General features: G+C 43.0%; 1 protein-coding gene across 1 annotated transcript; it reads right to left on the bottom strand.

Annotated features, from left to right (window-relative positions):
- Positions 1–13171: 13171 nt before the first annotated feature.
- On the bottom strand, positions 13172–58652 carry eva1a.S (eva-1 homolog A S homeolog). The gene is made up of 4 exons (XM_018265987.2): positions 58351–58652; positions 31255–31416; positions 28366–28530; positions 13172–14604 (listed from the first exon to the last, which is right to left on the bottom strand). Exons 3-4 carry the CDS (start codon positions 28475–28477, stop codon positions 14234–14236), a joined length of 483 nt encoding a protein of 160 aa, XP_018121476.1. The 5' UTR covers positions 28478–28530; positions 31255–31416; positions 58351–58652; the 3' UTR covers positions 13172–14233.
- Between the last annotated feature and the right edge of the window lie 13437 nt (positions 58653–72089).

Raw genomic sequence — 72089 nt, 5'->3', positions numbered from 1 at the left:
GATCCTGATAACATTGACTCTGATGTGGGCTTAGTTTGGACTGGAGCCAATTTAGGTTCTTGAGACGGGACACGTGCATCAACACCGGTACACGGCACATAGCAGAAGCCTTGGCTGAAGGTCAAGTTTAGATCAGGCTCCCAGCATGACCAGCATGGGTTACTTTATACCAACCAAGAACTCTATTTTGTGTATCAAACAGCACAGATTGTGTAGTGTAGAACTGTAGATATGGCTGCCTAGCTCAGTTCTTACAAAGGGTTAATCCATTTTTGTTATTGTTGTTCATTTCTGCTTTCTGAAGAGATAATGGTGATTCTCTTATTCAAGGGAGCCTAGGAAGAGATGCTAGTCAATAGAAAAACCGGGGTTGTATATTATACTAAGCAATGGAATAACAATGCCTTAGCTTCTGAGTCATATAATAAGTACAATGAAATGTTCTACTATTTGACACAGTGGTAATTATATTCTCATGTGATGCATGTACAGTAGGCTGCAACTGTGGAAACGGGGCTTTGTAATGAATACATTAAAAGGTAAATCAAAGAGAATAATGGTCAGTGCTCAGTAGAACATTTGGCTTTAAACTGGAAGCGATGGATTAGTCTTCCAGGACAATAGTGTACACTGTGAATATGGAAAGTCTCCTCATTGATATGCTGGGTAAATCGAAGGATACTTCTATATCACAGTATCACATGCCATCTTTACCTTTCTTTAAAATCAAGGGAAGTTAAATGTTATGCCCTTTAATACTTCCTTATCGGCTGCTAATTATTATTGACTGCTACATATTTATCTTTTTTAGTTTGTAAACCTTGTTTGGCTCATAATGAGTCTGACAGTTATTTAGAAGAAATTGTAATGTTTTGGCTGCTGTTGCCCTCTGAGTATAGAGGCAGGAAAAATACCCCTCTCTGCATAAAACAATGCCTGAGTTCTTTAAGGAAACCTTGGGCTGTGAAAGATTGATACAATACTTCTGATGTTCTCCTCCAAAATGTGGCAAAAGTCAAAAAACCCTGGCTCACAGTAGCCTAAGTCAGGACAAAGCTCATTTCCATTACAGTGTCATCTCCCAATGACCATTGGCTGGGTATTCAGGTACCAATATGTAGACTCTATGTAGCACAGAGGCAGCCTCTTCCAAAATTCCCTGTCTCTAGCAATTAGTCAGCAGTCAGCACCCACCCCATGACATCACAAGGCATGCACAAAGTTGCTGATCAGGGCTCAATCCTGCCTTGGGAGCCCAATGAGCATGTGCAGTGCCAGTGACACCTACAAAAGGGCCAACCTATACCAGAAAGAAAGGGAGCTATTGGTCAGAGGCAGGGAATTCCATCAGTCATAAGGCTTCATCCTTATACTCAGTCTATAGTAGCCCCTAGATGCAAATAAACTTTGGTTTAGGACAGAAACGGCCTCATTTGCTTATATCTTGGCAAGCAATTGACTAGTCTAAAATATCCACAAGTTGGCACAAACAAAAATGCCATCCACAAACAAATGTACCTAAAGTGCCAATGCACCTATTGTGCCTAAAGGAGTATGAATGAGGTGCTGGACTGAAGAATATGCATAGAAGCTTTATACCCTTCATCACACCTGTAGGCCCGCTGACTCAGCAGTTGCCCAGGTCAATGATTAAAAAGGGGGACAAAATTGTGTAGAGATCTGCTTGTTTGGAAACATCGCCGATGTCTCACTATGTATGGCCAACTTGAGCTGCAGTGATAGCAAACCTGTGCAGTCCAACTACATTTTTTTTAAATGCTCTTATCTAGTGGAGGTTTCTGGGAGTTATAGTTTAGCAAAGTCTGGGGTGGAATAACTCATCACTTCTGTTGGTAGGGATAGGGATCTACATGGGATGAGGCCGGACTGTAGGGGAACATGGAATGACATAGGGGCTTCTTTAGTGCTACCTGTGCAATGTAATTCAGACTTTTCCAGGATAAGTTCATTTATATTCCAGTTGAAGTGCTGCTCTGGATCCCGGCCAGGACATACATTTGCTCTGTGTAACCACCTCTTTAGGCCACATAGATCCCACATCAATCCCTAGACAAACATTAGAGTAAGCTTCTGTCAAACACAGCACTATTATCCCTGGGAAAAGTATAATTCAGCCCCTGAGGCAGTCTCGTCCTCTTTCTAAAATGAACAGCCCCCAGACTTGTTATCCTAACTGAGACACCCACAGCAACAACAGAGCTCACAGCAAGAGACTGTATCTTCCTTTACTTCCCCCCTTGTATCTGCCAGACAGAAATATTGTGGGAGGTCTGTAATTATTTCCATGTTAGCTCTTTTTCCTCTAAATCTCTAACATGTAGGCTGGAGAGCAACATGGGCAACACCACCTTTGGCTTTTCCCTGGTATCTGATTGGTTTAAGCTGTATTCATGAGCAGTGCTATACACTCATAAAAATTATTATATTGCACTCGCACCTAACCCAGGTTTGCATAGGGGTACATGGGAGAAGCCGGAAGATGGTGGGTTACCATTCTGTCACAAGACTGGGCCCACATTACAAATTTCGACATTGTATTTTCCTCCAGCCTGCCCCAATACCCAATTTCTAACTTGGCCTCTTCTTCCCTGATCACAAAATCGTTACCTAATCAGCCCCTTTACTTCATCATTTTACCCTTTCTATGTCATTTCATGTTCCCTTACAGTCCTGCCTCATCCCATGTAGATGACAACCCTACCATTTACTGTTGTCAGGGCCATATATCTATATACTACACAAAAGCCATGAATATCCTGTAAGTTATATCCTTATAAAAGACTCTTAGTACTGTCATCAGTTATAAACGGAGCTTGCTGATGTCATTTTTGTCACACGACTCACTAAAGCTTGTGTATTATAATAAATAAAGTACCCCTTGTTGGAAAATATGAGGATATTAGCAGTAACCTTGGAGTTCCATGACCTGTATTAAAGCAGATTGTCAGCCTCATGCTTTTATATGGTCATGGAACTCCTCTGTGACTTATAAAATCCTTATTTTTACAAAAAGGGGTACTTTATTCACTATATGCCCAGGGCAGTAGCTTTAGGGGTGTGTCCCTTGGGTGCCAATATAGGAAAAAAATGCTAAGAAATTGCGGCTCACCGACAATATGTTCCATTGTTGGAAAAATGTACCGGAACTTAGAGGGGATTGTGGAGACCAAATCTAAAGGCCATGCAGATTGGATATATTATGGGTTTGACATAGGTTGGCTTCTGAGATCTCTCAGGCCGGTGATACTCACACACTTCTACAGTATATACAGAATTACAAAGCAGGCTGAATGGTTATAGGGCCTCGCTGGATATTATATAAGGAATGACTCTTCTTTATTTCATGTAAGAGTATAACCATACATGGCCCAGCAATAAAGAAGAAACATGATACTCTATTTCAACAAGGCATGTTCTGTTGATTTATCTCTCGGAAGACATCTGGAGATTGACCCCTTGAGAAGAAAAGAAGAACTCCAGCAGATCTGACTTGAGATAAATGGCCCTCACCCCTACTATGTATGCTCAGGTGGGAGAACACCTTCTGCTTGTTTATATTTAGAATGGTTAATGGCAGAGGACACAGGAATGAGAATGGTGGTTCCACCAGTATAAACACAATAAGATCACAATATAACCACTGCATTTGTCTAGTCTACAGGTTGCTGGGTCTGTGTAACTCTGTATGGTACCACCCAAAAGACCTTCATAGTATAACAAACCAGGGCAATTTTTCTCTTCATGGCAGAAAGAACAATGACAGAAGGGCCTCAGGTCCCTTTCAGTTTGTATTTCTCCACACCAAAGGCAGCCTTTTATTCTTTGTTGCCCTAGAACCAATTTTCTGGGCTTGTTCCCACCTATAATATTGATACTGACTCAAATCAGGGGTTGATGGTAGCAGTTGTAGTTTTTGTGACAGTTGTAGCACCATAGCTTATTCCTGTTGCGTGGACTCCAGTTTAACTGGGCAGGATATATCTATACAATATTACTGTACTGGCCTTCAGCATAACTGTATATTGTATAGGCACTCAGCATAAAATGTCTCTGGCGGTCAGTTGGGACGCTGTATTACACACACATTATGTTCTCCTGCCTGGTTATAGATCCCTGGGGCAGCAGTTGACTTGCTGAGGTGACACAAGGTTAGTCAGATGCATGTGAGTGAAACCAAAGTGGAAAACACTTGTTCCCTCCAGTCCCTGCAAAACAAAAAATAAGTTTTACAAGGCCTGAGTACCAGAATTTCATGGTCAGTAAAACTGAAAGTAACACAAAATGAGATCAACTGCATTGTAAATGAGTTTGGGTAACTGCTTTACAACTGCTGGTGCCAAAGATCTCTTTACAATGGTGCCCATACAGGGGTCTGCCTTGGGCCCCACACATTGGGACACTCGCACAGCAGTAATTGCAGGTACAAATGGTGGGGGATATTAGAATATATACAGTATAACAAGTTCATGGCAGTAGAGCAAGGTGGCAGCTGGAGGGAATGAGGTAGACATTAGTGCTAGATAGAAAGAGGTATAATTAATTTATACCAATACCGCGCCACTGCACTATTGACAAAAAAAGGGGGGGGGCTGCTTCCTTGAATATCACCGTTCACACCAGGTTAAAACGACACAGGAAATCTGAAATAGAATGCAAAAGGAAGCGCACAAGTCCTATGGACTTGTGTGATCATCACACCTTCCCTGAGGAAGCGGTCAAGAGAGACTGCGAAACACGTTGGATATTGGAGCAGTTTGATTTATTCATTGATCACGGATATTGGAGCAGTTTGATTTATTCATCGATCACAGATGCAACAGGAGAAACCTTCCTGGACCCAGAGAACTCTGGACTTTTATTTTGCTTTGGGTACTACGTGCTTTATGATCTGGTGATCCTTGTGAGTAGAAAATCGTTTGTTTTATGGTGATTTTTAATATTTATTAAAGCAATATTATACTGTATTTTGCTTATATCTTCATTATATTACTTGGTGGATGACTGGAGAAAACTTATAAGGTGAAGAACGAACATTACTACATGCATCAAAAATCCAAGAAATCTTGTGAGTATATACCCGAAAGGGGGAACCTTGAAGAATATCACACTGGTGGATCTTCTGCAATATAGCTCTCCGGGCACCATTTTTAAACACTCTGTGGCTCTAGGGGCTTAATTGCTTATCTTAATTGAGACAATACTACTCTATATGTGCGCTTCCTTTTGCATTCTATTTCAGATTTCCTGAGACATTAGTGCTAGATGGCGAAGAACATGATGGAGAAAGCAGGAGATCAAGATGGACAGCCAGTAGGTCAAGATGGAGACAGAAGTGCTAGATGGAGGCAGTAGGCAAAAAGAAGACGGTAAGGTAAGATGGCAATAGCATTCAAAGGGACAGTATGAAAATATTACAAAAGTAAGTCAAGAAGAAGGTATCAGGTAAAGGTTGCAATAGTAGGGAAAGATGACAGTTGTAGGGTGGCAGTTAGTCAAGATCACGAAAGTATGAAAATAAAGAAGATGTAGGGCAGGATGGCAGTAAAGAAGAACAAAAGGGAAGCCGGTGACTAAAGGACAAGGAGCAAAATGGTGACAGTAGGACATGAACTTCCATACAGAGCTGCTGAACAATGCCATTTGCAAATGTTTGAAGTGTTTGAGGTTCAGCATTTGTGTGCAACACAGATCATATAAAGAGATGTTAAGTGTGGGGCCCTGTGAATTCTAGTGATACCAGTCTAAAAAGTAAAATAGCAGGCCGTGTACTCACGAGATGTGCCCATTCCTTCTGTACTGTTACATGGAGTAACATGGTGCTTACCTTGTAGTGCTTAGCCTTTCTCCTTTTCTGAAGTGAAGAAATCCATATTGGGATGGACAGCTGCTAGGAATCTAAGACAAGGCAACTAAATGCTGGCAGGTCATTTATAATGGTGTGAATGGTTGCAGACACTTTTATACATGAGAAACTGTATCTGTAAAAACAAATACAATAATAAACTATTTGAGAACCATTTACAGCCTGTTAGGTGCAGATCAATTTTTTTTCCCCTGGGCTGGTGAATTTTTTTCCAAAAATGAGCCCGGGAAAACAACAGCGAACGAATTCAGCAATTGTGTGTGTTTGTTGATTGTATGTATAACCATGAATATTTGGATCATATTTGGCTTATTTCATTATGGTAATGTTGATGATACCAATAGTTAGCATTGTAAATTAGGTTGAAAAAAGACACCTGTCCATCAAGTTCAACCTTTCAACTCTATTTTAACCTGCCTAACTGCCAGTTGATCCAGAGGAAGGCAAAAAACCCATTTGAAGCCTCTCCAATTTGCCTCAGAGTGGATCAACTTGTACTATGAGCTATCTTCAATAACCCTGTATTCCCTCCAGTGTTGGACTGGGCCGACAAAAAACCCGGAAAAAACCCGGTGGGCCCAGGGCTCTTGTGGGTCCCGCCGGCCCAGATCTGCTTCTTAATGCCGACATTAGATATTCAGTGGTTTGCTTGTATTGCCATCTAAAAAAAATGTAGTGCATGTGCACAAACGAGGCGACACGAGTGCGCACCAACTCGGCGCAGCGTGCGTGCACACAGAACCGGCGCCACCGTGTGCATACTCACAAATGTGGGAACACACAAAGTCCTCCTCTGCTGAACTACAGCTCCCAGAACTCTCCATAGTGTGAATACACAAAAAGGCATCCAAGCTCTAAACCTGCATGGTTGAGCTTACCAGGCTTTGAAGTACCCTTCTTCAGCCCTCAGGGCTATCAAACTCCTTTTTAAGCAATTACATCTGGCAGCACTTCTTGATCACTCTCATCAGTGAAGTAGAAATCAGCAATGGTTATGTGAGCACATGGTTCTGGGGCCCGGGTCTAAAGGGGGCCAGACTGTGCTGCTCCTTCTGAATTAGACGGGCCCCCCTTGAAAGTGCGCGAGCTGAACCCGAAGCACTGATGTTCCGAAGCTACTAAGACTTGAAGTCCCGTTGTTGTTTTTTGAACTTGTAAGGGGGGGCTGGCCACTAATATTTTGTTTTAGCCTTGTGAGGGACCCTGGCCAATAATGTTTTTTGTAGGGGGGAGGCTTGCCACCAGTGAAGTTTTTTTTAAAACTTTTTTTGGGGGGGGGGCCTGCCCACCAGTTGTTTGCTTTTTAACTTGTAGGTGGGACACTGGCCACCATTGGGTTTTTAGTTCCCATGTTTGTGCGGCTTTTTTGCTTTTTTACTGTGGTATGGGGGTATGTGGGGTAAAGGGCGGGGCCTGTGGCAGTGGGCAGGGCCCAAGCTGTCTAGAAATTTTTGTCGTATGGGCCCCATGATTTCTGATGGTGGCCCTGATTAGACTCTTGGGTAGACCATATTAGGAGTCAGCTGGTTATGGGGGTTCACACATCATGGAAGGACGATTGGACAGAGCTGAGATTACAATTGCTGAAATGGAATTATCCTTGATATTTTTCAGATACTTGTATAAATAGTTTCTTTTCCCCAGAAGAACCCAGCATAATTATTTTGTGTATTTACAATGACTGTTCCTAATTTAAAGCCAAGCTGGACCCTCTCCAAGCAAACAGAGAGCACCTTTAGTAGAATAAGGAAACCTTGGGAAACGCTTCCCCTGCAGATTAATGAAACGCTGCCAAACATTTACCTAATGGAATTTTTTCATTTGCACTGTAAGTAACATTTGGGTTTTAATAATGTATGAACTTCTCTGAGCAGATGCACGACTCTGCCCTAATAAATAAATAGAGATCAAAAACCATGAAAAATGACTTTATTGGTTGATTATGAGTAAGTGTCTCCTAACAGATGAGGCTGCTGCTAGCCCGAGGGCTCACTGAGGCCGTGGTGCTTAGAAAGCCAGATGCATTTTGGATGTCCTTTCAGTCGGGGCTTTGGGTTAGGCACCCGGCTCCTAGGAAGGAAAGGTCATGCCTCATTTACTGAGAGGAATTTCATGTTCTTGATTTATCCCAGCAAGAGCATTCTGACTGTGTGAAATCTCAATCCTGATAATTTATTCTGTATACACAGCACCACAAACAAGCTCACCAGATGCAGAGATGGAAAACAGAATTCACATTAAAGGTGGCCATAGACACCGACATCGCCAAACGAGCCGATCTTTCCCCGATATGCCACTAACGGGCATGGCTATATCGGGGTAATCTGAGCAATCGGATTACGATGAGAGCGCAATGGGCTCTGGCGGGACGGTCTTCTTTCTTCTTCTGTGTAAATCAGAGCAATGTACAAAATATGTCAGCATTCTGATAAGTACTATCTGTAGAATGTATGTACTGAAAGTACTTTTGGGAACTTTTTACTGCTTTTAACAATTTTTCTACTTGATTTTAAGTTACTCAAGAATGCTCATCAGGCGCGTTGGTTTCATTATATTTCTTGCGTCAATGCAACTATATGTCAAGCAGGTTGAAGTCTAAAGGTCCCCATAGATGCAAAGATTTTTCTTGCCGAATGACCGATTTTAGCGAAGTCCGATCAAACCTTCGAAATTATCGTGAAGTTAGTGGGATTCGAACGATCGTACATTTATGACATCTGTCAGAAAATTGATCGGCCAGGTTAAAAATTCTTTATCTGTCCCTGTGCAATCTATCTATGTCTGCAGGGCAAAGCTGGCAGCTCCCCTTCAGTTTTGCTGGCAATATCACCTGAAATGGTCTTTTTAGTTGATGGACGCATCGTACATTTAAACGATTGTTTCGAAATATTCGTGGTCTCACGATAATGATTGGATCTTTTAGAAATCTTTACATCAATGGCCAGCTTAACAGTATGGCTGGCAAACCTATGTACCCTTCAAATTTATAGGGAGACCCCTAAAGTTATAAGGAGTAAGATGGAGCATGGGCAGTGGCTGGGATCTAATGGTGAGGCATAATGGGGTTTAGTCATCGTGTCACAAGAGTGGCTAAAATCTCTGATATTCAGTCTCAAGGAGATTGATGTCTCTGTAATGGGTGTTGCATAGTTACATAGTTAAATCGTGTTGAAAAAAAAAACAAAGTCCATCAAGTTCAACCCCTCCAAATGAAAACCCAGCATCCATACACACACCCCTCCCTACTTTTAATTAAATTCTATATACCCATATCTATACTAACTATAGAGTTTAGTATCACAATAGCCTTTGATATTATGTCTGTCCAAGAAATCATCCAAGTCCCTCTTATAGTCATTAACTGAATCAGCATCACAACATCACCCGGCAGTGCATTCCACAACCTCACTGTCCTGACTGTGAAGAACCCCCTACGTTGCTTCAAATGAAAGTTCTTTTCTTCTAGTCTAAAGGGGTGGCCTCTGGTACGGCGATCCACTTTATGGGTAAAAAGGTCTCCTGCTATTTGTCTATAATGTCCTCTAATGTACTTGTAAAGTCTAATCATGTCCCCTCTCAACCCCAACCTTGACAGTCTACCCTCATAAGTCTTCCCTCCCTCTAACCAGTTTAGTTGCACTTAGTCTCTGCACTCTCTCCAGCTCATTTATATCCCTCTTAAGGCCCAAAACCAATTCCCACCCATTCTCCAAGTGAGACCTCAACAAGAATACTTCTATTGAACCACAATGGATTTGCAACGACGTTCCTTGTTTACAAGGGGAATATACTGACATTTATACTGTATTTATTAAGCAGCATTTTAAAGACTTCCCATTTTTGTTCTGTGTTTAATACTGTGATTCCACTTTCCCACTTATGCCCTTAAACTGTCAACATTTGTATGTCCAAAGTTTTGTGCTTTAGTTACTCCCTTATACAGTTATTTCTGCAGCATAATATCAAAGGAGCCCATGTAATGATTACTATTCCCTAAATGCTCACCCACAAAAATGCTAGAGATAAACTCTGTATTATTAGTTATTACAAGATCCAAAATAGAGTTATTCCTCGAGGGTTTTCGAACGAGCTGGAATACAAAGTTGTCATTCAGCATATTTACAAATCTACTAGTTTTTTTCTGTCTTGGGAACCCCATTACCCCAGTCAATGTCTGGATAATTAAAGTAGCCCATAATGCTCACCCACATGACTGCTCGATACAAGGAGACGCATAGTGAAATAGGTTTTATAACAGTAAAGTTCAGGACTCGCAGTAATGTAAAGGACAATTCCTTATTTCAGACCACGAGTCAAGGCAAGAACTGGGCCTATAACACACACCCTTGATTAGGGACTGCCTGCATCTGTCTTTAACAGTAAAGGAGACAGAAGTAGAAAAGGCAGGACATTCACAGTCTACTGTGGCTTGGCCTGGAGGAGCACTGACCAAGTCCCCTGGTTCTAGGCAGGGAAGGTCCTGACATGGTTTTTACCATAATTTGATAGATAATATTATAAAGCAAGTACACTTGTAATAAATGTAGCTGTTCGGGTTTAGCCATCAGCAAAGGTGGCAACCCTACCCCATACCTGTATGTCTATGAAACTGGCAAGGGTTTCTGGTCATCTTTGCACCCACGTCACAAGTTCATACAAGGTGGTTGAAGGAAACACAACTTTTACTACATAGGACAGGGGTCATAACAGGATCCACTGCTCCCAAACTTTCGGAATGACACAATGCTATCAATGCTGTATTAATGAGGAGGTGGGGGTATGTATGAGACCTGCAGCGTTGTTTTCAGGGTGCCACTGCCCAAAATGCAAGGAACTTGCCGGATTGTGCCTGTTTATTGTACCCAGCCCTACATGTAATCTGTTACGCATAGTGACATGGTAGAGCCAAGTTAGATATTTTTTAAGTGTTCCAACCTCTCCGTCCAATTTGACACAGTGTACCTGGATGTAGGAATGATTAGGTTTATTTCATAGCTGTAGACCAGGAGTGCCCATATTTTACTAATGCGAGGTCTACTTGTTGTCCCATTGTGATCTTCATCCATAAAAGCATTGTTAGCATTTTGTTTCAAGCAAAACAAACAATTATTTCTTATGTGACCTTAACATAATAAATATCTGAATGAAAAGAATCTACGGATCACCAGCTAAAGGTCTCCTGGTAGATCCCGATCTACCTTTTGGGCACCCCTGCTTAAAATGCACGTGACCCTATTAACAGTATGGGAACTTCCAAGTCTGCCAAAGAGAGGGATGTTAAAGCTGTGGCCCCTAGTGGTGTACGAACCTGGAACCTGGCCCCCACACACAAAAAAGCACATCTGCTTGCTGTAGGGGTCCCACAAATTTCCATGGAAGAGAGCCTCTATAAAGGAAGCAGACCAGCAGCCCAGGTCCCCCTTTACTCTGTCCCCCCAGTGTGACCACGGGGTCTGCTTCCTCTATAGTTACACCATTAGTGACCCCCAAGTATTCCTGACTCCCAGCTCCCACTGCAAACTACAGAGGATAAAACTACAAGCTATGCTGGGGCTTAAAGTTCAACTTAAGGTGGCCATACACGGGCCGATAAAAGCTGCCGACAGGCCAAGTCGGCAGCTTATTGGCCCATGTATGGGGGCCCCCAACGGGCTTCCCCGATCGAGATCTGGCCGAAAGTCGGGCAGATCTCGATTGTATGGGACTAAAAATCCCGTCGGATCGCGGCCGCATCTGTTCGTTGATGCGGTCCCGCGATCCGACCGCCCGTTTGCTTTCGCTAGAAAATAACCCAGTTGAACTGTAAAATGATATGCAGTTATGGGCTACAAATTAAGTTATTTTAATCAGTGGAAAGCTATCTATATTCTATTGCTGGTCCTAATATGCCCAACGCATTATCCTCCAGGATATCAATCCATCGTTTCAACTTACTCCCACAATAAAAACAAGATTTCCATGGGAACGATTCAGTACTTGGCTAGAATTCTTTCTGCTCTTTTTGGAATGTAATTAGTCTCATTGCATAGAGTTAGGTCTCCTGCTTAATAACTGCTGTACCGGGAGATTTGTATTTGAACCTGTATGGGATATGTTATCCAGAAACCCATTATCCAGAAAGCTCTGAATTACGGAAAGGCCATCTCCCATAGCTGGCGGGAAGGCAGTTCGGAGAGTTTATTCAGTGGCGGAACTAACGGGGGAGCAGGGGGAGCAAGCGGGCCAGGGCCCGCACCCCCTCAGGGTGTATGTGTAATAATAAAACAGTAGCTTGTACTTGATCCCAACTAAGATATAATTAATCTTTATTGGAAGCAAAACCAGCCTATTGGGTTTATTTAATGTTTAAATGATTTTCTAGTAGACTTAAGGTATGAAGATCCAAATTACGGAAACTTCCGTTATCCCAGGTCCCGAGCATTCTGGATAACAGGTCCATACCTGTATTCTGCATGTTTGCAGTATAATGAAGAATTCCCTACATACAGTATTCTTCATTTTCATATCAGTTGCAGAATACCCTGACTTCTCTTCCATGTCTGGATTTCTATAAGCAATATCATATATTATATATGTATGTGTGTAAAGTTCCAGCTATTGTCCTACAACCTTCATTTATTCCCTCGACCCCCTCCATCATCCTCCCACCTCTATCCTGAACTGAACCAGTGCTCCACCAATACTGCCCCATTGCCCACTGGAACTGGTCACAATATCACAGTTGCACAGTGCGGTTGGGTGTGTCGTCCATGGAGTCCCTATTTCCATATATGGCCCTGTTAGGCTGGTCATGCCCTTGACATCATTTCACCCCAAACATGGAAGAGTCAGATCTTCTATATAATAAAGTGCAGCATGTTCATTTGGGCACATTCAAGGTTGGAAGAGGGTGGGTTGGGGTTGATAAAGGAAGGTGGTGGTGGTAGTCCCAGTGGGTCCCCAGTTACCCAACTCAATGCTGACTGTGCTACAGGGCTTTGCCCTTTCTCCCAGATTCTTATCATTGGATTATAACATATGAGGATGATTATGGGAAATGATATGATTATAGCTACATGACTATGGCAGTACAGATACATCCAAATAAATAACCTTCATAATATCTAGCTGGAGTCATATGAGGATAACAACTGTACATTTACTGCTTAATGTTTCCACCAGATTGATGCAATGGAGAAATAAAAACGACTAAATAGTGGCCCTCGAAGTCAAGGTTTTTCCTTTGGCCATAAAACAAAGTGACACAAGATTCCAAGAACCCAAAATAAATACAAAACCATAATTTGGTTTATTTGTTTCACTGCTCTTCAGACACATTTGGTCTCTTTATTCTTCAGAGTACAAACAATGGATTTTCCCTCTCATAAAATATATTTATATAAAAAAAAAACTGTGCACTGCTATCCATAGAGAAAACATGGCTGGACACACAGATAATTAATAAGGCACAACACTGCGCAGTTATCTCCAAAAATAGATATTTATATATATTTGAAACAAACATGAAAACAAAAATTCAACCTCTCTGAGGCTGTTACTGCCTGACACACAGGGTCGGAGGAACGAGGCTCCTTCTAGGTTTGAAAGAAAAAATGGGGTACATCAAGGATGTCCAACCCGCTACCCTCTAGCTCTTGCTTAACCAAAACACCCAGCATCTCTAGGGATTCTGGTAGGTGTAGTTTGACAAAAGTCAAAGGGTCACATGGTCAACACCCCTAAGATGAATAATAAGCATATATGCCATTTGGATGTTCTCCAATTTTTTGTGAAGGCAGTCACCCATAGCAAATGCCCTCTCTGCTCTACCCTAAATCCAACCTTGCTGACCCAATGCCCAACCAACCTTGGCGACCCAATGCCCTGCATAGAGATCACATATTGTGGCACTCCAAGAATCCCAAACTCCTGGCCCACTCACACAAATATTGTATTTCAGTCCCTGAGGTGTCAGTTTAAATGCTGGGAGAGACTCCAAAAGTCTTACATAGTTTCTAACGTTCCATCAGTAAGCACAGAGGTGGAAAGCTCTTTTCTGCACCTCCATGAAAATGCCCATAAATTGTAGCAGGTTTCCTGCTTTGGGGAGTCCGATTGTCCACGCCAGTAAAACGGCCCCATTATGTCATAGCATATTATGCTGTATATCAGCATCAAGTCCAACAAAGAATAGGCCTTCTTCAAGCAAAACCTGGAGAAATGCCTAGAGAAGCTTTTAATATATCCTTCAGGCGGTTCCCTTAATTCGTTTTCCAGGTGAACACAAGCTCTTCTTTTCATTGGTCCATCTGATTATTTAAGAAAACCAGAAGAATGTGAAAATTAACCCCAGAGAAATGTGGTTGTTCGCTAATAGTATCGATTGAGACTTCTTGTTCCTGGGATGTCCGGTTGCCCGTTCATCCATATTTCCCGGATGATGCGCTCCCGTTCTTCAAGCCTCTGTGCCCTCTCCAACTCCTCGGCAGAGGTAAAAACGTTCATGTTTAAAGTTCTCTCAAAGCGTCGATGCCTCCTAGCTGACAAGTCTGACGCGGTGTCGGAGTCATCGTCGCTATCGCTGGAGTCACTGTCACTGTCCTGCCTCCTGGGAACCTTCTTCACAGTGGTCCTTTTACAGTCCGCCTGGCAGGATATCCTCATTACCAGCGCCACCAGGGTGAGAATGAGCCCGATGCATACTCCTGATACGAAATACAATGCAGCTCTCTCTGGATTTTCTAAGGAAAACATACATTGAGAGTCAGAGATGAGGTAGACACGTGTTTTTGTGGTTAACAGAGACATGTTTGAGTTACATGAATAAAGGATAATGAGCACACTGAAACTGGAATGGTGCAGAAAACTGCTTAGACATTTCTATGCAATTGTCAAAATCAATTTTAAGGACAACTCCCCAGATGTTATCTAAATCACATATGGGTCCTCCACAAGGGTAGAGGCCTAGAGCCTTAAAGAGTAAAGGTTTTTCAAGCTCACCTACAACTCTCAATACTTGTTTCTTCGAAATAAAGGAAAACTAAGACATAAGTGGTTCTTAACCAGGGCAATATAATCAGGGTTGGACTGGGCCAGCAGGACACCAGGAAAAGATCCAGTGGGCCCCTGCCCTCATGGGCCTCCACCGGCCCAAACCTGCTCCCCCGATCACCCCCCCCCCCGTTAAGAAACAGCTGAAGTGCCGCAATGTGCGGCCGGCATTTGCTCATGCGTGTGGGGTTTCTGGCGTCCGCGCATACGCATAGACGTTTGCCAGTTGGGAGGGGGCCCCCAGGGACTGCTAGGAGGGCCCTTGGTATCACAGCCCCGGTGGGCCCCCAGTGTTCCAGTCGACCCTGAATACGATCTCAGACAGAACTGTCTACCACTAACTTTACATTGTTAACAGAGTCCCTGCTCCCCAACTTCACTTAGGTCACTTAGGCTATTGTTTACATTAGGGCTCGATGCTTGGCAGATTTTAGATTCAGAAAGCTTATTTTGACACATTTCAGATTCAAAAAGGTTATTTTTGCCCCGTGTGGATTGATTGGTGACTTGCAACTAGGGATGTAGCGAACTGTTCGCCGGCGAACTTGTTTGCGCGAACTTCGACCGTTCGCGTCCGCCGATTGTTCGCGAACGTTTGGGAACGTTCGCAGTTTGAGTTCGCGTTCGACCATTCGACCGCTAAAATCGAACGATTTCCATTCGTTCGAACGATTTCCATTCGTTCGAACGATTTCCATTCGTTCGAACGATTAAAATCCTTCGAACGTTCGATTCGAATGAAAATCCTTCGAGCGAACGATTAAAATCCTTCGAACGTTCGATTCGAATGAAAAATCCTTCGAACGTTCGAATCGAACGATTTTAGCGGGTGTTCGAAGTTCGCAAACTGTTCGCGAACGTTCGCATTTTTTGCCGGTGTTCGCGAACGGCGTTCGCGAACACCAAATCGGCAGTTCGCTACATCCCTACTTGCAACACACCACATGCCAAATATCCCCCGTTTGGAAGAACTATAATCATGTAAGCCTAGTGTGAGAAGGAGAAGTCTTCTGTCTCTACTGCTACATGGGAGGAGATGGCTTGCCCTGTGGAAACGTTCCATTAAATATTAGTAATAAGAGTCATTGAGATGGGACTCTCGCTAATAAAAGAGGTTTCCCAGGTGTGATTGGCTTCCAACAGGTAAGTACCTTAATTCCACCTTAAAATGCTCCAAAGCAAGGGTTACAAGGGTTTTGGCAAGGTTGAATGCAATTCCTTCAATCTAATGTTTCTTTTATTCCTTAGTACCAAATAAACACATTTCCATAAAGAATTCCTGTGCACCAGAGCTGTCACGCACCAGCCCTAGAGGCGACATCCCAGGGGTGGAATTCTAGCGTAGAGTATATCACTCAAAAGCTATGAAGGAATTCATCTGAGCTAAACCCTTGTCAGGGGGGCTCCCCCATGGAATTCTGAGGGATCATATCACATCAAAACCACTGGAATGTCCAAAATGATAAATAGTTATGACAGTTACCTGTCAAAATATAAAATGGTAAATCGCTCTGGATGGATTGGGATTAAGTAGAATAAATATATACTGTACCCAGGGGTCTTTTTATTGTGGGACCTATGTACTGGGAATGACCATTATTTTGCTTGGATTTATAAATTATTGTCCAAACCCAATTCACTTTTTTACAGTTGAAATATTAATTTAAACACACACCAATGAAATAATCAAGTTTATGTTCACTTTCCCTCTCTCAGCATCTGTTTCTCCTCATTCTGTCTTCATGCAGCAGTTGGGTGTCAGATGAATATTCCAATATATGTTATAGGGGGGCTCCTTTCCTAGCAGATTTATTAGAGCTCACTCAAATAACTGATTCCAGTACAAACAAAACCAAAAAAAAATAACTGCCTTTTGCACAAATTCTGCATGTAGAGAGACATGATGTCTGGTGAGTTTAATAGAGTGAGCTCTAATACATCTTCTAGGCAAAAAGAGCCCCCCTATAAGATATATTGGATCTAACTGTCAATAAATATCTGACACCCAACTGCTGCATGAAGAGAGAATGAAGAGAAACAGATGCTGAGAGAGGGATAGTGAAGATAAACTTGATTATTTCAGAAACGGTACAGAATTTTTAATCGATTGTATTTAGAAAGTTTCATTTTTGTGATAGTTCCCCTTTAAGCAAGCACAACAATTATTTGTATGGGGTATGAGTATGAGTGGGCCAAACAGCACCCCTTTCACATGTGCCTCTACTATACAGGAAATATTCAGTATCTGTTATTGGACACAACTGATTGTATCCCAGTCATTGCCTCTGTGCCAAAAAATGAAACTTTAGCTTTTCATAACATCCATTTTTTATACTGAAAGGAACCAGTTTGGCTTGAAGCCCAGACCACCGAAAAAGAACTCCTGGGTTGATTTATTATTTTCAATCCATTCTCCTCCTCTGCACTAGTGACCGGTCTCTTTCCTGTGGTTTAGTCATTGGGCAAATATCAGCATAATTACGGTCAGATAATTCATCAGCGTATCTCAAAGTAAATGGAAGGTTTGCAGTTTCTCTATCAATTCCCTTTGTGTAAATTATTATGCACAGGGAGCCCTATTTGTCTGTATTAATTGGTATGGGCAGAGACACACGGTCAGATTCGGGAAGATTAGTCGCCCGGCGACAAATCTTCTCTTCTTCGGGGCGACTAATCTCCCCGAACTGCCTTTCCGCCTGCTAGAATGTAAATTGCTGGCGGGATGGCACTTTAAGCGCTTCATTTTCTGAAGTTACCTCACGAGGAAACTTCGGGCGACTTCAAAAAACAAAGTGCTCCGATGGAGATTAGTCGCCCTGAAGAAGAAGACATTTGTCGCCGGGCGACTAATCTCCCCGAATCTGACCATGTGTCTCAGCCGTAATTGCTCTGACCAAGAAATGTCATCCACAGACAGTAGAGAAAGAGTTCTCCAGTGGCCCCATACAACAGTAATTGGAGTATAGTAGAAATAAGCTAATTTAAGTAAGTTTTCTGACTTCTTGGTTTGAAGCCCCAATTGCTGCTCAAACTTCACTCATGACCCCATGAGGTTATGGATATACATTGTTCAAGGAGTTTATATATCAGTGCACCAGAAATATTATCCTCAGTCTGGGATCCCCTTTTCCCTGTTCTGAACCCTTCTATAATTAATAGGGACTCAGCTTGGGACCTATGATCTAAATCATAAATAAACTTGTATGATATGAGTTTTCCCAGAGAGAAGCTGCCCTTGTCTTTCTCACTATTGGGATCTCTCCATTCAACAACTGGAGAGCAGAATAATTCTCATCTGTCATATATTACCCCCCCTCCCCCAGTTTCTTGCAGTTGTTCCATGATCGAGTAGATGAGGAAATAGGTTTCCTCATGAAGCTGCTCGTTGTATATGCCTCAAGACGTGTTTTCTTTCAGCAGAAGCAGAAAATGACATTCAATTTAGTGGAACTTGCTGGGGATGTATAATGTAATATGAAAGTAAGTGCAGATGTGCTTCATTTGTCACAACAATCAGCAGTAAACGTGGCTTGGAGTCCAGCCAGTATGTGCCAAATCCAATACACGCTCATGCTTATTAACTCTGCAGGTGGCTTTATCTACATGATGCCAATTATCTACACAACATTCTAGTATACGACACTCTCCTTTATTATTGTTTCAGGGTGGTGGTTTACATGGGCAGGCACCCATTAGGTAGACTGGAGTAATAGCAGGAGGCCAGTTAGGGTGAGATTTGTGGAATATTGCTCTTCTAAAAGCTGGGCCAGAGGGTCAAGGAGGATGAAATTTGGGTTGAAAACCTATTGGCTGTCCTAGATATTCTTGGAACTTTGGATAAATGCCAGATACATCAATGTTTCCCTATATTTGTGAACTTGTTATGCACTAAGGAGGCTTTGACCAAAGGATGGGTCTTCAAGTGGGATGTGAACTGAAGAAAGTTCATCAACCACTGCTTTGTCGGCTATGGAACACAACTTTAACCACAGGTGACTGGTCACCAGCGTCTTGTATTAAAGTGAATACTGTACCAAAAGTATTGGTGATCAAAATGCTGTAAGCCCTCCCCAGAAGATTGACAAGTGATTGTCACCCCAGAAGATTGGCAAGTGCCTTCGAATAGATTCCTTGAGAGCCAGCAAAGAAAACATTTGGCAGGGTAGTAAAGTTGTGATCACTGCAACAAGTATTGTTCATCAGTGTTGGGACCATGTTATTGTAAATTCCTGCACAAGATCTTCTAGTCATCAGTGCACAAACTTAAAATAAAGCTGTACGAAAGCTGTAAATGTGTATTGATTCGTTTTGATTGGCAGATATATTTGGCCGGAAGTGACAAATGCTATGGCAAATATGGTCAGGTTTCCTGATCAAACTCCTCTTTTATGATATGAATTTTGTACAACAGCTGGCAATCGATGGCACAGTGAGTATTGTTTGTAATATTGATTAATTCTAGCAGCCCAACAAACCACAGAAAAGCAGAGGAATGTAAGGGTATTTATGGGCAAGAGTCAGCTGTGTGTGTCTCCTTACACATATCGCTAAAAAACAAGTAGCAGGTGCTGCACTTAAAAAAGCGGATTTTTAATGTTCAGGGCAGCCCACCAGAGCTTTCATGGGGGGAGGGTGGCCTGGTCCCCACTTACACACAGAACTGCAGAACAGATTGTGGTGAAGCTTAATAATGCACCATAAATTTCCCTTTAGCATGAAATATGGCATTTAGTAATAATATATAGTAACAGTGGGATAATAGTCTCTGGGAAGGGAGTGTGACTGTGGGATAGCAGGTATAGTAGGGAGAGATGGTGTCTATAGTAACAGTGGATAATAGTTTCTGGGAAGGGAGTGTGACTGTGGGATAGCAGGTATAGTAGGGAGAGATGGTGTCTATAGTAACAGTGGGATAATAGTCTCTGGGAAGGGAGTGTGACTGTGGGATAGCAGGTATAGTAGGGAGAGATGGTGTCTATAGTAACAATGGGATAATAGTCTCTGGGAAGGGAGTGTGACTGTGGGATAGCAGGTATAGTAGGGAGAAATGGTGTCTATAGTAACAGTGGATAACAGTCTCTGGGAAGGGAGTGTGACTGTGGGATAGCAGGTATAGTAGGGAGAGATGGTGCCTATAGTAACAGTGGATAATAGTCTCTGGGAAGGGAGTGTGACTGTGGGATAGCAGGTATAGTAGGGAGAGATTGTGTCTATAGTAACAGTGGATAATAGTCTCTGGGAAGGGAGTGTGACTGTGGGATAACAGGTATAGTAGGGAGAGATGGTGCCTATAGTAACAGTGGGATAATAGTCTCTGGGAAGGGAGTGTGACTGTGGGATAGCAGCAGGGCCGCCATTAGAAATCACGGGGCCCCGTACAACAAAATTTTTGGGGCCCCCTGGGCCCCGCCCACACTGACGACCAAGCTCCGCCCCATATCCCGCCCACATCGCAGTTAAAAGACCACACAGACATCAGCGCTAAAAAAGTAACCCCCCCCCCCCACACAAGTTGTAAAAAGCTATTGATGGTCAGGGCCCCCTTATAAAAAAAATTGGGGCCCCAAAAAAAAAAAATTAAAATTTTTTTTTTAAAAAAACATTGGTGGCAGGGGCCCCCTGTTAAAAAAAACTTGGGGCCCCAACAAAAAAAAATGTAAAAAAAACTAAAAAATAAACAAACATTGGTGGCAGGGGCCCCCTTCTAAGTTAAAAACAAATTGGGGCCCCAAAAAAAAATTTGAAAAAAAATTAATTTTTTTTTGAAAAAAAAAAAAAACATTGGCGGCAGGGGCCCCCTTATAAGTTAAAAACAAATTGGGGCCCCAAAAAAAAATTTGAAAAAAAATTCATTTTTTTTGAAAAAAAAAAAAAACATTGGCGGCAGGGGCCCCCTTATAAGTTAAAAACAAATTGGGGCCCCAAAAAAAAAATTTGGAGAAAAAAAAATTTTTTTGAAAAAAAAAAAAATGGTGGCAGGGGCCCCCTTACAAGTTAAAAACAAATTGGGGCCCCAAAAAAAATTTAAAAAAAAAATAATTTTTTTTTGAAAAAAAAAAAAAACTGGTGGCAGGGGCCCCCTTACAAGTTAAAAAAATTTGGGGCCACCAAAAAGAAAATTAATTTTTTTTTAAAAAAAAAACCCAAAAAAAAACAATGGTGGCAAGGGGCCCCTTACGAGTTAAAAAAAAAAATTGGGGCCCCAAAAACAAAAGTTTTAAAAAAAAGATTGGTGGCAGGGGCCTATAGAATATTAAAATAATACATTGGTGGCCAGGGGATTAAAAAAAAAAAAAACACAAACTGGTGTTCAGTAGAATTGAACTCATGGCTTCAGTACTTCAACTTCGCCTCCTTTCGTGACTTCGGGTCTTTTCACCGCTTCAGGACTTCGGCTTCGGCTGTTTTCGTGACTTCGGGTCTTTGCGCTGCTTCAGGACTTCGGCTTCGGCTGTTTTCGTGACTTCGGGTCTTTTCGGCGCTTCGTGACTTCGGGACTTCGGCTTTTTCCGTGACTTCGGGTCTTTTCGTTGCATCGGCTTCGGCTTTTCGGCACTTCCGCATTCGGCACTGAAGAGGCAAGACGTACGGCTCGGGCGCTCGTAAGGGGGGCCCGGATCTTCAAAAAAATGCAGCGCTGCCGGGCCCCCCTTCATGCCCGGGCCCGGTACGCTTGTCCCCCCTGTCCCCCCCTGATGGCGGCCCTGGATAGCAGGTATAGTAGGGAGAGATGGTGCCTATAGTAACAGTGGATAATAGTCTCTGGGAAGGGAGTGTGACTGTGGGATAACAGGTATAGTAGGGAGAGACGGTGCCTATAGTAACAGTGGATAATAGTCTCTGGGAAGGGAGTGTGACTGTGGGATAGCAGGTAAAGTAGGGAGAGATGGTGCCTATAGTAACAGTGGATAATAGTCTCTGGGAAGGGAATGTGACTGTGGGATAGCAGGTATAGTAGGGAGAGATGGTGCCTATAGGAACAGTGGATAATAGTTTCTGGGAAGGGAGTGTGACTGTGGGATAGCAGGTATAGTAGGGAGAGATGGTGTCTATAGTAACAGTGGATAATAGTCTCTGGGAAGGGAGTGTGACTGTGGGATAGCAGGTATAGTAGGGAGAGATGGTGTCTATAGTAACAGTGGATAATAGTCTCTGGGAAGGGAGTGTGACTGTGGGATAGCAGGTATAGTAGGGAGAGATGGTGTCTATAGTAACAGTGGGATAATAGTCTCTGGGAAGGGAGTGTGACTGTGGGATAGCAGGTATAGTAGGGAGAGATGGTGTCTATAGTAACAGTGGGATAATAGTCTCTGGGAAGGGAGTGTGACTGTGGGATAACAGGTATAGTAGGGAGAGACGGTGCCTATAGTAACAGTGGATAATAGTCTCTGGGAAGGGAGTGTGACTGTGGGATAGCAGGTATAGTAGGGAGAGATGGTGCCTATAGTAACAGTGGGATAATAGTCTCTGGGAAGGGAGTGTGACTGTGGGATAGCAGGTATAGTAGGGAGAGATGGTGCCTATAGTAACAGTGGATAATAGTCTCTGGGAAGGGAGTGTGACTGTGGGATAGCAGGTATAGTAGGGAGAGATTGTGTCTATAGTAACAGTGGATAATAGTCTCTGGGAAGGGAGTGTGACTGTGGGATAACAGGTATAGTAGGGAGAGATGGTGCCTATAGTAACAGTGGGATAATAGTCTCTGGGAAGGGAGTGTGACTGTGGGATAGCAGGTATAGTAGGGAGAGATGGTGCCTATAGTAACAGTGGATAATAGTCTCTGGGAAGGGAGTGTGACTGTGGGATAACAGGTATAGTAGGGAGAGACGGTGCCTATAGTAACAGTGGATAATAGTCTCTGGGAAGGGAGTGTGACTGTGGGATAGCAGGTATAGTAGGGAGAGATGGTGCCTATAGTAACAGTGGATAATAGTCTCTGGGAAGGGAGTGTGACTGTGGGATAGCAGGTAAAGTAGGGAGAGATGGTGCCTATAGTAACAGTGGATAATAGTCTCTGGGAAGGGAGTGTGACTGTGGGATAGCAGGTATAGTAGGGAGAGATGGTGCCTATAGTAACAGTGGGATAATAGTCTCTGGGAAGGGAGTGTGACTGTGGGATAGCAGGTATAGTAGGGAGAGATGGTGCCTATAGTAACAGTGGGTAATAGTCTCTGGGAAGGGAGTGTGACTGTGGGATAGCAGGTATAGTAGGGAGAGATGGTGCCTATAGTAACAGTGGATAATAGTCTCTGGGAAGGGAGTGTGACTGTGGGATAGCAGGTATAGTAGGGAGAGATGGTGCCTATAGTAACTAGAGATGTCGCGAACTGTTCGCCGGCGAACTTGTTCGCGCGAACATCGGGTGTTCGCGCTCGCCGGAAGTTCGCGAACGTCGCGCGACGTTCGCCATTTTGGGTTCGCCATTGTTGGCGCTTTTTTTTGCCCTCTCACCCCAGACCAGCAGGTACATGGCAGCCAATCAGGAAGCTCTCCCCTGGACCACTCCCCTTCCCTATAAAAACCGAAGCCCTGCAGCGTTTTTTCACTCTGCCTGTGTGTGCTGAAGAGATAGTGTAGGGAGAGAGCTGCTGCCTGTTAGTGATTTCAGGGACAGTTGAAAGTTTGCTGGCTAGTAATCGTTTTGATACTGCTCTGTTATTGGAGGGACAGAAGTCTGCAGGGGTTTGAGGGACATTTAAGCTTAGGTAGCTTTGCTGGCTAGTAATCTACCTTCTACTGCAGTGCTCTGTATGTAGCTGCAGTGGGCAGCTGTCCTGCTTCTGATCTCATCTGCTGACTGCTGCAATAACAGTAGTCCTTGTAAGGACTGCTTTTATTTATTTTTTTGTTGTTTTACTACTACTACTACTACTACTATAAGAGCCCAGTGCTATTAGTCTAGCAGTGTTGGGGAGTGGGACTGGTGTGCTAATCTGCTGCTCCTAGTAGTTCAGCAGCACCAAATTTAATTTTTTTTTTTTAATATTCATTTTTTTTTTATTTTACTTTTTTTATTTTACTACCGCTGTAGTAGTGTATAAGTTGACCTTTTAGGCATTATTTGCCCTGTAGGCATTATTTGCACACTGTTTTCTTCAACCCGCCATCTAGCTGTGTGACCTTGTTCACATTCTGTCTAAATATCCATAATATTACCGTCTCCAGAAAAAACACCGGAGTGACTTTTTTCAAGCAGCATTCATATATTTTACGTAATCCGTATCCACCGCTGTAGTAGTGTATACGTTGACCTTGTAGGCATTATTTGCACACTGTTTTCTTCAACCCGCCATCTAGCTGTGTGACCTTGTTCACATTCTGTCTAAATATCCATAATATTACCGTCTCCAGAAAAAACACCGGAGTGACTTTTTTCAAGCAGCCATAATATATTTTACGTAATCCGTATCCACCGCTGTAGTAGTGTATACGTTGACCTTGTAGGCATTGTTTGCCCAGTTTTTTTGGCCGCAGCCACTGAAGCACAGAGGCCAGAAAAAATATGCCATATAAATGCTGAAAATAGTCATTTTTTGCCATACGTTGACTCAACGTATATGGCAAAAAATTACTATTTTCAGCATTTATATGGCATATTTTTTCTGGCAACTGTGCTTCAGTGGCTGCGACCAAAAAACTGGACAAACAATGCCTACAAGGTCAACGTATGGCAAAAAATGACTATTTTCAGCATTTATATGGCATATTTTTTCTGGCAACTGTGCTTCAGTGGCTGCAACCAAAAAAACTGGGCAAACAATGTCTACAAGGTCAACGTATGGCGAAAAATTACTATTTTCAGCATTTATATGGCATATTTTTTATGGCAACTGTGCTTCAGTGGCTGCGTCCAAAAAAACTGGGCAAACAATGCCTACAAGGTCAACGTATGGCAGTTGTTTAAAGAGAACAGTAGATTACTAGCCAGCAAAGCTACCTAAGCTAAAATGTCCCTCAAATCCCTGCAGACTTCTGTCCCTCCAATACAGAGCAGTATCAAGCAGATTACTAGCCAGCAAACTTACTATCATCTGTCCCTGAAATCACTAACAGCTCTCCCCCTACACTATCTCTTCCAAGCACACACAGGCAGATTTTTCAGATACATTTTTGCCCTTGATCCCCCTCTGGCATGCCACTGTCCAGGTCGTTGCACCCTTTAAACAACTTTAAAATCATTTTTCTGGCCAGAAATGTCTTTTCTAGATGTTAAAGTTCGCCTTCCCATTGAAGTCTATGGGGTTCGCGAACCGTTCGCGAACCGCTCGCATTTTTGCGCAAGTTCGCGAATATGTTCGCGAACTTTTTTTCCGACGTTCGCTACATCCCTAATAGTAACAGTGGATAATAGTCTCTGGGAAGGGAGTGTGACTGTGGGATAGCAGGTATAGTAGGGAGAGATGGTGCCTATAGTAACAATGGATAATAGTCTCTGGGAAGGGAGTGTGACTGTGGGATAGCAGGTATAGTAGCGAGAGATGGTGCCTATAGTAACAGTGGATAATAGTCTCTGGGAAGGGAGTGTGACTGTGGGATAGCAGGTATAGTAGGGAGAGATGGTGCCTATAGTAACAGTGGATAATAGTCTCTGGGAAGGGAGTGTGACTGTGGGATAGCAGGTATAGTAGAGAGAGATGGTGTCTATAGTAACAGTGGGATAATAATCTCTGGGAAGGGAGTGTGACTGTGGGATAGCAGGTATAGTAGGGAGAGATGGTGTCTATAGTAACAGTGGATAATAGTCTCTGGGAAGGGAGTGTGACTGTGGGATAGCAGGTATAGTAGGGAGAGATGGTGTCTATAGTAACAGTGGATAATAGTCTCTGGGAAGGGAGTGTGACTGTGGGATAGCAGGTATAGTAGGGAGAGATGGTGCCTATAGTAACAATGGATAATAGTCTCTGGGAAGGGAGTGTGACTGTGGGATAGCAGGTATAGTAGGGAGAGATGGTGCCTATAGTAACAGTGGGATAATAGTCTCTGGGAAGGGAGTGTGACTGTGGGATAGCAGGTATAGTAGGGAGAGATGGTGCCTATAGTAACAGTGGGTAATAGTCTCTGGGAAGGGAGTGTGACTGTGGGATAGCAGGTATAGTAGGGAGAGATGGTGCCTATAGTAACAGTGGATAATAGTCTCTGGGAAGGGAGTGTGACTGTGGGATAGCAGGTATAGTAGGGAGAGATGGTGCCTATAGTAACAGTGGATAATAGTCTCTGGGAAGGGAGTGTGACTGTGGGATAGCAGGTATAGTAGGGAGAGATGGTGCCTATAGTAACAATGGATAATAGTCTCTGGGAAGGGAGTGTGACTGTGGGATAGCAGGTATAGTAGCGAGAGATGGTGCCTATAGTAACAGTGGATAATAGTCTCTGGGAAGGGAGTGTGACTGTGGGATAGCAGGTATAGTAGGGAGAGATGGTGCCTATAGTAACAGTGGATAATAGTCTCTGGGAAGGGAGTGTGACTGTGGGATAGCAGGTATAGTAGAGAGAGATGGTGTCTATAGTAACAGTGGGATAATAATCTCTGGGAAGGGAGTGTGACTGTGGGATAGCAGGTATAGTAGGGAGAGATGGTGTCTATAGTAACAGTGGATAATAGTCTCTGGGAAGGGAGTGTGACTGTGGGATAGCAGGTATAGTAGGGAGAGATGGTGTCTATAGTAACAGTGGATAATAGTCTCTGGGAAGGGAGTGTGACTGTGGGATAGCAGGTATAGTAGGGAGAGATGGTGTCTATAGTAACAGTGGATAATAGTCTCTGGGAAGGGAGTGTGGCTGTGGAAAAGCAGGTATAGCAGTCTTCCTAGAATGCAGGCCATAGGCCAGTGAATTCATTCTCTCAGCTGGATGTCAAGAGGAATTATTAAAAATACTTTTGTTTTTCTTTTTTTTATCTTTCCTTCAGTGTCAAACACACTAAATTCTTTGTAGTGTGAGTAAAAAACACATGTATTTACCAGAAAGCCGAAAAATATAATATTCCCAGATATGTACAAAAATGTTTATCTAACGTGTCATTATATTCAAGAATAACCTTCTGAATGGAAAATGGCCCAGAAGACATTACTCATGAGAAACTACGGCCATTAAAAACATCCTACCAAAATACAATTTGTCTTTGTGTGGAAGAAGCTAACTTCCTTCCGATAATGCACATAAGCTTACAGCTTCTGAGATCTGACAGAAGAGTATGAGTAAATGTTCTTTGGGGCAGTGAACCCCTCTTGCTTTGGATAGTGAGCAGTGGCTTTTATAAATGATATTTATTCACAGACATGTCTCCATGGTCCAGACAGGATGACTCAATAAACTGAGCAAATTCCTATGGAATCCGTCATCTTCTAAACACTGTGCAGGTTATGGAGAAGCCTGAGCTCAGTGACGCAGCCACCAAACTTGAACACGGGAAAGACTTTCCCACTAGGTCAGTTCTTGGCAGATACTAAGCACCCTTTGACCCTTAAAGTGTTGAAGCATCTTTCAAAGCTTGAGAGATGATGGGAGCTTGTCAACAGATGGAGATCCAATGCTCTGTATCCCTATGCAGGGTACAAACAGGGTGACTGATATGGCCCCCAGAGAGTATACGTTATATTTGATATTAAAATGGGGCAGCATGTAGAGAAAGCACAGATAAAAAGAATAGGTCAAGATGGCTCAACCTAAAGGCCCTCATACACGGGCCGATAAAAGCTGCTGACAGACCGAGTCGGCAATTTATTGGCCCATGTGTAGGGCCATCCGACGGGCTTCCCCAATCGATATCTGGCCAAAAGTCGATCAGCTGTCGGTCAGGCAGTTTATAAATCCCATCGGATCACGCCCGCATCTGTGCATTTATGCGGTCCCGCCATCCGACCGCCCTTATCGGATCCATTATGATCCAATCATTGGGCCCTAGGGCCCATGATCAGATCAGCCCGATATCGCCACCTTAATGTGGGCATATCAGGGAGAGATCCGCTCGTTTGGCGATAAGACCTTTAGGGTCTTCATTTGTTACAGAAGTACAACTCCTAGCACTCACTGAAAGCTTAGGTAGATCCTGTCTTGGGGCCCCAATAGAATTAAAGCTGGACCCCCAATTTTTTTCCATTAAAGTGCCAATATATTGCATGTTTATCCTGAATCAAGCCCAGAATTGCTGTGGTATGAGGTTGGCAGATGGAGAGAGTAGGCCAAGTTGGTGACATTAAGGCAAGATGGGAGACACAGTAGGAATAGTTGGCAACCAAACGGCAAGAGAGAGACATTGGGGAAGATGGGGCAATATGGAAAGTAGGTAACAGTAGCACAAAGTAGAGTCGATAGGGCCAGAAGGAGACAGTAGCCCTGTATCAGTTTTGCCCACCTTGCCACCCATCAGTTGCTAGACTACAATTCTCAGTATCTTCCAGCAGCTGAAGATTGCATTATAGGCGCTACTTTAATCAGCTTACATACAGTACCTGTGATAAAGGAATATGCTGCCATGATGTTGCTGAGCACTGCCATCTCCCTGTTCATCTCACCCACGGGTGCCATAGTGCGGTTGGTGACAGGCTGATAAGCCTCATCCATAGAAGGGTCGTTACTTGCTGGATAAAAGGCAGCAGCTCTTCCCTTCTTCTTCTCTGTTATAACACAAAATAAAAAACAAAACAACTTAGGAACATGAACTGGGTCCTACCTGGTGGTGTCTTCCCTTAAGAGTATGCTAGTAGTCTAAAAGCCATGCGACAGGTGTAAGACATAGTCATAAAGAGAACTGCAGTCCTTGCTTAGAGCACATACAGCTAGACTCAGGCAGACCATACTGATGAGTGGAGCACTGGCACCTCTTCTCATTCTACTACATGCTCAATGTTCTTTCCTCCACATCTACTAATAAGGTGGTACCAGGGCCCTTCCAGTACTCCCTCCCCTGCCACATTCTGTGCATGCAGTCATTCGAGGGGGATCGTGGTGGCTGGCCGGGTCGCCCGGTAGACTTGGCCCGTCGCCGGGTGATACCCAGACTGGCAATCTGCAAATGCCAGAGGGTCTACTGTAAACTGCCAAGTACTGGCACTTTTTATGTAGTCTTATGGGGCTTTTTGGGTCTCAAATTAAAATGCCAGGTTATAGTTTAAACAATATGGGGAACTGGTTCCCTGCACATAATTTAAAATCAGGCAAGGGAAAATATATGGGAGAGGAATCCTACATAAATATAATATCTCTGGTGTTTCACTTAGTAGCTGGCTCTTCTGCATTTCAGAAATCCCTTCCAATGAGATGCTGGGTTACTCTCTGGCAGCAGAATGGGTTAATAACGTAACAATCAACTTGGTTACCTGTCTCTGGTTTATTTCAGGGGGCTAATTATGTTGGGAGCAGCTCTGTGTATCACTTCCTCTCTTGCAACTTTCTCATTAAATTTAGTCGGAGAATCATTTCCTCTTTGGAGTGGGCGAGTAAGTGGGAGCTAATTGAATTTTATATGGGCAAGAAAAGAAATCTGAGCACCAGTTGCATAAAAACAAAGCAGTCCCTAAAAGAATTTGAGCAGCTTCCTACCTCCAACTGAGCAGTTTGGGAAATTCCAGATATATACAAGTGATCTAAAGGGGCCAGGCAGAGAATGAAAGAAGGTGGGGGCCCATATAATGCAAAACTACACAAATCAGGCGTTTTCACACCACAACTCTCCAGTTAAACTCCAACTCCCACCCTTTAACAGTCTAGAATACTTGAAGTTGTAGTTCAATAACAGCAAATGACATGCAAATACACATAAAATGTATTTAAAGCATCAGATATTTGCTCTTTGCCCAACCCTGAAATCAGCCTTGCCAAGCTGACTACCAGTAGTAAGTCAAAAGGACAGATATGTAGGCATAACTTAATATTCATGGAAGTGTGTACTCATCTGTAGAGCAACTCTGAAACAGAATGTATCTGAGGCTTTACTTGACCTTTAAATGTAGCTGTAGTTAAAAGTATTTATTGTCCCTAGGTTAATTAATATTTTTTCACTATGGCTATTTGCTGGGCAACAGCAACCTCTAGTCTAGCCAGTCGAAGTATTAGAACATTCACAGGACTTGACCAACCTCTAGAATTAGAACATTCACATGGCTATAATCAACCTCTAGCCAATCAGAAAATTAGAACTTTCACAGGACTGGACCAACCTCTAGCCAATCAGGGAATTAGAACATTCACAGGACTGGACCAACCTCTAGCCAATCAGGGAATTAGAACATTCACAGGACTGGACCAACCTTTAGCCAATCAGAGAATTAGAATATTCACAGGACTGGACCAACCTCTAGCCAAAAAGAGAATTAGAGCATTCACAGGGCTATAATCAAGCTCTAGCCAATCAGAGAATTAGAGCATTCACAGGGCTATAATCAACCTCTAGCCAATCAGATAATTAGAACATTCACATTACTATAATAAACCTTTAGCCAATCAGAAAATTAAAACATTCAAAGGACTGGACCAAACTCTAGCCAATCAAAGAATTAGAAAATTCACAGGACTGGACCAACCTCTAGCCAAAAAGAGAATTAAAGCTTTCACGGGGCTATAATCAGCCTCTAGCCAATCAGAGAATTAGAACATTCACAGGGCTATAAACAACCTCTTGCTAATCAGAGAACTAGAACATTTGCAGTACTATAATAAAACTTTAGCCAATTAGAAAAGTAAAACATTCAGGATTGGACGAACCTCTAGCCAATCAGAGAATTAGAACATTCACAGGCCTTGACCAACCTCTAGCCAATTAGAGCATTCAAAAGGATCTAACCAACCTCTAGCCAAAGAGAATTGGAACATTCACAGGGTTATAATCAACCTCTAGCTAATCAGAAAATTAGAACATTTACAACGCTGGAACCAACTCTAGACCAGTGATTCTCAACCCCTTGAATGTTGTTCCCAGTAGCCTCAAGGCAGGTGCTAATTTTTTAATTCCTGGCTTGGAGGCAAGCCAGCTGTACTGACAGACAAAGCCAACAACAGCCCATATTGTGGGCTACTGTAGCCAATCAAAGCATCAGAATATTTACAGGACCTAAAATATGATACGTAATTCAGGGGGTATCATTGAAATGGAAGTGAATAAAACATGTTGTGCTGCACTTGATTTTTGCACTTTGCATCCTGCCCAGCACTGGGTAAATGACTCCTATTGCCTCTCAAAATATAGTGAATATTGTTATGTCAGCAGAGACATCCTGGGGTTTGTAGAACCCCCACCTGAAGATTGGTAACCAGAAGACTGATGCCGATCTAAAAAGCACGTCTAATTATCATGACATCACTACGTACCAGGGCACCCTGTAGCCATTTCCATGATATCATACCTGGCAGTCGCTGCTCTGTTATAAAAGCTGGATCAGCGACGAAGGCTCCATCTCCTATAACATTCCGAGCGTATGTACCCCTCTGCCGTGGGAAGTGTGTTTGTAGGATTCCTTGGTAATTTGTTGACTTTGGCTCAGTTTCATAGAGCAATTTCTTCGGCACTGAAAACAAAACAAGAAGGGAAATCAATTAAGAGACAGAAGATTTCTACTTCGCTAGCATTAAGCTTAAAAACCATTAATCCTTAAATATGTTTTTGTTAAATTAGATTAAATATCATTCATCAGTGACTGCACATTCCTGTTGGTCATATTTTCTAAAAGAGGCTAAAATCCATTAAGTATGTAGAGGTGCATGAGAAATGTCCTACATAGACTGACTCTAACAGTGCCAAATCAAATTTCCATTTTAAGGACATTACCCTACCACCACTCAATAGAGGTCACAAACAAAGACCCTGGACAGAAGTGTTAGAACACTTACTAAGGTTAATATGCCAACCTTTAAACAGTAGTAACTTTGGGGGGTTTGAGATTGGATACTCACAAACGTTTAATAAATTATGTACACCTTCAAATATTATCTGTTCTCCAATATCCAGGTCTCCAGTCGCTCTAAAAGAATTTGCTTAAAATAGTGTACAATCCTTTTGGATTCTTTTTGGATCCTTTAGGATTCGGATCCTGGATACTGGAGAAGATATATTTGAAGGTCTACATAATTTATTAAACGTTTGTGAGTATCCAATCTCAAACCCCCAAAGTTACTACTGTTTAAAGGTTGGCATATTAATCCAAAAGGCGAAAGAAACACAGCACTTTCCCTGTAGAGTGTCAGTTCACATAAAGGTGTATCATTAAGTTTTAAAACTACTACACTATATTGGGCACTTTTCCCTTTGTTATCTATCTTCAAGCTGTTTTTGAGCGCTGGTCCATTTGTATAAACAGTGTTGACTGTTACACCTGAGGGAGAACGGACATTGGGTACCGTCTGAGGAAGTGGACTACAGATCTCCTAGATGCTTTGTCTGCTTCTTGACTTGTCTAGTCTAGTTCCTATCATGTTCCAGCCCTGTCTGTCCTGCTCCTGGTTCCATTTCTGCCTTTCCTGCTCCTGGTTCCAGTTCTGTCTTTCCTGCTCCTGGTTCAAGTCCTGTCTGTCCTGCTCCTGGTTCTAGCCCTGTCTGTCCTGCTTCTGGTTCCAGTCCTGTCTGTCCTGCTCCTGGCCCAGCTCTGTCTGTCCTGTTCCTGGTTACAGCCCTGTCTGTCCTGCTTCTGGTTCCAGCTCTGCGTGTCCTGCTGCAGTCCTGCTCCAGCTCCAGTCCTCTTCGCCCGAGAACCTTAATGCCAATTGCCATGTGACCAGCCTCACAAGACTGAAACTATAGTCAGCAGATGTTGAATCATCATTAGATCTTAATGAGTTTCAAGCCCATTTGGCAGCGGCTTATCCTTTCCAAGAAAAGGAAATATTTAGGGAAATGTGACAACCTCTGGAAAGAACTCATTACTATTTTTTTGTTATCCATTAAAGCTTTTCAGAACCCCCTGATAAACGGAGACAATGTAGCAGTCCCCAGTCGACTCCTGTTCATGGCCTGGCATTTTTGTGCATATAATAATAGTACATGGAAAGTATCAAGGGGAACTTAAAAATGTGCCAATCCAGCCATGAGGAGTTTACAGATTCTCACATCTGCCAGCTATAATGACAGTGCTTCCCGTTCCTGCGGTTTGAGTTCTTTCTTCTCTAGATGTAAGTCTCACCAAGATTAAGGGCACACAACAGACAATGCTCTCATTGTGCACATTCACAGTCAACTTGTATTTTTAGTCATTTTAAAATCATTCCTAGAATTTAGCTGTGGCTTCTCTTAAAAATACCGCGGGCAAGGAAGTGGGATGAAAACTGGAAAAAAATTTAATTTGCATGAAAGGCATTCATTTTCATAATAACAAAGACCTGCTTGACACAATTGTTCCCAAGAACTACATATACTTTAAAGGGATACTGTCATGGGAAAAAAAAATTTTTTCAAAATGAATCAGTTAATAGTGCTGGTCAAGCAGAATTCTGCACTGAAATCCATTTCTCAAAAGAGCAAACCGATTTTTTTTATATTCAATTTTGAAATCTGACATGGGGCTAGACATATTGTCAATTTCCCAGCTGCCCCAAGTCATGTGACTTGTGCTCTGATAAACTTCAATCACTCTTTACTGCTGTACTGCAAGTTGGAGTGATATCACCCCCTCCATTTCCCCCCCCAGCAGCCAAACAAAAGAACAATGGGAGGGTAACCAGATAGCAGCTCCCTAACACAAGATAACAGCTGCCTGGTAGATCTAAGAACAACACTCAATAGTAAAAACCCATGTCCCACTGAGACACATTCAGTTACATTGAGAAGGAAAAACAGCAGCCTGCCAGAAAGCATTTCTCTCCTGAAGTGCAGGCACAAGTCACATGACCAGGGGCAGCTGGGAAATTGAGAAAATGTCTAGCCCCATGTCAGATTTCAAAATTGAATATAAAGAAATCTGTTTGCTCTTTTGAGAAATGGATTTCAGTGCATAATTCTGCTGGACCAGCACTATTCACTGATTCATTTTGAAAAAAAATTTTTTTCCCATGACAGTATCCCTTTAAGGCAACATTGTGGAATGTGGGGTACAAAAAAGTATTAAAAAATGTAAAGGGGTAAGTATATAAAACATATACCAATAACAACCCTGTGATGGTGCCGGAGATAAGAAAAGATCCAAGGAAATAAGAACACAGGCTGTTACATCTGCTTACTGCAAAGGCAGTGATAAGTTGTGGGGATCAGTGATTGGTTGGATTTAATGCTTGGTTGTTGGCTTATTTATGCACAACTGAAATGGACACCCTCATCCAATTCAGAGAGGGCTACTAAAAGTTGAAGCTCTTGGACCTAAGGGTAGGGGCACACGGCGCGATTTCGCCGCGATTCTGCGCTAAGCGAGTTGTCGCTGCGTTTTTTAAGCCGAAATAGCTTTGCTAACTTTGGCGCTGGCGTCAATGCAAATCGCGGCGAAATCGCTGCGCTAATTCACACGCGGCGATTCGTTTTCTATTGTTGTCCGAAGTTGCCTCGCTGGGCGTTTCCGGGCGACAGTAGAAAAAGAATCGCCGCGTGTGAATTAGCGCAGCGATTTCGCCGCGATTTGCATTGACGCCAGCGCCAAAGTTAGCAAAGCTATTTCGGCTTAAAAAACGCAGCGACAACTCGCCCAGCGCAGAATCGCGGCGAAATCGCGCCGTGTGCCCCTAGCCTAAGGCTGAAGACACATCAAGCTACTAGTAACAGCTACTTGTCATGGCTACAAAATATAGACAATAGTGATAATTGGCTTTGCTAAGACACTACATGTGTTTTAGCAGGGCCGTTCTCATTATCTCTCATTATGTGTAGCTCTACTAGTAGCTCAATGTGTCGAAAAGGTTGTTCGCCCTCGTAAACTAAGTTGTCATCAAAGCAGAGCTACTCAGACAGTCTCACGTGTGTCTCCGAGAGTCTTCAAGATGACATAAATTTATGGGTTGATGGATTAGGACCACCTTGAACTAAGCACACTTTTGTTCTAGTGATTCTTTCATTTTGAAGACACTGGTTTCATACACAGGATATTTGTTTTCTGTGTTCCACTGGCCCACTATTTCATTGGTTCATAATGAATGTAAGTATTTTATTGGTTCTTCGATCTAAGACAAGGGCATTAGGCAAAACCTCGGAATACATGGGAGGTACTCCCTGGTTTATGGCATCTTTCCACTGAGGATCTTCACTTAACGGCTTTTAAACATATAGACATATTGAATATGAACCTGCAAGCACCCCTTAAATTGAAAGAGTCCAGATAAACCAGATCTTACTCTAAAGGCCCCCATACATGGGCAGATAAAAGCTGCCGACGGACCAAGTCAGCAGCTTATTGGCCCATGTGTGGAGCCATTCGGCAGGCTTCCCCGATCGATATCTGGCTGAAAGTTGGCTAAAGTAGGTTAAAAAATCCCGTTGGATTGCGGCTGCATCTATGTGTGTATGCGGTCCGTATCAAACCCATTATGATCCGATTGTTGGGCCCTAGTGCCCACTATCGGATCAGCCCGATATCGCCCACTTCAATGTGGGCATATTGTGGAGAGATATGTCTATGGCCACCTTTATAGCCCATAGTTGCCACTTGTGTCAAATTCCCAAGGATACTCAATAACTCCACAGTCAGAAATGAGCACACCATCTGAAAAAGGATGGGATATGGGTTCATCTAGGTGGGATTAAGGTATAGGTAACTGTTATGGACACATCTAGTTGTTTACCATTATATTGGTTTATACTGATTGCCCTAAACATTTTTACCATATTAGCAGGGACCATAGAACTAGATTTGTCATTTACCACCTCGCAGAATATAGGGTACTAACTAAAGGGAACCCCCTTTCCTATAACAGTACTGCTTCCTAGTCACACTTTTCATCTGTAAGGTATCAAGGAATCACAATAATAAGAAGTCCTACCCCAGCAAGTCTACTTGATAATAACCCCAACAATGAGTTTTCTTTGGCCACAGCCCCATTAAGGCATTGCATTAAATTCCTCAGTAACTGTTAGGGAATTGGATTTCAGCAAAATATCTAGAACCACGTTCTGCAGATCTCTGACACAAGCAGTGGTGTCACTAGGTATTACTGGGCCCCACAGCTAATTATTTCTCAAGCCCCCAAAATGTGTAGAGGTTTACCTGTTTTTCTAGTATTTATTGAAACTCTATATGAATTAGGGTCTCATGGGGCCCCTATACCTCCTGGGCCCCCATGTAGTAGCGGGGTCTGCTTCCTCTGTAGTTAAGCCACTGGACACAAGTGCTTTTAGATAGAATTGGGTTTCCTACAAAACTGCTTTGCCATGAATAACCCTAGTTTTAGGGGTGCATAACCTCCTGTTCTGGCAACAGGAGGTTAAAGGGTTTGCTATACAGAGAACCATTTTATGCACCTCTCAGTGCAGCTGCCAAATCTCTGTACTGCCATGATTAAGACGGCTCCTTAACTCCCACCAAAGACCACCAGCGGTGTGATTAGTGCGACCCAAAGATTCCAGCAAAGAGGAGCCAAGGAGAGTCTGACCAGGCTGCTGCAGAGCACGGAACAGGCAGGAAGGTTTCCAGTAACCTTATACCCCAGCCAGTTCCTCTCTCTCTCTCTCCGACATAAGCGAATGTTCCTCTACATTTGGAACTGAAGGCACTAGTACTTGGCAAGGCAAATTCTGTGTATTTCTGCTTGTAAACTTGGACGCACATATTCCAAAAAAAGCAGCCCTACATGTGGTGTTCATTAGCCGTGCCGGGCGAGAGCTTGTTTATAATAACTGGCGTGTGCCCATATTAAAGCGGCCCAGTTGTTTTATAGGCGCTCTAATGAACGGCTGGAAATGCTAACAAGGTTTCCTGCTTATTAGGTTTCAAGAGGAAGGCTGAGGGCAAGAATACAATTTCTATTATTCTAAATCCTTTCATATACGGAAAAAGCTGGTCTGCAGCCCAGTGCGGGTCTGGATCAAACTACTCTGGGGCTGCAAGTCTCAGACAATACTTTATGGGTTTGTTAACTAGGATGGAAATAAACAGGATGTCAAGTCAACTTAGTCATTTTCAGTTTTGCTGTTACTGATCCTGAAAGGTTTTCGGCACCCTGGGACTGGGCTAATTTTCTTTCTGTCCCTTCCTGGAAATGAACCAAGGAAAAAGGAAATGTCCGTTAGCACTTTAGGGTAGCGGCACACGAGGCTACTGGGGTTGTCACCCAGCAAAGAATCGGCTCTTCTTCGGGCGTCTAATCTCCCCTAAAAGCCTTCCCATCGTCTAGAATGTAAATCGCCGACGGGATGGTACTCAGAGTCTCGTTTTCCGAAGTTGCCCAAAGTTGACTCACGAGGAATCTTCAGGGGACTTCAGAAAACGCCCGCCGGCGATTTACATTCTAGACGACCGGAATGCTTTTCGGTGAGATTAGTCACAAGAAAAAGAGGCGATTTGTCACTGGGCGACTAATCTCCCTGGAATCTTCACCACCGTTAAGTGTAAATGGAAACCAAAGTCAAAATGCTTAGATCAGCCTTACAGGACTACAGTTGCATAGTCAAGCCCAGGAGTCAATGCTGAGCACAACTGATATTACAGGCTTTGATATATTTCTGACATAGAGAAAAAGAGGAGACCTTTATTTCAGGTAATGCTCTTATGGCGGGAGGCTTCAGCATTTGATACTATGACCAGAGGTAAATAGTTAGGGACCGCCATATGGGGTTTACCTTGACGTGGTATGGTGGCCGAATCCCAGCCCTTTTTTTGCAGGATTTAAATTTGTCTGAATCTTTAGTGACTAGCTAAAATCTGAGCCCTAAAAGTAAAGTATGGCACAGAGAAAAATAACATTCTGATTATTTTAAATGAACAGAACAATGGGAAGCTACTGTTTCTAAAAAATTGGATCAAATAATGTCAATGTGTGACGGTCTTTCCATAATTCAGAGCTTTCTGTATAACAGATCCAATACATGAACAAGGAATATAAACAAAGTGCCTAATTCAAAACATCAGCACAAAATCAAATTTAGGGAAAAGAGAAGCAAATTTTTGTGTATTAATGGGAAGGCCAGAAATCAAGTGCCCCCCCCTCAGCCCAAGAGACAGACTTGAAGTCCGAAAACTTCCTCAGTATAATGTCCCTCACTGTGACCTCCCTTGGCCTGCTGATCGTGCAACAAATGGACCTACTGTGAGGAACCTAATGACGCTCTTCCTTCCTATTGTGCAGCTGACAGTTGCAAGCACATTGGTGTCACAGGCCGCAGTAACAAGCAGGAAACATTCCGACCTAACAGTCTTGGAAAGACAACAATGTGGGTGTAGAAAGATCATTTAAGAACTACCAATGCCTGACACAACATAAAGGATTATTTGAGTCGCACATGAACTGTTCGGGGGGTTAAAATGCTTTAAGTTGCCCTGGGCTAGCAGGGAGGATGACAGTTGGGAATAGTGAAATCATTGAGTACTGACACTGCAATTGAATGTTCCCAGTGGAGCCCACAAGTATGAACTGTCTACATTAATATTATTGTCGCCTCCCCCATAAATATCCAGGGAACCACAGGAGCTGGCAGTTGAGGGTGACTGCAATCACAGAGATTGTGAGGAGGAAGAGTTGGGGTGGACAGATATGATTCAGCTCTTCAAGATGGTGACAGTAAGGCAAGAACCAACCTGCCTTTCTTCAACTCGAAGAACCTTCCCACATCAAAAGACTTATATGGGGTGCTGGGAGTTGTAGCTGAAGGTTGCACTATCCTAATTTTTATTGATAATTGGGACCCACCATGTCTTCTTTGCCTCCACCGGAGTCACCACTAATGGTCAGTAAGTGTTATATTAATGGGTGCCCAACCTGCAGACCTCAGCTGTTGTTGAACTGCAATACCTAGAACCCCCCCTAACAGCCTCGGGGGTATGATAGGCTATAGTTTAACCACAGCTTGGTCATCCCTATGTAAATATGTGTCCCCCCTAAAATATCACTGCGGGTTTGTTTCTTCTCTCCTACTTGCTTGGGTTTTCAAAACAAAAATTTGAATACAGCAGGTAGACCAATTGCAAATTGCATTAAGCTAGCCAGATCACAAGCAAACCTTGGTAAGGGATTTGGCTAATAGTGATGTGCGGGATGGGTTTTGCCCCGATCCGTACCTGCCGATTATGTTACAAAAGGGGCGGGGCGAACAGGCGCGCAGCTATAAAGCCGGAAACCGACAGTTGAAGGTGGCGGGTGGGGAGAACAGGAGGAAGAGCTTGACCCGGACCCACCACCCGCAAAGGAGGTGCATGGTCAGCCCGAAACCCGACCGACCTGCGGGCCCCGTGGGTATCAGGCCGGCCCGCACATCACTATTGGCTAACCAGGGCCTAAACCACTGCCTTATGCAGTCTTCACTTCCCCTATCCAGTCTGATAGATATCTAGACAAATCCCAGGCAGATATCATTCAGGTAAACCACACACAGGGCCAATAAGCCACTGAAAGCAGCTGGAGTGTTTATGTTGGCAGAGAATATCAACCCATAAATAAGCAGCTTCAGAAAACCATTGTGTATTTCAAGCTAAAAAAACAACTATAGTAGTAATGTGCAGGTTGAGTTTTTCTTGACCCGCACCCAACCCTAACCCACTGCTCTTGTATCTGCACCCGACCCTAAACCACTGCTCCTCTATCTGCACCCAACCCTAAACCACTGCATACCTCCCAACATTTTGGGAATAAAAAGCTGCCGCGCGTAGGGCGGCGAACATTTTTGACCACGCCGATTTTTGTGGCCATACCCCCTAATTACCATGTTCATTTTACAAAATTTGGCAGGTTATGAAAGTTTGAACGTATTTCTGTGTTTTTTTTCCAGTTATTACAGTTTTGCTAATGAAGGTGAATTGCCCTTTAAGATGTGAGTCTAACTTCTCCCAAGGGACCAGTTATCTTATATTGTTACAATTACTTATTTGCTTATCTCAAAATTGTTACAAATTATCTTATCTGCAGCTGTGGCTGTTCTGGGCTCTCTGCCAAATGCCAATTAAGTTAGAAACATTGTTTCTTTTTCTGGCTGTTCAGTGCAGAGAAAAACGGGACTTTCCAGTACAAACGAGGGACTGCGGTTTGAGCTGTCAAAAGAGGGACAGTTGGGAGGTATGCCACTGCTCCTTTACCCGCACCCAAACCTAACCCAAACCCTTTCTTTATATACCAGCGCCCCATGAAAGGGACGGAGTGGGACCTGCGCAAGTACAAGATGAGGCAGAAATGGGGCAGAAGAAGGTCGTGGCCCAAGGACAACGTGCGGAAGTCGGTCCGAACCCGCTTGACTCGCGGGTCCCTAATGCTTCAGGTTGGCCCCACATCACTAAACTACAGACCTGTCCCGTATCTTTTAGGAAGCACCCATTTGGATACCCCCCAGTGGGATTTCAGCAAGGGGCTTGAAGGCAGAGTGGCTGGAGGTTGTTTTAAAGGTAAAACTCCATTTTAGAGATCAGTGAACGCTTGCACTATTTTTAAGGAACTCATATTTGATTTAACCAAATTTTTGGATTCAGCCGAACCCCTGAATCCTTTGTGAAAGATTCGGGCAAATACCGAACCAAATCCGAATCCTAATTTGCATATGCGCGGCTAAATAAAATTTTTATTTCCTTGTTTTGTGACGAAAAGTCATGTGATTTTAAGGATTCGATTTGGCCAGGCACAAGGATTTGGCCGAATTGAATCCTGCTGAAAATGGCCGAATACTGAACCAAATCCTGGATTCAATTCAAACAATGGTAGAAGATGAGAAAGACATTGCAACTAGAATCTGTCCTTAGACAGCAGTACAGCCGTGATTCCCAGTAGCTCATGAGCAACATGTTACTCTCCAACCCCTTGGATGTTACTCCCAAAGCAGCTGCTTATTTCTGAATTTCTGGTTAGAAGACAAGTTTTAGTTGTATAAAAACCAGATGTACAGCCAAACAGAGTCTCCTGTAGGCTCAGTCCACATAGGGGCTACCAATAGCCAATTACAGACCATATTTGGCACTTTTTGCATGCTTATGTTGCTCTTCAACTGTTTTTTATATTTGAATGTTGCTCACGGGTAAAAAAGGTTGGGGTCCCCTGCACTATAGGGTCACCAATGTCTCCTTAGTAGGCACCCCAACAACACGGCCGACAGGAAGACAAAACTTCTATGTTGCACCTCTCAAGCTGTCGCAGTCACCCCTGAACTCAATCTCTCACGTTAAAGAAATAATCCACATTTTACAAGTCGGGAAATATTTGCATTTCCATAGAAGTTTCCATATGAATCGGAGACCACAGAAGACCTATTAAAGCGAGTTCCATTCTCGTGAGTCCGACCTTGTGATCCAAACTCCACGTCCCTGCTTGTTAATTCACATTACTGCTGACTCAATGGCTCGTTTTAAGAGAGCCAACACAAGCTGCTGGGTTTGGACGGGTGCCACCCTGGGACGGGCTCCCACTCGGCTCTGGCACTCGTCTGGCTCTAGCGCAGGGCTTGCACGGTGCAGCAGGATAACACGGATTATCAAAATGACACATGTGAGTCCTATGCAGGTCTAGCTTAGAAATAAATTCAAATATTAAAGGTTGAACCATATGCCTTTGGACTGAAATATGTTTATTTTGGAAATATTGGGACTGATTTTCAGTGCACACTTCAGGGTTATCCAGAGTGTAATCCTGCTGCTTAACTACAACTCCCAGCACCCTTGGATAGCTGTGGGGCAGGTATATTGCCCAAGCTCCTTTATCTCTTCACTATTATCAGTGATATTAAAGCTGGCCATACGCAAAGTTCCGATAGTACGAAGCCTCGATTCGTACGAATTCTGGGCCATGTGTGGAGAGTCCCGACATTTTTCGTCCCACGGAATTCGGTCGTTTGGACGATCGGACAGGTGAAAAGTTTTCTGTCAGCTGCAAATAATATCTCTGCGTGTATTGCCGGGTCGGGAGATGGGAAAGTCCGTTCATTTGAGGATTCGGATGATCGGATCTTTGCATCTATGGCCAGCTTAAGGGCAGACACACATTCTCAGATTCGGGGAGATTTAGTCGCCTGGCAATAAATCGCCCCTACTTCGGGGCGACTAATCTCCCTGAACTGCCTCCCACCGGCTATAATCTAAATCGCGGGGGCGGGATGGCACTGGGAGCGATTCGTTTGCCGAAGTCGCCGGAAGTTTCCTTGTGAAGCAACTTCGGAAAACTAAGTGCACTGATTGCCATCCCGCTGGTGATTTACATTCTAGCCGGCAGGAGGCAGTTCAGGGAGATTAGTCACCCCGAAGAAGAGGAGATTTTTTGATGGACGACTAATCTCCCCAAACCTGAGCGTGTGTCTCTGCCCTAAAGGGATGTTTAAATGTCACTGCTATTCAAAACAATGTCTCTCTGCTCTTTTCTGTTCTCTTCACTGTCGGTTTTGACTACATGTACCTTGTGGGGGGAAGTAAGAGAAGCAGACAGAGGGAATTCTCCCAATACCCACAATGCCTTGGATGTCCTGCAAGGGTTTCAGTGGTACAAGTAGTCAGAACCTACAGTGCAGATAAAAGCAAGTGCAGTAACGTAACTAGGGGGAAGGGATTTTTTCGATGGATTTGTGTTTGTGCGAATCTCCGGTGGGCCTGAGGGGGTGCGGACCCTGGTGTGATCACACCCCCTGCACCACCGGTAGTTCGCCACTTAGCAAGCGTAACAAAGATCCTGCTTTTAATAGCAATTAACCATTGAATGTATATTGGGAAGTTGCTTATCTTTTATTAGTGTAATCTTTAATTTTGGGGTTTATTTTCCCTTTAAAACAATGAGCTCCCTTTCTCTGCCTCCATATGCCTTGGATATCAGCAGGGATCACTGGGGTGCTTTCCCCTGAGTGGAAGGTTGTCTGAATGCGCAATCGGAGTACAGTAGAATCCCCATTTTACGTTTTTCAAAGGACCAGAAAAAATTATGTAAAATCCAGGAAAATGTAAAATCAGGGAAATGTATTATGCATAATATATAGGTGGGACCACAAAACAACAATGTAAATTGAGGGAAAACTTAAAATCGGGGGATGTAAAATTGAGGTTCCATTGTATTTATACACATAAGGGCATGCTAATTCCTCCGGCCCCCGCAATACATAATGCACGCAATGGTATCAAGCAGGACAAATGCACATCTGCTTTATACTCACATTCAAATAACATCCTGCTCAGGCTAAGGTAAAGGGAGTTGTTAGCAGGAAGGTTATATCTGCCATTGCTGGACTACAATTCCCAGCAGCCCCAGGCAAGCCAGAAGTTGCAACCAGACAAATCTAACAGTGATATTACCATGCAGTGAAGACCACCAGGGTTATGTTCAGGGGGGAATACACTTTGCGGAAAGCATTTAAGTCTTTGCAGTTTGCAGAAAGCAGGTTGCTCCACCCAAACACATGTAGACCTTTTATTTATCTCTGCTCCAGTCCTGTTTATCTTTCAGGCACTTTATCACTATCGGTGGTTTGCTCCCTTCTCTTTTAATTAAAACCAAAAAATCCCTTCAAAGCTGTTATCTCCCACAAGGAAGCGGAGGAAGTGCTGAGCGAAGGAATGATCTGGGTCAGCATATTCATGCCCAGCGTGAGAGCAGGACCCGCAGCTTCTCCCACAAGCTCTTTGCTTTAAACTCAAAATGCCGCCCCTGATGACAGATCATGCTTTATACAGCAACAATCTGCTTTTCTCATTCATTTCTGCACTTTCTGATGCTTTGTTCTATTAGATCATACTCACATGAGCTGTAAAGAAAGCCAAACGCCAAGCCTCCTAGGGCTGTGACTATTAGGCAAGGGTTGGCATATATGGCATAAACTATATATATATATATACAGCTATGGGATCTGTTATCCAGAAACCCATTTAGGGCAGAGACACACGGTCAGATTCGGCGAGATTAGTCGACCAGTTCTTCGGTGCGAATAAACTCCCTGAACTGCCTTCCCGCCGGCTAGAAAGTAAATTGCCGGCGGGATGGCACTCGGATCGCTTTGTTTTCCGAAGTTGCCTCACGAGGAAACTGAACTGCCTCCCGCCGGCTAGAATGTAAATCACCAGCGGGAGGCAGTTCTCCCTGAGGAAGAGGAGATTTGTCACCATGTGACTAATCTCCCCGAATCTGAGCGTGTGTCTCTGCCCTAAAACGTGGGCTCAGTTTAGCGGCCCAGTTCAGGAGGCCCGGCGGTTGCGGACCCCTGCTCTAGAGTGAAATTCCGCCATTCTCCATTCATTTCTATGGCATTTTTAAAGGCGGATTTATCAAAGGATGAACTTTCACTTTCACCCATTGATACTCTTTTAAAAATCCCAAATAAAAGAATGGCAGAATTTCACTCTAGCGGACCGTGGCGATCTCTAACTTCATTCTTTGATAAATATACCCCTATGGGAGATGGCCATCCAATAATTCGGAGCTTTCTGGATAACAGGTTTCTGGATAATGAAATCCCATCCCTGTATTGTAGTAGCTGTAGTGTCAGCGGGTACATAAGCGCAAGCTACTGTTCCATACGGCAGCCCCACGCAGGACTCTTGGGTTAAACATTATTGGGAGTCACATATGAACATGAGCTATAGACGTTGCCTTCATTTCTTCTATTTATATAAGGACAATTTCTGCTCCCCGATCTTAAAACACACAATACAGAAAATGTCCCCTAAGGAAGGTGTTTATTAAGGTGAATCATCGTTGGAGCTAAAGTCGCGAGAGTGACGTCACTATAACTCCCTGCACCTCCAACATTTGCACCGAGCATGGCCCAAAATGATATATATATATATCTTCTATATCTCCGATGCAGCTATTACTCATAATCCCTCTCTCGGGATAAACCAGGCTGTGCCTCCTTGATCCATCACAATACAGGGATGTAGCTAATAAGAAGCCAAATAACTATATTTAGTTCACCCAGTTTGAAGCCGTCTCACAGAATGCATCACGAATGCACCGGCGAGCGCTAAATATTCATTTATCAAACCCAGATGTGACCAGAGGGGAAGAAAAAGCAGAAAAACTGAAGCTTCAAAGCTCTGTATGTAAAATTCATTGAGTCAAAGATCCTGATTGAAGCCATACGTCTGTTTAGGGAAAAACACGATATAAAAATAGATTTACTCTCCTAATATAGAAGAATAATATAGAAGAAACCCCAGCATGGGCCAATTCTACTAAATCAGGACCTTTTTTTTTATTCCTGCACCCCCATTATTCTGCTTTAAACAAAAACAGGTTCATGTAATAAGTCCTGATGTTTGTATCAGGTCTAGAAACCCATAGCAACTGCTCAGGAGGTCAGTAAAGGCTACCTGTTGATTGGTTGCTAGGGGATACTAGACCTGGTGCACTTTAAATAAAATAAATAAATGAAAGTGTTTCATTTTATCACATAACAACTTTTCAATTGGTCTGTATTATTAATTTTTTTAATTACTTGCCTTCTTTTTCTGACTTTTCTGACTCTTTCCAGCTTTCAAATGGGGGTCACTGACCCCATGTAAAAAACAAATGCTCTGCAGATTTATTGATACTGTTACTCTTTAATAACTCATCTTTCTATTCAGGCCTCTCCTATTCCTATTCCAGTCTCTTATTCAAACCAATGCATGGTTGCTAGGGTAATTTGGACCCTAACAACCTGATTATTGAAATTGCTAACTGGAGAACTGCTGAATAAAATGCTAAATAACACAAAAAACTCAAGTAATAAAAAAGGAAAACTAATTGCAAATTGTCTCAGAACAGGGTCAGACTGGCCTGGCGGAACACCGGGAAAAAACCCGGTGGGGCCCGACCCGCATGGGCCCAATCTCCATTCGGATTGTACAAAAAAAATGTTGGCGCTGCGCAGCGGCGTGCCACAGTAGGGGGGCCCTGGATAGCAGTTCCAGTGGCCCCGGACCACCCAGTCCAACCCTGTCTCAGAATATCACTCTCTACATCATATTAAAAGTTAACTCAAAGGTGAACAACCCCTTTAAGTAGAAAACCCCCTTTCCATGCCCACGGAAGCAGAACTAGTCGTAAATTTACTATGGAGTCGCTTATTACGGTGATTGCAGAGACGTTATCTCAGCTGGAGGATAAATCACTTGGCTCCTTGGGAGATGTTATAGATTGTAAGTTCTGAGACACAAGATCTCTCTCTCTGGGACAGGTGTTTGGTGACTATGAAACACACTTCCAGTTTAATAAAGTCTTTACAATATATCAATGTCCAATGCAGTGTATCTGCCCATTCCATCACTGATCCGATGATCCGATGAGGAAACTGCAGCTGGAGGCTATGAAACTCAGTAGAATGATACTTTGATGGGAGGTGAAAGGAACATCAATCCTTCACACAAATCTAATTTGCCCCTTCCAAGCACTTTTGCTATTGACTTTATTTAGGCTGTTGGGTGCAGGTTTCCTTGAGCTGCAAGAATGTAGAATGATCAGAAACCCCAAATCAATAGTTTTAGTAGAAACCAATAGGTGAATTCAGGGGTGGAAATTTGAGAGGTATTGAGAGATTCCCTATCTGCCCAGGCTCCCACCCACTAAAAGGACAGCAGCATAGGAAAGAGTAGGGTCTTAATGAGCCCATCCTAAACTGGTCATGTATAGCAAGCATACAGGGCTGCCATCAGGAATGGTGTGGTACCATTCACCCCACCCGACTGTAAGCCTCTATCTGGTCCCAGCAACCTTACTAGCCTGATTGGCTGACCCTGTCCTATATAAGCCCCTCACCTCACTTCCTGGGCCTCTGTTTTCTGTCTGTCCTAGTTCTGACCTGTTCCTTTTCTCTACTCTAGTCCTGTTCTTTTTCTATTCTTGTTCCCATCTAGTCCTGTTCCAGTCCATCATTAATTCTTAGCTTGCACCATCCCTATCCTGTTAAACCCTCATCACCCTGATCTTGTTCATTCATCACTCCTTCTTGTCTCCTGTGTGCACAATACCAGCTCTGGTCTGAAAGACACACACTTTCCTCTCCATAGTTATTCCTTACTATCCCTACATCAACCCCACTTACTATCCCCTACCAACCCCATCTACTGATCCACCCAAACTCAACCCTTATCCAGAGAAGCCCTGTCCCTGTGACAGTCTAAGTCCACCCACTTTCAATGGTTTCTTTACAGGACTCCTGTCTGTTCCCTTCGTGGCAGAGTTGGAATAGGAGGTCTGGGACCACCAGGGTTTCAACTAGGGTTGCCACCTGTCCAGTTTTGACCTGGACAGCCCGGTATTTTGAAGGGCTGCCCGGGTCAAAACTTCCTGCCTGGTTTTCTAAATAAGGAAAACCGGCAGAATTCCCTTGATTGACATGGTGATCTGGCAATCGCCAATTGCCACATCATAGCCCCGCCCCCTGATGTCATGGGCACACCCATTTATTTCATGGCCCGTAACTTCAACATCAGGGCCCCCAAAGCCACATATTCCCCTATATCAGGGAGCTGGGAGGTCAGGAAAGAAGCTGGCTGCCAGCTGTGTGGAGCTGGTCTGGGCCCATGAGGACTGTGGCCCCCAGGTTTTTTCCTGGTGTCCCTCCAGCCCAGTCCAAACCTAATGACAGCCCTGCCCTCATGGATGTTGTAGGAGAGAATGCAACATAATTATATTAATGTATACATTCACTTTCCAATTTCACTGGACAAACAGAGAGAAGAAACTAAAGGCGAATGCTTAGGGGTCCTTTAATTACCGGCTACAATATTGACAAATAAACATTGAGGTTGATAACAGGGCCATTGTAAGAGCAGCTGGTGCACATTATATTCCCCACTCACTCCCTGCTGTCAGCAAGTCCAGTCCTCTAGGTGTTACACATAACAGATACAGGCGCACAGAGACAAACACACACACAGGCTCAATCTCTGGAAATAATTATTCCGCTCTGTCCTCAGATTCAAATCCATCAACATGTCTGGAAGTGCCGTCATTTATGGAAGGGGCCAATCATGTCTATACAATGCAAACAGCAGGGCTGCCGAATATGAGAATTGATAAATAATAGTCACGTTTGATCTAATTCCTATACGCATCTGGTTTTCGTGACACTGGGGCTAAACACTCACAGTATCAAAGCGCTAGGGATCCAGGGCCACATGTTGGAGGGTGACCAGGACCAGCCCATTAACCGAGGTGGGAACAGTTCTTTAATTTGCAGAATGCATGACCAGTATGATAATCTGACAGCTAATCAACAATAGATGGCTTCAATTATTTAGAAATGTAAAATAAGTTTTATCCACATTTATGTATCTGCTTTATTCTCCAAAATAGAGCTCTCCCTCTAATACCTAACAAACACCGGCCAACGTTAGCAATAAAAAGAGTGTGAAATATTGACACCCCTCGTCCACTCTCTGGTCCCTCCCTCACCCCTCAATCAGTAACATGCTGATTGCCCCTATGACTATCCCTAATTCTGACCCTGGTGCGATATAACTGAATTTATATCATTTAATGGAAATTTGGCTATAGAATTTATCAGGCAATGAATAATGATGGTGCAATATAGAGGGTGGTATACAGAAGAAGCGAATAGCATTGGCACAACATTTCATATTGAATTTCAAAAGTATATTGCCCTGCCTGCCCCTGAACCACCTTGCCTATGATTAAGTGCCGGACGGCATGAAATGCGTAAGGCTATGTATTGATCTCTTTTTTTAAGTTTTCCGTTTTTTTACAAGCCTGTATGTGGGATCTGTGAGTGGCTGCCATTCTTCTCCTTGGGTTGGATACTTCCACCTCAAGCTGTAGGTCTGGGGTATGAGCACCCAGACCCCACGTATTACTGGTGAGAATAAATGTATAGGTTTTACACCGGGATTTTTCTCTTTAAATGCCCCATAACCAACCAAAACATACCTGGATGTGCCATTTTCGTGCCTCGGTTGTGATAAGTCCAGGTGGTGGAATGCTGGGGACTGCAGCTCCGCAACAGCTGACTAAAGTTTCCTATGACTATACCAAGGCCATATGAAAACCATACTTTGGGTTAGTCCATAGGAATCCTCAAGAAAACCCATATGGGATCAGAACCTTACTGTCTGTAGTATCTGTGCGGTAGAGATCATTTTGATGAGTAACAATGGAGTGTATTACAGAGAGTTGTTTCAATGGGTGATGAATCTATTGAGAGAGTTTATTGTAGGGTGATGGCACAACCAGGCTCAGACTAGGATTTAAAATATGCAAATTGAGTAGACAGAGGCCCAAACAGTCCCCGCCTGCCCACTAACTAGTGACTGTCTATAGCAATTTACAGATGCCCCTCTGGCATTTGGCAGAATCCACAGATTGCCAGTTTGGGCCTGGGCACAACAGAGTAAATGGCAGATAGTGTTTTCTAGGGTGATGGCACAATGGCGTTTATCGTAAAGAGCAGTGTCGGACTGGCCCACCGGGATACCAGGAAAACTCCCGGTGGGCCCAAGAGTCAGTGGGCCCTCCTGCTTCTAACCATTTGGCCTGTTTCGTGGTCAATACCTACTTCTGTATGGGAACAGAAAGGCTAAAGAATAATAAATAATTGAATAGAAAAAAAGAGACTTGAAAAATAGAAGTTACGTGAGGTGAGGACAAGGAGAAATAGTTTGGAGAATGGGCCTCTGGACTAACGTTTTCTGGTGGGCCTCAATCATCCCGGTCCGACACTGCTAGAGAGTGTTTTGTTGATGCACAATGGAGACTGCAGGAGGAAGGAATGCTTATCTACATTCCAGGTAAAAGAGTTTATTGAGCTTTTGCTTTGCTGCCTAATCAATTGGAGGGGTTCCCTGAGCATGGCAAGCTTTCTTTATTAAGTTAGTGCATTTATAATGTCCCATTAAAAAAAATTATTTCTTTCACTCAAAAGTGGGTTGCCTTTGAAAAAATAAAATCTATCCACATCTGTGACCAGCAACCCCCATGCCAGCAGGCTTTTCCAATACATAATCTGGCCTGGCACTGCTTCCTGCTGTAGGGCAGCTGAATTCAATTGTGTCCTGGCCATGAACACAGAAAAAATAGATGATTTGGAACATACAGTGGGTGAATTAGAAGTCACTTGGTTTCATGTTTCCTGCAACTGGACTGGGGCAAATGGGGCAATTGCTCTCTCAGTTACCCCAGACTGAGGGCAGGAAAGTTATTGAGAGAGATAAATCATGTTGTGAATGTGATCTAACCACACAGGAGGGTAACCAATCATAATCAGGGATAAATGGCCCTTACTGACTATGGCCGGACGCCTGCTTTGTAATTTAGCTGAACGTTTTCATTATGCAGGAGGTGAAATTTACTGTTATACTCATTTAACTGGGCCGGCACAGCAGTAAATGGTACCAGGCCTCTCATACCATCAAAGGCAAACGGGAGGGGTGTCTTAGTAAAAGCAAAGAGGTTATGTTTACAGAGAACGGAGTTTCCCATGGCTACAAACCAGCAGCTCGCTTGTTTTCTGCAAAATTGCCTTTAGTACTGGAGAAAATGCTGTATAGCTCATGATCAACTTAGGAGGCTGTTCCTGCTGAATTATGCTTAGTGCCGGTGAATAATAGTGCATACCTCCCAACATTTTGTAAGTAAAAAGATGGACAAAAAAAAATTTTTCCGCACGTAGCGCAGCAATTTTTGGACCAAACCCCTTTCTGTGGCCACACCCCCTAATTATCATGTTTGTTTTACAAAATTTGGCAGGTTATGAAAGTTTGAAAATATTTCTCCTTATCTAAACTGTGTTTTTGTGTCTCAAAATTGTTACAAAGTATCTTATTTGCACCTGTTAGCTGTTCTGGGCTCTCTGCTAAAAGCCAATTAAGTGAGAAACTTTGTTTCTTTTTCTGGCTGTTCAGTGCAGAGAAAAGAGGGACTTTCCAGTACAAATGAGGGACTGCGGGTTGAGCTGTCAAAAGAGGGACTGTCCCTCCGAAAAAGGGACAGTTGGGAGGTGTGGTGTGTGACAATAATATAATCTCTCTGTAAAGACAATAAGCAAACGGAGGGGGATCTTAAAATGTGCTTAGTAGGGGGGGACGCCTTACGTTTGTTGTGTAATTTTATAGCACCTTTCAGTATGGGTTATGCAGGTATGGGACCCGTTATCCAGAATGCTCGGGACCTGGTGTTTACCGGATAATGGATCTTCGTACCTTGTCTACTAGAAAATCATGTAAATATTAAATAAACCCAATAGGCTGGTTTTGCTTCCAATAAGGATTAATTATATCTTAGTTGGGATCAAGTACAAGCTACTGTTTTATTATTATTTTAAAGTTTTCTATTATTTCATTAGTATGGAGTCTATGGGAGACAGCAATTCCGTAATTCAGAGCTTTCTGGATAATGGGTTTGTGGATAACGGATCCCATACCTGTATTTACTCTATGTTAGCCACTCTATCCATGTAAACACTAAGCTACACCCTTTTTACTAAAATGTAACAAATCAGGAGGGCTATGGCAGGTAATAAGATAGAAAAGCCAAAACAATGGCAGTTTTTGCAAAGCACAAGCTCCAGACGGAGCCATTAACACCTTTAAATCAAGAGGAATGGGTTCTGAACTTTTATCTTCAAGTCTCCTCCATGAAAGCCAGAGCCAACCTTAGCTCATAACAAGGTTACAGATATCAGCCATTCACAATAACTAGGGTAATATCTAGAATATGTAGGAATAGTAGACTATATAAGGGAACTTTGCAATTAGCTTGAAGGCAGCAGTAACTCCAGGGTCCCCCCACATTAATAATTGAATTTACACACAATTTGGAGCAAGAGGTGGGATGAACAAACTGGTGGCAAGTACAACTGTAGAGAAGTACAAAGAACTTCTTTTACACACAAGTACCTTTAATGAATAGCATCAATATGTGCACCGACCAAATGCCAACTGAAACTGTCATGGTATTTGAGCCCTATAGAAGATCTACCAACAAATTGGTTTTATACCAAATCTCTCCCTAAATGCCTTTCAACCCAGGAGTATCGAGGAGAACAAAGAGGCATTCTCCCAAATATCACTCTAACCGCTCCCCAGGGGGCACCCCCACAGTTTGGAAGCCACCAATGTGGAGAGAATAAGCAAAAGCCCCATAATTATACATCCATCTATTTCCATTAAACAAACACAAAGGGCAAACAAAGCAATGAAGGTATGTGTCCTTTTGAAGACCAGGTTCTGGAAAGGTATGTTTTGTTTTCACATACAAAGGTCTAGCAAGAAGCAACAGGGTGCCTGTCAATGGTGCGGGTCATGGCAAAGGGAAAAAGATTATTTTCTTAGCGAGGAGCTAAAGTCAAGTAGAGCATGATTCCGATCTATGTTCAGCAAATAGATTCCACACCAACGGGATTAGACACCAGGCTGAGAAATAAGGACAATCCCTCGTGTCTGAGCTCCTTCAGGAAGGAACAAGAGCCGGCAGATTAGATGGGTCAGTCTGGTTCGTATCTACACACAAATTTGCATTAAAGTCACAGACAAAGTTGCAGACATGATGTCAACAGCAGGAGGTTACACAAACCAACGTAACAAGTTGAAGTTCACCATAATATTAGTCTTTAGAGTGACATAGACAATGACAATCTAGGACACCATTGGGAGAGACATTTCCAGGCCCTGAGAGTCAAACGTAGGCGTCTGGAAATAATGGATACCTGGCAGCTATGGTACCTTCTTGGAGAATTGATAAAGTCTTCCTTGCTCTAAATATTTATACATTTTCTTAGGAACGGTTGAGGGTTTTCCCGTGGTGAAGATCATAGGCTCTTGCACAGGGCTGCATCATCCCCTCTATAAATCCAGACACTAAAAACCCACTTGCTGCATGGATAATTTGGCCAGAGAACTTTTGCCTGAAAACCTTTTGGCAGCAGCATTGGACTGGAGGGGTGTGGGCCCACCGGGGTTGCCACATCAGGGGCCTGCAAGCCACCAAGGGCCTCCCGCCCTCCCTCCACTATCCCCACATGCCCCTTGCCCCTGGTAAATCCCCTCTGTCCCCCCTTACCCCCAATTGTACCTTCTTTGTGCACCAATTTGTGTTGCGGTCAGAGGGGCCCACGAGGGCTGGGGGCCCAATGGATTTTTTCAGTCCAACCCTGGTTGGCAACAGAATGCACCCAAAGATAGTGGCATTATTAACTGCTTGTGTGTAAGGCCCAGTATACGGTTCCTTTAATTGCATTAAGTGCATCAATAGTGCTGCTATTTCAGCCCTTAAAAAGATGCAATTAATTCAAAGGCATAATGCATGGCTGTACATAGAGCAATACGTTTGCTGCTGGCATCCAAATTGTGCGCTAATTAGCCATGCAGGATTTGGGTTTTACCATGTGGATGGTTTTTTAAGGTTTCAGATTGCGGCTCTATGCTTTATATCGTATCCACTGACCACTTTGTATAAATATATATGAGGAATATACACTTATTAGACTTACTCTGGACAGAACCAAGAGTGCAAACAGTGGGTCTGGCTGCGTTCAGTATTTTGCCAGCGCCTCACCAGGGGGTACAAGGCAGCCCCAGGCACTAAGTACAGGGCCCCATTGCAACCTACACCCACCAGTGCTCCCTGACTTCCACAGGGACCTACGGCAATTCTTCCATTTGCAAGGAAGGGAAAAAAAAACATTTTTTGTACTTTGGACCCTGCTTTCTGTAAATGGCTACCATTGTCTCTTTAGGGTAGTGGCAGACAGGGAGATTAGTCACCCGGCGACAAATCTCCCCTACTTCGGGCGACTAATCTCCCCAAATGCCTTCCCGCCGGCAAGAAAATGAATCCCCGGCTAGATGTCATACATTTCCAAAGTCGCCCGAAGTTTCCTCGTTAGACTGAATCCAAAGCGATTCATATAACTTCTCACCGGCGATTCATATTCTTGCTGGCGGGAAGACATTTCGGGAGATTAGTTGCCCGAAGAAGACTCCCTGAATCTTCTGAAGACTCTTAAAGTGGTTGCACTGGCTGATACTTTAGTTTCTAGGAGGGGTAGGGTGCAAGTGTATATGGATTGGGGAGTGGGCATGTGTGCCGGATACCTTTGAATAGGTTACATTTGCCTTAGAGCAGGGAACGATGCAAAGGAACAGATCTTTTGGGAGGAAGCTTCTTATCTCTGGAAGGATGAAGAAGAGGAGGGATAAGTGCTTGGAAAGTGGTAGAAGAGAGCGAGTGCAAGGAGAGAAGTGTCAGCCCTGGAGACTGTTGCAGTGAAACAAGCCAGCCGGCCCCAATGTGCAGAGGCAAGCCTGGGATTCCCAAGGTCTCACACATGTAACATGATAGGGAGAGGTGTGTTGGTGCAGGGATGGGGTGGTTGGTGGAAGGAAGTGAGTGGCCTCTGGCCTCTCCGACAGGCAGATTGGAGCAATCAAAACGCAGTCTAATTTAAAGCAGAAGTCCCTGAGTGGCGCAGAAGAGAAACAAGCAGATCTGGGTTTACATTACGTAGCATCTCTACAAGAGCCATATGGCAGGGGGTTTGTAAACACTAGAGGAGACCCCTCCGTGCCATGTGCATTCACTGCCTTACAATGAGTCCTCTCACTCTCTTACTCTATTCCTGAGCATTTCAGGTCCATACGGTGGCATTGAATCCTTTAACAGATGCTTCCCCAGTGGAGCTTACAATCTAAGATCCCCATCACATTCACACACTGCAGTCAGTTTTATCAGAAGCCAGTTCACCAGCCTGTAGTTTTTGGGGGTATGGGAGAAAAGTGAGGGACCCGGTGGAATCCTACACAGACACAAGAACTTGTAGATAGTTCTTGTTATAGACTCGGTGAAACATAAACACAACGTGAATAGAGCACAGAGAATCAATAGTTATTTTTTTACCATTGAATTTCTTCTCGGTTCTCTGCAAAAAACAACAGGCGTCCAAATCCCCAACTCCCAGGTGGCATCAGAGCCTATAATAAGATTCTTTTGAGGTGAGAATGAAACTTGTACTTTTTCCGCACCAGGAATTTTCTCTGTTTCAAAGCATCTCCCCAAGGTTATTGAGTTTATTCTTCCAAGCCCTTCCCGCTATTACTTGGAACATAATGGATATTTCATAGCCACAAAGGGTATCACCTCACTGGGCACATAATGGTGATAATATAGAAGGTGCAGTGCCAGTTGGAGTACCATCTACTCATGGGAATACTTGTTTTTGTTTACACTATCAGGGTTAATTTGAGGGTAGGGCAAGAATGGTATTTACCTTGGACCTAAACAATTAGAAAGGTCACTTAGCCACCTATGATGCTGGGGGATGTAAATAAACATGGCCATCACGTTGTTAATTCTAGCAATAGCCAAAGGATGTCCTACCACAAGTATTATATTACTACAGATTTGCAACTTCAAGAAATTGCATTTGATGGCAGAGAAAATTGGTGCACTTTGTAGTCGTTAAGGCAGGTCAATGTCCATCTGTAGAGAAGAACAATGCTCCACCAATTCCTCAGAAAGAACCATGCACCATGAAGTCTACAGAGGAGAAACATGCACCTTCTGTTCTGCAGAGGATTCAGGGGTACACCTCCTAGTCTCCAGAGAACCATAACTCTTCTAGCCTACAAAGGGGAAACGTGAACCTTCTGTTCTGCAGAGAGTTAGGGGGCACATCTCTCTAGTCTCCAGAGAATGATGCAACTTCTAATCTGTATAGAAGGACTGTGCGCCCTCAGTGGCGAAACTACTCGCCGGCGGGGCCCTGGTACAGGATTGGCACCCCTGGTAGTTATGCCACTGAGAAAATGTATATGTGTCCAAGACTAAAATGATGAACAGGTGGTTGATGAGAACTGCAGAGAATTTCATCTACAACCACTAGGTAATCAGAAGGCTTCTTCCCCGAAGTAAATGCAGTTTTGGGATAGTCTTCACTAAAGCAATTAAGTTCTACTGGTCGGCATTTGAAGCATTGGTCAGGAACAGGAGAGGGGAAAATGTAATCCACACACCCAAGAAAATTACCAATTCCACATTTCCCCCAAAACATTCCAGAAAATCCCCCAAAGTGACGAAGATAATGAGTGAATAGCGCAGTTCTATATAAATATGTCTGCTAGTATTGTTCCATAAATAGTCCCTCTGATAAGGCTGCACTTTATAGAGGGTTCATGCAGCCAGGAGACTTGTGGGAAACGGTAGCCGATCAGGTTATAACCCTGTATCATTAGTTCACAGACCCAGGTAATACAGCAGCACCGACTCCATTTAGGTTGCGCGCCCACCTGCAACACCACACCGAATCAAATGACAATACAAATAGGCCCTATTCCGTGCTCTATACAACTCACCGGCACACAAGTGTACTTGAAACATTCAATTAAGTAGCAATAATAACGGCCCATATTATAACATGTAGTGAATATCCCACATTATGCATTTACCCTACAAGGAGTGACCATGTGCGTTCCTGCAGAAGCGAATAGACGAAGCAGTCCTCGCACCCAGTGTTCCATTAATTCCCGTAACCCTCATTTACCAACTCCATTTGCCATAACTTATACATGTAACGCATTCACACAGCCTGACAGTTGTAAGCACAGCAGGGCTTCCAAGTAGGGTTGCCAACTGGCCGGTATTTTACCGGCCTGGTCTGTAAAAATGATGGTTGAGCCCAATGTTGTCAATTGGGAAAAACTATAAATATATAGGAAGGCCGGTATTATTTTCCAGAAAAGGTGGCAACAGCATATCCACAGTAAAATGTCTAATGGGCCCGGGCGCAGGATGTGCACCCAGGTCACTCTCCCACCCCTCTAGACACCACACTGTGGCGGGATCTCAGCCGGGCCCCGAGGGGGAACGGACCCTGATGCATTTGCACCTCCTGCTCCCCCGGTAGTTACACCACTGTGCGCCCTCTTTCCTGCAACAAAGTGGAATGTGCTCAGAGAGGAACAACAAATCTTCTATAGAGAACTTTGCTGCACCTTTCTTCATAAAGAAACAATGCCCTTTACAATCTTACAAGTCCGGTGCCCATTAGAGTCCTCTGAACAAAGCCGCTCTCATTGTAGAGGTGGGAAGTTCTTCTTCCAGGCTTCTTTATGTATTCTTTCATTCTTCCTCCCTCCAGCTATCCTCATGCCAAGCCTCCTTTTCTGTAATATGCTTCCCTGCTGAGCTATAACTCACTTCTTGAATTTGAAATTGCCTTCTCTTTATTTGCAGTGGGGGATAATGTGCTATTTTAGTAGCCCCTGAGTTTTTAAAAATTCTTTTATTGGTCGTTTTGTGTGCAGAATTTCTGTTTGTTGAAAGTATAATCCATGGGGTATCATCAAGCTCAGATGTTCCAGCTGAATTAGAGTTCCATGAACGGTGTACCAGTCTGCTCCTGAACTACAGCTCTCAGCATGTACAGTTAACAATCAGAACTTCAGAATCCAGCAGCTCCAGACAGAGTAGAGGAGCCTTCTGGCACAAAAAGAGTTAAAAGACTTGCAGTAACATAGCTTTAGAATGTAAGCTCTTGTGAGCAGGGCCCTTAAATCCAATTTCAACCCAGTCCCAATTCAAGAAGACAGTACCCACACTGTGCCCATATAGTGTGAACCCACAGGACATCAATTTTATTCACTATACCTTATAGAAGGTCTAGTAGAGTAGGTCAGATGGCATAGAGGGTGTAGTAGGGCAAGGGGTAGTAGTAGGGCAGAGAAGTAGGGCAGGATTGGGGACTGTTGGAGAGAAGATGATGACAGTTACTCAGTAAACAAATATTACACAAAAGGCAGCCCTTAAGTACAACCCCAAGCAGCCATGCAAAACTAAGGCTGCCAGGGATTGCTGGGAGTTGAAGTACAGCAGCAGAACATCCATAGACTGGGAAGACCTCATAGCCTCCCTGTAGTTTGCTTTACCTTGGACCCCCACAACCGTCCACAAACCACAACCGTAAATCCATACCCAAGCGAGAACCATGTCGTGTGTGCAAAACAAAATACATAAGTCGAATTTTAGGTTAAGTGCAACATTCAAGTCTAGAGCTCCTTGTAAAACGTGTTCAATAAAAAATGACATGACGTCAAAAGTGACATAAAGTAGGTTCACCAACAAATCACAAGCATGTTTGCATTACAGCGCGGTGTAATCTGTAGCAATATTATTTATAAAATATGCAGTATGACGTCCTACTGTGTCTTCCCCCTAAGCCAACAATTATATGGTCCACAGAAATACAGAGGGACCCTTCTCTCCCAACACTTTCTATTAGCTGTCTGCCTATGGATTGCAAGCCTCTGAGGATAGGAGTCCTACTCTAGCTGATGGGTGGTGGAGGGGGGCATTGGAATAAACAGCAAGGAAAAACTGTCAGTTATTATTATTATTACACGATTTTATAGTATGTTATATTTTGTGTTTAGCTGGGACCCCATTAAAATGCCCTTCATGCTGTAGGAGACCATTCAGCTCCTCACTGGGACTCCCCTTACCTGTGTCTCCTTCTCTTTCTTTCTTCTCTCTCTCTTGCTCCTCTTATAAGTTCTATGAAGCTGCAGGAGTGAAAGAGACGGCAGAAGGCAAATCCTTCCCTGGAGTAACTGCCGCCTGTGCCGGGCGCAGGTAATTTCCTTGCTAAATGCCAGTCCTGATATTCCCTGGATGCATAAAGTGGCTGAGACTAAAGCAGACCCAGCCAGACTCGGGCTACAAGCACAGGCTATTGCTGGAAATTCTCATAGACTTACAGGGGATAAAGGGTTTGTCTCATTTCCTCCAACCACTTCACAATACTTTTGCATTGCTCTCCTCCCATTCCAACCCTACCTCCTCCTCCTCCTCCTCCTCAGCTCTCACCCCCTCCTGCTTTAAAAAAAATCCATGTGCGGGTGCTGACAAGATTGCAAGAAAAAGCACCAGCCCAGGACTCCCTCTGTTATCACTTTCAGCCAGGAAGATATTTAATGAGATAGAAACCCCCCAGGTCTGTGTGACTGTATTCGGCATTCCTGAAAGCCAATTCCCCAAAAACATCATCTGATGAGACATGGAAAAAGCTGATGCTTTAACCACCGCACGGCATCAAGCGACTGTCAATTGCAAGTGCCCATTTCCCTGCACTTGAGTTATTAAGAAGATTTTACAAAAATTGGCAGTTAGCTGCAGTTGAGCATTATAAGGTGGCGGCACACAGGGAGCGATGGTTGACCATTGGATGTAGAGAGAGGCCAGTTACACTTGTGCTGCCCAGGGGAACCCCGCTCTGCTATCAAAGGCTGAAATTCAAAAGTAGAAATCTGGCCTTTAAATTTAGACTTTGTACCGGGGGCATAAAGTTTAAAAATGTAGTTTTTTTTCCTATACCCTAAATATACAAAGAAATGCCGCCTGGCATGCCACACCAATAACAACATAAGACTACAAGGCATCATATACAGACAGACCCAGTAAATCCTTTATAGAAGCGCAGGAAAGCCCTGCAACAGGGGTTGTATTATACCTTCATTTTAAGCACTTTTTTAAAACACTCAGTGCTGCATAAAAAATTCAAATTCTTATTATCGTTACATTAGAAAGGCCAAGTGAACACACTCGGTGGCCCTCAGAGACCATAGCAGGCATATGCTATTTGTATATGTTAAAACAAGCCACTAATAGACCAGATGGGGTAGGATACAATAACATAAATAAATAAACTCCAAAATGCAATTATATGAAAGAGGAAGTGCTAAGTATCAAGAGACACAAGAGGAAGGAGGGCCCTGTCCTGTAGAGCTTACAATCTAATTGTGTGGGTAACTTTTAGACACAAAGAAGAGGCCAGAGGTATGATTATAGGGAGTGCCTGCATAGACAGGGGGTCTGATAAGAACCGTCAAGCCCACACCCCCACCCACAATCTGTGATCCCCGTGTTTTTGGCCTCTTCTCTAATTTGCTACATGCAGTGGGTCAGAACCAGTGGTTGCGGGTTGTAGGGGCACCTAGTGATGCCCCTGTAGGATGGTATTAAAAATATTCACATTTTCTCATATACATATACTATATAAATTTTGTCTTGTATCCGGTAGCAAGTGAAGCCATGAGCAGGGGGCATGTATCAGCCATTTATGGGCAACACTGATTTTTTTAAAGGGGATGAAAGTAATTTATAAATGCATGCAATATAAATTCCATGGAAACTATAAGGGTAGGGACACACTGGGCGATTTGGGGAGATTTAGTCGCCTGGCGACTAATCGCAGTGACTTTTCTCCCCGAATGCCTCCCCTCACTCTGCGCCTGGATAAAATGAAAAGTCGCCGGCGCTAATCACACACGGCGATTCGTTTTCCGAAATCGCCCGAAGTTGCCTCACGAGGAAACTTCGGGCGACTTCGGAAAACAAATCGCCGCGTGTGATTAGCGCAAGCGATTTTTCATTTTATCCAGGCGCAGAGTGAGGGGAGGCATTCGGGGAAGATTGGTCGTGGAAAGTCGCGGCGATTAGTCGCCAGGCGACTAAATCTCCCCAAATCGCCCAGTGTGTCCCTACCCTAAAACATCTCAGCTGTGTGAAGGGCAAGTCTTTGGCAAGGGCATACAGGGCATATGAGCTTCACAGGAGCCCCTTTTCGACAAAAAAATACATGACAAGAGTATAAAGAGTGCAACGTTCCGGGGATAATCCCTTTATCAACCTTGAACCCAAAACATTACATGCTGCAATAAAAATTTAAGCAAGGGTTTCACCCTACCAGCAATACCTTGTGTGCTGTTTCGCAGTATATGGTAGATAGGTTGCAGATACTTATATTACTGAGAACCAGGGAGTCACTTCGTCTGGAAGGCACAGGTTTTTTTCTACAGGGTTTCCTTCTCCTTTAAAGTCATTAACAGAATCAGCATCACAACATCACCCGGCAGTGCATTCCACAACCTCACTGTCCTGACTGTGAAGAACCCCCTACGTTGCTTCAAATGAAAGTTCTTTTCTTCTAGTCTAAAGGGGTGTCCTCTGGTACGGTGATCCACTTTATGGGTAAAAAGGTCCCCTGCCATTTGTCTATAATGTCCTCTAATATACTTGTAAAGTCTAATCATGTCCCCTCGCAAGCGCCTTTTTTCCAGAGAAAATAACCCCAACCTTGACAGTCTCCCCTCATAATTAAACTCTTCCCTCCAGGCCCGGATTTGCGGCAAGGCAAAAAATAGGGACGGCATGCCGCCCAGCTGCATTATGAGGACGTTCGCGTCCCCGTTCAACTACACCAGCTTTCGCCGGCACGCTGGGAAGGCGGGCGCTAGGACCGCACGGCCGCCTGGTCGGACCGCGCGGCCTAGGGGCGGCCGGAAAAGAAATCCGGCGCTGCTTCCCTCCCTCTAACCAGTTTAGTCTGCACTCTCTCCAGCTCATTTAAGGACTCTCTTAAGGACTGGAGTCCAAAACTGCCCCCATACTCCAGATGAGGCCTCACCAGGGACCTATAAAGAGACATAATTATGTTTTCATCCCTTGAGTTAATGCCCTTTTTTATGCAAGAACTTTATTTGCTTTAGTAGCCACAGAATGACACTGAAAGAAATTAAACAACTACAAAAACCCCTATGCGCTGCCATTTAGTATATAACTTGCCTTTATATTATTTTAACAGTAAGATTTACAACCAGAAACCTTTAGAACTTCTGATCCTCTGGCTAGAGGTCATTCTGCACCTATCAGCACTAGTGTTTCTACCACCATCTAGAGTCACCATATTGGCCTACTGTCTCCAACTGTAGTTTGAAGGTGTCAAACCTTCAACTGGCTGTGATTAAGAAATTCAAGGTCACACATGGGTGTTTTCGTGGTGGTACAAAGGGTGCCTGATTGACTTTTGAACCCATGGGTTTCAAGCTACATTTAATGCACTTCTATGTGCACCAATAGCTGAGTGGGGAATGAGCAATGCTGGGGGAAGTCCTGTCTGACATATATCACCCTTAGTCTAAGGGTAAGGGCTCACACTAAGATTTGGTGAGATTTAGTCACCCGGTGACAAATCGACTCTTCTTCGGGCAACTAATCTCCCCGAAAAGCCTTCCCGCCGCGTACAATCGATGGCACTCGAAGCGCTTTGTTTTCCGAAGTCGCCCGAAGTGGCGTGTGCCCTTACCCTTAGGGCTTTCTTCCCACGTAGTTGCTGAATGCAGTAGCACAAACTCTGGAGTTCTGCCACAGAACAGTGTTGTAATACACAATTGCTTATGCCAAAATCTACATGGTGAAGTCTCATTTAGCTATATCAGCCTGCCAAACTGTTCAATCATTTCTACACCTCACACTGGCACACTACATGAATTGTCAGACTGAGAAAAGAGAAAAAAAATCAATATTCTTGACTGAATTTAGATTTTAAGCTTTTCTGCTAAAAGGCCAATCCTTCTGAATGGCTGGCACGGAATATATACTGTATCTAACATCTATATACAGAACTTATAACAGTAGAAGGTACATCATCAGAGTTCCCTGTATAACTCAGCCTGCAGCCTTGTGCCTTTATATGGTCACAGAACAACCCCTCAGTGACTTCTAATATCCTTATCATTTACAGTAGGGGGTACATTATCCCTTATAATACACGAGTGATACTCAGAGTTCCCTGTATAACTCAGCCTGCAGCCTTGTGCCTTTATATGGTCACAGAACCCCTCAGTGACTTCTAATATCCTTATCATTTACAGTAGGGGGTACATTATCCCTTATAATACATGAGAGATACCCAGAGTTCCCTGTATAACTCAGCCTGCAGCCTTGTGTCTTTATATGGTCACAGAACCCCTCAGTGACTTCTAATATCCTTATCATTTACAGTAGGGGTACATTATCCCTTATAATACATGAGAGATACCCAGAGTTCCCTGTATAACTCAGCCTGCAGCCTTGTGTCTTTATATGGTCACAGAACAACCCCTCAGTGACTTCTAATATCCTTATCATTTACAGTAGGGGGTACATTATCCCTTATAATACATGAGAGATACCCAGAGTTCCCTGTATAACTCAGCCTGCAGCCTTGTGCCTTTATATGGTCACAGGACCACGCAATGATGTATCCTTATAATTTACAGTAGAGGGCATATTATTCTCTAAATATTTTGCAGTAGAAGCTGAATTATTCTGCATCTATTTTACCTACTAGTGAAGCTTCTACAGAGAAGAACAGACATGGCTGGCCGCAGGCACAGTCAGGATGACAAATAGATTCTAATGATGCTTTATTAAACACGCCAGATTAGATTATATCAGACAGCGTCTCTGTGGAAGTTCTTACTACATTAGAATCCAGGGCTCTGAACTAAAAGTTACTGTATATTCAGGGTTAGCATTTTTCAGAAGGTATTTTTAGCTTCAGTAAATTATGACATTATATAAGAATGTTTTCTGTTCTCTGAGCAGCTTTGTGTTTTATTATGTTGATTTTGGGCAACTTTAAGCTCATGTTATTCTGTATTTCTGCTTTGTTTTAGAAGATCAAATTCCAGCAGACCACAGTGATGTAGTACGTCAACTACATACAAAGAGTATTCCAGGATCCAGACTGGGACTTGGTACATTGGGAAGATACACAAGTAAATTCCTGCCAGGGTAGCCAAAATGGTACCATAGTAGGCAAGAAGGTGTAACAGTAGCCAAGAGGATGCGACAGTAGCCAAGAAGGTGTAACAGTAGCCAAGAGGATGTAACAGTATCCAAGAAGGTGTAACAGTAGCCAAGAGGATGTGACAGTAGCCAAGAAGGTGTAACAGTATCTAAGAAGGTGTAGCAGTAAGCAAAAGGGTGTAACAGTAGCCAAGAGGATGTGACAGTAGCCGATAAGGTGTAACAGTAGCCAAGAGGATGTGACAGTAGGCAAGAGGGTGTAACAGTAGCCAAGAGGATGCGACAGTAGCCAAGAAGGTGTAACAGTAGCCAAGAGGATGTAACAGTAGCCAAGAAGGTGTAACAGTAGCCAAGAGGATGTGACAGTAGGCAAGAGGGTGTAACAGTAGCCAAGAAGACGTAACAGTAGCCAAGAAGGTGTAACAGTATCTAAGAAGGTGTAGCAGTAAGCAAAAGGGTGTAACAGTAGCCAAGAGGATCAATTCAGTAAGGTGCCACACTCACACAGGATCGCCTTTTGCAGCGTCGGGTGCACAGCTGTATTCCTCTCTGCCCGAGGAGAAATTCCAACGAAAAACAATAATTCCAGCAGCACTCCGATGTGTGAATCAAAGGTTATTTATTTATGCCATTAGCCGAGCGACGTTTCGGGCTATTCCAGCCCTTTAACAGCTTGATAAAGGGCTGGAATAGCCCGAAACGTCGCTCTGCTAATGGCATAAATAAATAACCTTTGATTCACACATCGGAGTGCTGCTGGAATTATTGTTTTTAGTAGCCAAGAGGATGTGACAGTAGCCGATAAGGTGTAACAGTAGCCAAGAGGATGTGACAGAAGGCAAGAGGGTGTAACAGTAGCCAAAAAGACGTAACAGTAGCCAAGAAGGAGTAACAGTAAGCAAAAGGGTGTAATAGTAGCCAAGAGGATGTAACAGTAGCCAAGAAGGTGTAACAGTAGCCAAGAGGATGTGACAGTAGGCAAGAGGGTGTAACAGTAGCCAAGAAGATGTAACAGTAGCCAAGAATGTGTTACAGTAGCCAAGAAGGTGTAACAGTAAGCAAAAGGGTGTAACAGTAGGCAAGAGGGTGTAACAGTAGCCAAGAAGGTGTGACAATAGGCGAGAGGGTGTAACAGTAGGTAAAAGGGTGTAACAGTAGGCGAAAGGGTGTAGCAGTAGGAAAAAGGGTGTAGCAGTAGACAAGCAGATGTGACAGTAGCCAAGAAGACGTAACAGTTGCCAAGAAGGTGTAACAGTAGGCAAGAAGGTGTGACAGTAGGCAAAAGGGTGTAACAGTAGCCAAGAAGACGTACTGTAATAGTAGCCAAGACGGTGTAACAGTAAGCAAAAGGGTGTAACAGTAGCCAAGAATGTGTGACAGTAGGCAAGAGGGTGTAACAGTAGCCAAGAAGACGTAACAGTAGCCAAGAAGGTGTAACAGGCGGTAACAGGGTGTAACATTAGGCAAGAGGGTGTAACAGTAGCCAAGAAGGTGTGACAGTAGGCAAAAGGGTGTAGCAGTACAGTAGGCAAGCAGGTGTAACAGTAGCCAAGAAGACGTAACAGTAGCCAAGAAGGTGTAACAGTAGGCAAGAAAGTAGGAAAAAAAGAAATAGAGTAGGCATGAGAGTTTAAGAGTAGGCAAGAGGGTATAACTGTGATTATGAGGATACCCCTGATATTGAGGGCTGGATAACTGTTTAGTATTACAGTGAACACCTGGTTCTTGAGGTACATAAACTACAGCAACATCTTCATGTCATAGGCATCAATTAATAAAAAGATAGAGGACACAACACAAAGCAGCAAACTGATGGAGAATGATGGAAGTTGAAGTTTATCATAAAATGTCTCCCCATGGGGGAATTGTTCCATAAGATGCTGACACATCCCACAGTGATTTGACTAGATTGGAAAACTGGGCAGCAAACTGGAAAAGGAGGTCCAATGTTGATAAATGCAGGTTATGCACTTTGGCAGATATAATATAATATAGTTGGGGGTTTCCTTAACGGAGATGGAGTTTTTTTTGAATAACAAGCAGTGTGCGAGGGGACATGATTACACTTTACAAGTAAATTAGAGGACATTATAGACAAATAACAGGGGACCTTTTTACCCATAAAGTGGATCACCGTACCAGAGGCCCCCCCTTTAGACTAGAAGAAAAGAACTTTCATTTGAAGCAACGTAGGGGGTTCTTCACAGTCAGGACAGTGAGGTTGGGGAATGCACTGCCGGGTGATGTTGTGATGCTGATTCAGTTAATGAATATAAGAGGGACTTGGATGATTTTTTGGACAGACATAATATCAAAGGCTATTGTGATACTAAACTCTATAGTTAGTATAGGTATGGGTATATAGAATTTTAATTAAAAGTAGGGAGGGGTGTGTGTATCGATGCTGGGTTTTCATTTGGAGGGGTTGAACTTGATGGACTTTGACTTTGTTCAACCCAACTTAACTGTGTAACTATGTAACTATGTAGTTCCTACTCTATGTTACTATACCCTAACAAAGGGCCCCCACATACAATTTAGGCCAGGCAAAGGCAACATCCACAGTTCAATCTGTTTCTAACTGAAAGCTCCCAGTAACTCCCCTCCCCCTTTCTTTACCAAACAACCCAAATAATCTCCTAGTTACAATATTCCCTTTAGAAAACACATCTATGACCCTTAAATAATGAACAGTTTTACGTCTGATCATGAAGCGAGACGAGGAAATTTACTGCATCTTATACATATTAAACAGGATTTCTGGCTGCAGGCAGGATTTACAGGTCTCAGAGGAAGTTCATGAACAGGCGACTAAAATGTTGGACCTTTAATAAAATTCCTTTCAATTTATAAATGGCCAATAGAGTAGAAGTGTTTTACTTAAAAATGATTTCGGCTATCTGGGCATTTGTTTATCTGCCGAGGGCAATTCAATGGGGCAGCAGAGTGAAATCTCATTCTCTTTCCATTTATTTTTTATTTCACACTCATATATCTATATATATATATATATATATATATATATATATATATATATATACACTGTATATATATATATATATATATATATATATATATATATATATATATATATATATATATATATATGTTCCAGCAAAGTCGCACTCCAAAGTTAAAACTTTGAACCAATTTATTTCTCATTGTAATAAGATCATGATCCACCCAGGTCGGATCATTAGTAATTGTACACACCCCCCAGCTGTCAAAAAATCGATTCCTACCAGTCAATTCACAAGGGTGTGTAGAATTACTAATGATCCTACCTGGGTGGATCATGATCTTATTACAATGAGAAATAAATTGGTTCATAGGGGCTACCCACCAGATTCGTTGGACACCACAATTGTTAAGGCTAAATTGAATGCTGGAAGGACTAGACAAAGGGTTGACAATAGAGACAAACGGCTGACCTTTGTGGGACAATATCATTCCCGGAGCGAAAAGTTCAGACAGATTTTGTGTAAACATTGGCATTTGTTAAATGATGCATATCCGACAGTAACTGAGTTTAAACAACCACCCATGATGTCGTTCAAAAAAGGTTCCACTATAGGGAGGAGGTTGGTACGCACTGATATGCGACCACCACCAAGACAATATACATTTTTGGGTCCCCCCAAGGATGGTATGTTCCGTTGCAAAGTTTGTGCACAGTGTCGCTTTGTGCTTACAGGTGACTTATTTTGTAGTCCGGTAACAAATAGGAGTTTTAATATTAGGGGTCATCATTCATGTGACACGAGCTATGTTGTTTATATGTTGGTATGTCCCTGTAATTTGATCTATATAGGGGAAACCATTCAGAAGATAGATTCTCCCAAAATAGATCCTCAGTGAATACGAAAAATTCTGTTTTACCTGTTTCTAAACATTGTTTGGAAAAGGGTCATAGTGCAGATGATCTCAGGTTCAGGGTGATACAACATGTACCGCAACCAAGGAGAGGGGGCGACAGAATCATGTTGTTGAAAAGGACGGAGGTACAATGGATTCATTGATTAAAATCATTGAGTCCGAATGGGTTGAACAAGGATTTCGATTTACATCTTTTTATCTAATATCAATAACCACTGGCCAATTTGGTGATTACAAAAATAGGTAATTGAATATTTTGTGGCTAGGCCGAAAGAGTAATTATGTGTGTGCTGTATTGAAAACGACATTTTGGTACCCTGTATAATATTAATGAATATCTACATGTATTTACATCCCGAGATACTATAGATGGATTGTTGCCAATAACCAATATGGCGTGTTTAATTCAATGGGTGGATGTGCGTGTGTTCGCTTCTGTGACGCACCGACGCTGTGGCGTAGTTGCGTCAGAGTGACCGGGCACGCAGCCTCCGCTACTTCAATGGCGACAACGGACTTTTGGGTCTTTTACTGATTCAATGCAATACACATTGGGGACACGCTTGAGAAAGGGGGCAGGGGACCCCCGAAACGTCGCGTGATGTCTCCATATAGATGAGTATATCTCTATTGATCATGTTTTTATGATGGGACAATAAATGCTACGTTTTAACTTTGGAGTGCGACTTTGCTGGAACATATGTATGTTATACATGGATTCACTCACCATTATTAAGGACGCACCCTACATGATGTTATTTTTGTTATAAGGGAGTGCATTACAAGACAGCTGGACTATTTGTATATATATATATATGTGCAAGGTTATACTATAAGGGTTAGGGAAGTACCTGCATATTTCCCCTGCATTCTCATCTTAATATAACATTGCTTTCTAAATAACTTATTTCAGGCAGGGCTGCCATCAGGGGGCGACAGGGGGGACAAGTGTCCCAGGCCCGAGCATGAAGGGGGGCCCAGCAGTGCTGCACTTTTGAAAGAGCCAGGCCCCCTTGAGAGGGCCTGAGCTGTGTGGCCATTTTTCAAGTCCCGAACAGTCGAAATGCGGAAGTGCCGAAAAGCCGAACAGCCAAAGGACCCGATGTCGCAAAAACAGCCGAAGCTGAACTCCCGAAGCGGCGAAAAGACCAGAAGCTACGAAAATAGCCGAAGTCCCTAAGCGCCGAAAAGACCTGAAGTCGCGAAAACAGCCGAAAATGAAGTCCTGAAGCGCCAAAAAGGCCCAAAGTTGTGAAAGGAGGCGAAGTTGAAGTCCTGAAGCCATGATTTCAATTCTACTGAACCCCAATTTGTGTTTTTTTTTGTTTGTTTTTTTAATCCCCAGGCCACCAATGTATTATTTTAATATTCTATAGGCCCCTGCCACCAATGTTTTTAACTTGTAAGGATGGCCCTGGAGCCAATGGTTTTTTTTAAAAAAAAAAAAAAATATTCTTTGGGGCCCCAATTTTTTTTTACTTGTAAGGGGGGCCCTGGCACCAATGCTTTTTTAAAAAAACTTTTATGGGGGGCCCTGGCTCCAATGTTTTTTTTTAACTTATAAGGGGGCCCTGACCATCCACAGCTTTTTATAATTTGTGTGGGGGGGTTACTTTTTTAGCGCTGATGTCTGTGTGGTCTTTTAACTGTTATGTGGAGTGGTGGGTTTGGTGTGGGGCTTAAGTGTGGGCGGGGCCCAGGGGGCCCCCCGAAAATTTTGTTGTATGGGGCCCGTGGTTTCTAATGGCGGCCATGATTTCAGGACTACTAAAGTAAAAAAAATATGTGGAAGTTTTGACTTTCAGTTGCACAAAGGAGTATGACTAAGCTTTCTATGATAGAGTTAAAGGGTTTGTTCTCCTCTAAATTACCTTTTAATATCATGTAGAGAGAGAGATATTCTGAGACAATTTGCAATTGGGTTTTGTTTTTAATTATTTGTGTTTTTATTTAGTTATGTCGTTTTTTTTTTTTCAGCAGCTCTACAGTTTGCAGTTTCAGTAATCTGGTTGCTAGGGTCCAAATTACCATAGCAACCATGCATTAATTTGAATAAGAGACTGGAATATGAATAAGAGAGGCCTGAATAGAAAGATGAGTAGTAAAAAGTAGAAATAACAATGAATGTGTAAGCGTACAGAGCATTTGTTTTACATAGTTACATATAGTTCCATAGTTAATTTGGGAGTATAACAAATTCAACCCCTCTGAAAGAAAACCCAGATATATATATATATATATATATACAAACACTCACATAAACTAGACATGGTCAGTGACATCCCCCCTCCCCATTTGAAAGCTGGAAAAAGTCAGTAGAAGATGCAGACCAATTGAAAAGTTGCTTAGTCTTCTGTAAGCTGCCGTTTTCTAATGCTGGCTGCCTAAAGCCTTCCTTATAACCTACCATAGTTCTTTATTGTATAATATTCCCCTAAAAAAAAACAGAAAAGGGAGTACGTTGAACAGCAACATATTCTGCCATTACTGGAGCCTGGACCAATAGGATAGTTATACAGGTATGGGATCTGTTATCCAGAATGCTTGGGATCTGGGGTTTTCGGAAAAACAGATGTTTCTGTAATTTGGATCTTCATAGCTTAAGTCTACTAGAAAACCATATAAACATTAAATGAACCCAATAGGCTGGTTTTGCCTCCAATAAGGATTAATTATATCTTAGTTGGGATCAAGTACAAGTTACTGTTTTATTATTACTGAGAGAAATTCTCAATAATTTTGGCCCCGTCCTACATTAAGACCAGCCCTCGGTGCTGTCACTAGAATGAGATGCAATTGGAAAAGAGACCGTCCAAACCACTGAAGTTCTCTTTTATTTTTCGGTTCACTGTGTTGATCTCCTGTGTGCGGAAATAGGCTGCAAGGTGTCTGGAGTAATTCTCCTGTTTCCAGCACACCCTTTGGAGCGTTAACAAAGTTATTAATTGCAGGAGCTATAAACTGTCCTGTGGGAAATCAGAGAAAAGGCGGGAAACCAGTGAAGAGGAAAAGAAGCAAATTGCAACTTGCTCAGTTGGTTCCCTGGCTACAGGACAGTGACACGTGCCTGGGGCATCATGGGTTTATCATGGGTATTTCATGGGTATATCACAGGTATATTATAGGTATATCATGGGTATATTATGGGTATATCATGGGTATATCACAGGTATATCATGGGTATATTATGGGAATATCACAGGTATATTATGGGTATATCATGGGTATATTATGGGTATATCACAGGTATATCATGGATATATCACGGGTATATTATGGGTGTATCATGGGTATATTATGGGTATATCATGGGTATATTATGGGTATATTATGGGTATATCATGGGTATATCACGGGTATATCACAGGTATATTATTGGTATATCACAGGTATATTATGGGTATATCACAGGTATATCATGGGTATATCATGGGTATATTATGGGTATATCACGGGTATATTATGGGTATTTCATGGGTATATTATGGGTATATCACGGGTATATTATGGGTATTTCATGGGTATATTATGGGTATATCATGGGTATATTATGGGTATATCACGGGTATATTATGGGTATTTCATGGGTATATTATGGGTATATCATGGGTATATTATGGGTATATCACTGGTATATTATGGGTATATCACAGGTATATTATAGGTATATCATGGGTATATCACGGGTATATTATGGGTATATCACGGGTATATCATGGGTTTATCCCGGGAATATTATGGGTATATCACGGGTATATTATGGGTATATCACGGGAATATTATTGGTATATCACGGGTATATTATGGGTATATCACGGAATACTATGGGTATATCACGGGTATATTATGGGTATATCACGGGTATATTATGGGTATATCACGGGAATATCATGGGTATATTATGGGTATATCATGGGTATATTATGGGTATATCACGGGTATATTATGGGTATATCACGGGTATATTATGGGTATATTATGGATACATCACAGGTATATTATCGGTATATTATCGGTATATCACGGGTATATTATGGGTATATCACTGGTATATTATGGGTATATCATGAGTATATCACGGGTATATTATGGGTATATCACGGGTATATCACGGGTATATTATGGGTATATCATGGGTTTATCACGGGAATATTATGGGTATATCACGGGTATATTATGGGTATATCACGGGTATTTTATGGGTATATCACGGGTATATTATGGGTATTTCACAGGTATATTATGGGTATATCACGGGTATATCACAGGTATATTATGGATATATCACGGGTATATTATGGGTATATCACGGGAATATCATGGGTATATCACGGGTATATTATGGGGTATATCATTGGTATATTATGGGTATATCACGGGTATGTTATGGGTATATAACGGGTATATTATGGATATATCACGGGTATATTATGGGTATATCACAGATATATTATGGGTATGTCATGGGTATGATTATATTATGGGTATATTATGGTATATCACTGTATATAATGGGTATATCACGGGTATATTATGGGTATGGTTATATTATGGGTATATCATGGGTATGTTATGGGTATATCACGGGTATATCATGGGTCTATCCAGGGTATATCATGGGTATATTATGGGTATATCACGGGTATATCATGGGTATATTATGGGTATATCACGATTATATTATGGGTATATCACGGGTATATCACGGATATATCACGGGTATATTATGGGTATA

This window comes from Xenopus laevis, chromosome 5S (genome assembly GCF_017654675.1).
Source record: "Xenopus laevis strain J_2021 chromosome 5S, Xenopus_laevis_v10.1, whole genome shotgun sequence".
NCBI lineage: Eukaryota > Metazoa > Chordata > Amphibia > Anura > Pipidae > Xenopus > Xenopus laevis.
Note: the sequence above shows the minus strand (reverse complement) of the source record. Positions and strands in the feature narration are given on the sequence as shown.

Coding starts and splice junctions, on each gene's coding strand:
- eva1a.S (XM_018265987.2), bottom strand. CDS start 28,477: ATGGATGAGGCTTATCAGCCTGTCACCAACCGCACTATGGCACCCGTG. Junction 14,605..28,365: donor AGCATATTCCTTTATCACAG/GTACTGTATGTA, acceptor TGTTTTCCTTAG/AAAATCCAGAGAGAGCTGCA.